The sequence below is a fragment of the Centruroides sculpturatus genome, unplaced genomic scaffold, assembly GCF_000671375.1.
Source record: "Centruroides sculpturatus isolate CEXI.00-Female unplaced genomic scaffold, Cexi_2.0 scaffold89, whole genome shotgun sequence".
In the NCBI taxonomy this organism is placed as follows: Eukaryota; Metazoa; Arthropoda; class Arachnida; order Scorpiones; family Buthidae; genus Centruroides; species Centruroides sculpturatus.
The window spans coordinates 475,588-547,676 of NW_019384460.1; the positions used below are offsets into that span (position 1 = coordinate 475,588).

Genomic DNA, 72,089 nt, shown 5'->3' on the forward strand with positions numbered 1-72,089 from the left:
TATTGTGTATTGTGTGATCTTGGTAGTCTCTGTTCAAACCTTGTATTAATCCAGTCTACATTAAATGAGTGAACTGTTACTGTTTACGTTTTGTTGTATCTTTTACCCAAAACATCGTGAAGGCTCACTGACAATGCCTCTTTTATAGAATTCCATTGAGCTGCACAGTCCTGATGAATGTTAAATTCCATGTTGTTGCTATCATGTCATTCTCCTTGCATCTGTCCCTAGTTAAGTGACAGATATATGGAGAGGATACTCAGATATTGTATTACTTCAAATATAAGCTGGAGTTTAAAATTGAAAGAAATAATAAAAAATAAAAAATGATTTTATATGATTCACATCAGTTACGAGATATCTTCCTTTTTTAGGCCCCAAGAATGATTTTCTGTTTTTTTTACATTGAAATAACTTTTCTTTCATGGTTCTTTAATGATGCACATTATTTTCATAAACTGTAAATCTTTTACCAGCTGTGCAATTTCCAATTTTTTTGGTTCAATATAACTTTTCTTTTGAATTCAGCATCATATGCGAATCGTTTTTCCATTATTTCCATAATTTTACATCTTAAAAATTGGAATAAAAAGTGTGGCTTAAATTTGAAGTAATAAGGTTGCAGTATGAGACAGTTAGGTTGAAAGTGTGACAATTTGTCAACTATATTTTTCAATTTTTGCCCTTGTTGACTGAGCCAGGTGTGGATGAGTATTATAACGTTGAAGGATAACTTTATTCCACTGTGAGTGTTCTCATTTAATTTCCATTATCCGTTATTCCATTATAATTAATAGTAATATAATTATTATGGGTAATAAAATTAAAATACGATTCTCCACAGCTGCTATCAAATAGCAGCTAGATTAAATCAGAAAAGTGCGAATGGGAAACCACAAAATAAACTGCTATTAAAGATCGTAATACAGTAGATCCCCTATAACATGGTAGATATGTTCCATGTTATATGAATACATGCTGTATGAGTCACTTAAATTTTATAAATACATGAGCCGTTCACAGCCCAAAGCGATTAACTTTAGATTAGTTTTAGATAACATAAAAATTATAAAATTATTAGACTTACCTAATTTATGTATGTATTATAATTAATATCTTTTTAAATTTATTTAAAAAGATTAATTTTAAGAAGACTTATTTATCAGTTTTCCTGCCTAAACTGTCTGTATATATGTGTGCCGCTGGACGGCGGTTACTATTGGTCAAGATTTGACCAATCCTGTCGAGACATGAGTTGGCCTTGACAATCTGTCTCATTCTTTTACCGTGTTATACAAACATGATCACAATTTTTCTGCCATGTTATACAAATCCATCTTATACAAACCCGTGTTATAGGGGGTCTACTGTACTATGTGCATGCATGGAGTGTAAAGCAAAGACCCGATTGTTGGGGAGTGGGAGATCAGCAAAAATAAGAAGCTAACATTCATTTTGAATTTAAGCCACACCATAATTTTACATCTTAAAAATTGGAATAAAAAGTGTGGCTTAAATTTGAAGTAATAAGGTTGCAGTATGAGACAGTTAGGTTGAAAGTGTGACAATTTGTCAACTATATTTTTCAATTTTTGCCCTTGTTGACTGAGCCAGGTGTGGATGAGTATTATAACGTTGAAGGATAACTTTATTCCACTGTGAGTGTTCTCATTTATTGCATAATGGAGCTTCATCAATGTTTTAGTGTAATATGAAGCATTGATGGTTTCAACTGGGTTGGAAAAGTGAATATAGATCCTTTGACAAACCTTGCCTAAAATGCAAAATATTGCACTTGAGAATAAAATTTACAAACAACAAAGTGATTATAAAGTCAAACATTTATGACAATTAAATGTACAATTTTTAAAAATTGTTGCACACTGTAGCACAATGCACATATCTGGTGAGACAGCTATGTCATCATTTTAGAAGTCTACAAAGAAAGGCCAGAAATGGTAGAAACTTTATGCATGTGAAATAATGTGTGGTTATTGTAATGTGACTCTGTTTATTCAGACAGTTGTTTTTATAATATTTATTTTTTAAATATATAATCAGTAATTTTACAGACATAAAATAATTTAGATAATTCTTGTATGTTGATAATAACTAATGGAAAATCACATTAAAAGTTTATTTGCTTTTTAACCCAGGCAATGCTGAGTTTGTCTGCTAGTATTAACTAAGTCTAATTTACATATTTAAATCAGTTTAGTTTTTATTAATTTTTATTTATTAATTTGTCTGTGAAATTAAATTAAATTTAAACATGTTCAAACTTTTTGAATGCATTTTTTTGAATAAATTCAAAGTAAATGTAATAATCTTGACAAATTTTAGAAAATTTGAAGTACAGTAAGACTCCGCTTAACGCAGGGAATGTGTTCCTAGACGACAAAGTACTAAACAAAACAGCATTAAATGAAGAGATTTTAACATAGAATAAATAGGGACCAAAAATAAACAGATATTACTTTAATTTTAGTTATTTTTATATTAATTTGCATAATAATATATGTTAAATAACACACAAACATATGCACACAGAAATGTAAAGTTCAGTTTTTGTGCTGAAGGTCCTGGTTCTTGAAATTCTTGTTTTTTGTGATAAAGTTGTGTAGTTTCATTTGTTGCTTTTTTTGTTTCCTTAAGCAAATGTTGGTAGCAGAAGATTGCATCCAAAATGCCTCAGTTTGCTTTTGCACTCCTTTCAAAATTTGGATCATTTGCTACAATTTGATCAATGATTACAGTTATCATTACCAAACTTTTGCTATAAGAGATATAAATATGAAAGAAATAGCAAAAGACAATTTTTTAAAATGATGTTAAACGTTATTAATTATATTATTTCAAATGGATAATTAGAAGTGTATTTGTAATTTTATATATTGTATATTTTTTTCTTTAATACAGGAATATTTACATAGTAAAGGAATTACGCATCGTGATCTAAAACCTGAAAATCTTCTTTTAGATGAAAATGGTATTTATTATTTTTTACTACCTTAAATTCAAAAAAGACAAAGAATAATTTAGATTTTAAAGAGAGAGATTAATATTGTAAAACTTTATATATTTATATTTGTATAAAGCTTTGTTCATTNTGGTCACCAGTGAATTTTGACATATATAATGCTTAAACATTATATTAAAGTATAAATATAAAATAAAGTATTGATAATTATATAATAAAACAACAAAAATTTATTAATTAATACAATGAATTAATCTTTAAATAAAATTTTATATTTAATTAGATAATTTGAAAATTTCGGATTTTGGGATGGCAACAGTTTTTCGTTATAATGGAAAAGAAAGACTTTTAGCAAAACGATGTGGAACTTTACCTTATGTTGCTCCAGAAGTTTTGATGAAAGAATATAAAGCAGAACCAGCAGATATCTGGAGTTGTGGAGTGATTTTAGTTACACTTTTAGCTGGTGGTAAGTATTAAGTGTTAACAATGTTTATTTTATTTTTAATTAAACATATTAACTAAATTTTATAAATTGCTAATTTATATATTTTCAATAAATCTTTCTTGCTGTTGAATAACGTTTATCAAATTATTTGCCTGTTATATATGCACAAATTATTCTTAGAAGTTATATGCATTATTATTATTTTTCTTAAATTATTTCTGATTGAATAAGAATATATTTGCAGTTTGATTTATTGATTTATGCTATGATATATAATAATAACAAAGCTATTTATAAATACTTTTGACACTGATGTCCATTTTCAGTGGTTCAGTTGCATTTTCTTCTTAGCAGAGTAATTTGTAAAGTAAGTTCAAATGATTTGAATATCACATTTCCTTAAAGGCAGTTTTCAAGAATAAAACCATTTTTTGAATAGATAATTTTTTCTGAATATTCTGAAATGAATGCATTTTAAATTCATTAAGTTTCTATGTAAATGTCAGATAACATATAGGAAATACACTGTAATTTTCTACATCAATGCTACTCAAAGTGAAGCTGATTCATGGAATGGTGAACTGGCAGCTGATGGTTCAGCTGCTCCACAAAGAGTTTTCAGAAAAGAGAGAACATGGTATTAAATAATATTGTGCTTTCAAAGTATATATTATAATAATAGTAATTATATAATATTGCTACAATATGTATTTATTTAAATATGAAACTACCATTATAGAGTCACCTTCTCACTCAAATGCAATAATACAAGATTATGACAACAAAATGATTCCTGACATGTTGGGGAAAAAGCATATCAACTAATATGAGAAGCATTGATCTTATTTTTTTAAATTGTATTTTATCAAAAATTTGCAGTATACCTTGATATATAAATAATAATTATTTATTACAATATTAATACAGGGTGTTTGTAATTAAAATATATCATTTTAAACTGCTCTGGAGACAAAACTGTTAGAAATGGATTGATAAATTTTGTAGGCATGTTTATATCAACACAGGAAAACTATGGACAGAGTTTCAAAAGTAGTTACAAGTTTGCTACTAGGAGTTTATAAAGCCGCCATTGTAGCAGCATTAAAGAAACTGTTTAACATGCTTTTTGTCATTCCTAGTCATATATTGCAATAGAGTTATCACATCAGCAACAGCCAAGTACATCATATCAGACCTAATGACACTCACTTCTTGCCTCTTTAGTTCTAGTAAATCCAAGACTTCACCTGTATAAACCTTATTTTTCAATATCCCCATAACAAGAAATCATAAGGTATGAAATCAGATGAATGAATAGGCCATTGCATTGGAAAAGACTGACTGTAATCTTCCTTTCATTGCCAAACATGTTAGACAATACATCTCACAATGACTGATTTGGGTTTTGCTCCATCCTGCATAAACATCATGATGATACTCAAACACTTTTTCTACTATAGTTTAGGGAAGACAAAAGCTTTCAGCATGTCTTTGGAAAGCATATTAAACAGTTTCTTTGATACTTCTGCTGCAGTGATGCTGTTATAGATTCCTAGCAGCAAAAATTGTGGCTATTTTTGAAACTCTCTCTCTCTCTGGCTATAGTTTTTCTGTGTCAAGATAAATATGTCTACATGATTTTATTGATCTGTCTCTAACAGTTTTGTTTTCAGTGTGGTCTAAAGTGGTATACTTTAATTGTAGACATTTTGTATTTGACACATTTATCTGTATTGTTTACTGACTTATGGGTTGATAAAAATTTGTAAATGTAAAAAATATATTAAAAAATTTTACACACTTTGTTTTGCTCTCAAATAAATATAGGAAGATGCCTTTTAAAAGTTATGCAGAAGACTGTTGCACACATACATGTAGTATTGAAGGGGGTCAATGGAAAAAGTTTTGTTTAAAGAGGTCAATATATGAAAAAAGTGAGAACTTCTACTGTAATATGATAAATTTTGTTATGATTAGATACAGTGGATATAGATATATCTAGTAATAAGAATAAGATAGAAATTTTGTTGGATGGTTGTAACACCATATATATGGTCTCCCATAGTAGTATCAAGAATAAACAAATGTCATATCATCAAAATCCAAATCATTAGTCAAACTTAAGGTTAAACTGGTTAAACATCTGGATTATCAATCTAGAGCTGGGGTTCAAATTTTGTTCTAGGTCAATCTTATCTTTCAGAATTTTTCAAATGATTTAATTAAATTCACAATTAGTTTCTAATTATTAATTTAAATCTAATTAATTTTTTACTTTAACTGCATAAAAAATTGAACCAGACATTTCATAAATTATGCAAGTTTGTTCATGATGCTATCTTTCACTGCCAGTAGCAAAATGATCTTTAGACAGAACTAACACACTACTTTTGGTATGAGAAACATGTAATTTATCATATTTCTGTTTAATTTTTGTAAAAATAAACAAGTTATTGGTGATTTTTTTTTAAATAATTTTTTTCACACTGATTGGATTGATAGTAACCAGTAGACATCATTATTATATCTTCTATGATTCAGGAAATGGGAGATAATTTTGATTATGATAACTACCTCACTCAGTCCTTCATAAACTACTCTTCATAAATATATATTGTATAATACAATAAATCATTATATTGTATTATTTAAAACACTGTGGTACTTTAGGTTAGATATATATCTTGTAACTGCTTAAATTAAAAAAAACCTGATGCAATTATTAAAAAACAAACAGATCAATATAATGAAGAAATATGAGTATTTAGAAATTTTATCAGTTTATTAATTATATTGTAATTTATTTCTCAAAATTAATATTTACTTTTGACTTTCAGTTTAATTTTTACAAAATGTACATATTTTAAAATGCATTAAATTTTTAGAATTGCCTTGGGATAAACCGACTTATAATTGTAAAGAATATTGTGCCTGGAAAGAGTGTAAAATAACTGAATCTCCTTGGTTAAAAATTGACAATTTAGCTTTATGTAAGTAATTATTTAATATATTCAAATCTTTCAGGGTTATTTAAAGTTTTAAGTAGTTGGTCTGAAATTATATTAAGTAATTTATTTACAGATATTTTAAAACAGAAATTCATTGTTAGATATACCAGTCATTAAGTAAAATATGTAAACTAATTATTTCAGCTTTATTAAGAAAAATACTTATGCCAATTGCATCCAAAAGATATACATTAGCACAAATCAAGAAACATCAATGGTACAAAAAATTATTTAAAGTTGAAGGTAAGTATAAAATTTCAAAATTAGTGTTTGTATTTTATTTGCTTTTATATTTTATATTATTATTTGCTTTTGTATGAATCAGTTGATTTAATTTAAATAGTTTAAGATCTTACAATATAGTTTTTAGTAATTATCTGAATAAAATACTGTATTGACCCAAACATAAAATCTACTTCCAATTTTGGAATTCCTACTTTTTAAAAAAAGTTAGGACCTGGATATAAGTTGAATTGTAAAAACTTAACTACAGTATTAAGAAAAATGCAGTAATATATACTGGTAATAATGATTTTAAAGCATGTGTGAAAATTGGCAAAAATATCAATAAAATGGTGTACAATTAACTGTAGTTCATAGTACAGTGAGATTTACATAAATAACGTTATTTCTGATGCTGTTTCTTTTGGAAGTCATAACTAATACCTTAGCTATATATTGCAGCTTATTTACAAAGAAGTCAACATTCCTTTACAACTTTCACTTTTGATAGCTTATACAAGAGTTTATGGTCAAGGTTTTAGGTAATTATATTTACATACAAAAATTGACAATTTGGATTTAAAAAAAATTGAAAAGTCATTTTCATTACTTTCATCTTCATCATTCCTGTCTCCTATTTCATTGCCATCACAGTTTTTAACTTCCTTCAACATTATCCCTACTCTGTCCAAGCTATCAGTAACACATTTCTTAACCTTTGTAGAGAGGGTTAGTCAGATATGGTGCTATCATGTAGTGGAGAATAAATGTGGGAAATTTTTTAAGAATTTTCCCACACATTTTTCTCATTTTCGTTTCGGGAAAAATTTTTTAAACAGTTATGTCTAGTAAAGAAAAATCTTTCTTTATTGTCACATAATTCCTTTTTTATGTGAATTTTTTGTAAGTTTTGGCTAGTTTTTGGCAATATCCACAAAAAATTTTTGTGGATATAGACATCGTTCTCCAGTGCCATGTGATCGTGATCGCCCTTGACGGGGTATATCTGTCGATCACTGCGGAGTGGTTAAAGCCCTTTATAATTGTGTTTTCACCAACAATCTTTCTTAATTTTACTGTTGCTTCAACTTTTACAGGAATATGTGAAATTTTTATTACTTTTTATCTATGCAGTTCATTATGAAATTAGTTATATTCAATTATATTTCTTTTCAAAATTAGTTTAGAAATAAATTTTTTCTGTTTTGAATTTTATTAATATATTGTAAAATATCAGGGAATTAAGCAGCATAAGTGAATGCTTAGTAATTTTTACAATTTAGTAATACAGTAGAACATCGATTATCCAACCCCCGATTAACCGTCACCTCGGTTAACCGACTGCGTTCTAGTCGGCAAATTCAAATGTCCACTAGTGATGTGGCGCTACAATATTTGGCTATGTCTTGGCTACTTTAATATTATTTTTACGTGTTTTAGCTGGCAACACTGGATTGACCATGAAAGGAAGCCAGTATTTAAATGAGGCTTAATTTTCTAATTTTTAACGATACAATAGCGACGATTATTATTTTAAAAAATTTTTGTTAGGCTTAACATCGATGAAAATTCAACGCGAAGTAGGTTAATAGCGATATACTAATATACTAATTACATGGGATATAATAATATACTACACTAATAATGGATTTTTTCATACTTTTCGGTTATCCGACTTTTCAATTATCCGACCAACCCCAGTCCCCAATTGAGTCGGATAATTGATGCTCTACTGTATTTAAATCATAATTAGTTGATTAGAAAATTGTATTCAAAGCCTTTATAGAAAGAAATATATGTATTGGATGCCAAAAAAAGAAAAAAATTAAATTAATAAAAGTTATAGAGCAAAATTGAGATAATGTCCTATGTGCTAAGAAGTAAATTGCCTAGCATATACACCATACAAGGGGAAGTATCCACCAGAAGAATTTATATACACTTTTATAACTTTGTATAAAGAATTTTATACAAAGTTTAATTAGGTTCTAATGATGAAATAAGCATATTATACAAATAGAGAAGATTATAAAAATATATAAATTTAAGCATGGAGTATTTTTATATATTTTAGTCTATTTATTCATGTTAATATGAAAGTTTAATTTTCAATTACCAATAAACATAATGTAATTGACAAAATTATTACATTTTTATTTTTAAATTATTGATTAAGCTTTAAAACATATAAAGTATAAAATTTTATATATTGAATAATAATAATAGTTATATTCTAAAAAGTCTATTAAATATACAGTATATTAATATAATGTATTTTTGCAGAATTTCAAAATGTATATGAGAATCAGTTTTTGCCTTGCAAACGATTATGTTCTAAATATAATCCTTTATTAAGGTAAGATTATGAATTTTAGCTTGTAAGTAAATTTGATTTTATGTTATTTACTTTTATTGATTATATAAAAAATTTAATATAAAAATATTTATTTCAAAATAAACTTAGGGAAGATACAGTTATGCATTTAACTTGTTCTCAACCAGAATTTATAAAAGAAGAAGTAAAATGTTCTCAAGATAATTCTACAGCAGATATTGTTCATGTTGTTAGTTTTTCACAGCCAGCTCATCCTGAACATATGTTATTAAGCACAGATTCCTGTTTTACAAATAGTCAACTTCAAAGTACACCAAATTCATCACAGGTAATTTATTTGTTTATTATTACTATTATTTTGGATATTTTAGTTTTAAAACTATAAAAAATTATTTTGAAATTCGACTTTTTGATTGTAATTGCTGTTATCAGTCATTCAATCTATATATCCCATTGAATGCGTGTCCGTCCGTCTGTACGTGTAACGGTATGCCAGAGACGGGCACTAGAGTCGCCCCTATCGTGTGTCATATTCCAAACATTTAAATTAACAATTTAAATTATTATTTAAATTAACAATATATATTATTATTATTCATTTGGCCAATAAATTGTTATTTGGCCAATATAACAATATAAATAATTCAGTATATTTGTAATAGGAATTTATTGTCATGGAATGCCTGTAATGTATACTAGGGGGCAAATAACGAAAAAATGGATAGTTTTGAAAATTATATAGTGGACTACCAGAAGGTAATATTTTAATATAGGAATTTGTAATGCTGCTAAAACGCCCACTAGGGGACATCCTGGGCTACTAGTATTATCAGAATTAACTCATCCTAAAATATGTAAATTAAATAATATTACAAAACTTACTTGTAATAATCAGAAATACACTTATAATAATTATTATGTTACTAACGATAAGTTTGAATTTACCTACAGTTAATTACAGCCAACTGACAAAACTGATACTAATAACCATTAGTATGGCTATAAGCCATGTTGTTCCAGTAAAAACATTACAACAGTTTAAATTAATTTAAATTAAATCACCCAATCATGGAGGATGTTTACTCTTAATTATTTAAAAATTAATTTTAATTTTGCACTCAGTATAAAAGAGGTGAATAATTTGTGGTTCATGAGGTCTTAATATGTGGATCCTTCAGCTTTTGCATTGTAATTTTATTTTGCTGTTTTCTGCCTCATGCCATTATGCAACCCTAACAAATATTCATCATGAATATCAACTTAAACATATGTTTATATATACACATCAAGAATACAACTCTATAAATTATGATTATGCTATAAGTTTTATTTAAGAAATGATTTTAGAAGTGAAACTGTTGTAATAATTATGTATATTATTATTTTTATTAGTCACCATTACAAAGATTAGTGAAAAGAATGACCAGATTCTTTGTTCAAGATAATGCTGAGATAACACTTAAAAAATTAAAAGAAGTCTTTGAAAAATTAGGTTATATGCAGAAGAGAACTTCTCCTGGACAGGTTTGTATTCATTATTTTTATAAACTAAAGCTTATTTTATAATTTATTGATAAAATTGTAAAATAAAATATTTACAAACACATATACTATGTGTATGTGTTTGTAAATATTTACATACATTTACAATAATTACATACAAGCATTACATACCTACACATATACTATGTATATGTGTGTGTATGTAATGCTTTTTGTTTTTTTTTTTTTTTTTTCAAAAGTTTTTTTATATATTATTAATTTTGTCAAAAACATTTTTATTAATTAAAAAATTGTTCTTCAGTGTAAATAGTTTTTCTGCATAACCAAAAACTATTTTTAATGTGTGATTTAATACTTATTATAGTTCATTACTGTATTATTTTTTTTATATATGATAGTAAAAAATGTTTCTTAGTTACACAGGAAAATTATTTGCTCTGTAGTGATTTGTATTTTATGTTAATAGAAAGTTGCTGCTTTACAAATCAGTTAAATTCATTAGTCATTTTCTTTTCTGTAATGAATGCATCACTTTATTTCGCATTTAATTTTCAATATTTTTTCATAGCCATAGCAAGTATAACATTATACAAAAATGATAGCTATTTATTTGATCCTTCCTTAATGAAAATAAAATATGATCAATAATTAACATAAATAAACTAATTTGCATAAATATAATTCTTAATCACAATGTAATACAGGGTGAATGACATGCATTATTATATATTTATATTGTAAGAATTGAAAAATACAAAATATAATTGTTATGATATGCACTTTATGTCCATTATTTTTTTAGCGACAGTTTACTAAATCCAGCCAATTTTTTGTGAAGAACTTAATTATCATAATTTTTAAATTAGTCAATACCTTGTATTTAGCATTTCAAATAATTCTTAACTTTATACACAGAATGTCTCATTTTAAATCAAACAGTTAAATAAGCTGATAAACTAAATGATATCAAAAAGATGTTTTTAATAAAAGTTGCAATACTAGAGGGGGGAATGTGACTTAGTCAAGATTATGTAAAAGACAAATTTTTGGGGTTACAATATAGTAGAAAATGTAGTTTTTCAAATGGGAAACCCATACTTCTGAGTTTACCATGTTAAAAATACAAAAAAAATTCACATTCAACAATATGCCTTGTTAATATGCTTCATGTGCTTTTAGTAACATGTTTGATAATGTATTGTCAACATTACTGATGCCTAAATTGTACCTAAAGGAGGTTGCATATTTGAATTTACATCTTTATGAGAATATTATTCGTGTGTGCACAAGTTTATGAGGATTGTACAGTATAGCTGTAAAATTCCTCCCATATTTTTTTTACTCTAAACACCTTTATTCATGTTTTCATTATAATCTGAAGTTTATTTTCAATGTTTTATTACAAAAACATTGCCATAATTTTTCTCAAAGCAAAGTTTTGTTCTTTGTTGAAAATTCTGAAGAGCTGAAAACAGAATATGTTGAGAGATGCTTTTGCAAATGTTATTAATTTGCTCTTTTATGTCTGTGATACTTGTGATATACTATATAAAATCCTTTGGAATTACTTCAAATAGGGTCCTGTTTTGTGACTTGTAAGATGATCTGTTATCTTAAGTCAGTAGATCTTGCAGGTCACAAAATATATCTATCTGACTAAACCAAAAATTTGGAAAGATTTGGTCACCAGTGAATTTTGACATCTAGCAATAGTCTACAACTGCTATGTTCAACCCATGGCCCATGGGCTGCATGTGGCCCACTCAATGTTTTTGTGCAGCCCTTTTAAAACAGTAATTATCTTGTATAGTTTTTATTACAATGAAATATCATGTGTATATATTAACACGATGTATAACACCTTGTACACTCAGAAATTAAAACAGTTATTAAATATTTTTTAACAAAGCTTTAAATATATTACATATAATATATATGTATGTATGTACGGTACATACTGTATGTATATGTATTTAATCAGTATGTTTACAATAACAAATGTTTTTAAATTGGTGTTTCAGTATAATGAAATTATATTTCCTTAAATTTGCCCTATATGTGTGATAAATGTCAAACAATAGACACATTCTTAAGTTACAATGGTCTAATCTAAAAAAAATTGACAGCAGGATGGCTGAGCGGGATACGTTGAGCCCCATCCCTCACCACCCGGTATAATGATGAAATAAATGTTTTGCATAAATATAATTCTTAATCACAATGTAATACAGGGTGAATGACATGCATTATTATATATATCGGCNTTACGTTGTCACGTAATGGAGACATTCCTTGCTACTCCATCTCCAAATTTGTTGTCCACCCTTAGTGCCCACAGGGTGGAAAGAGTTAAAAAAAAAAAAAAAAGATGAGAATTACAGATGCAATGGGATCACCTATCTTTGTGAATCTTTTTTCTCAAAATTGAAGATTGTTAAATGTAAAAGTTCTAATAGATTGACTGATAAAAACTTAAAAAACCAACTTCGTTGTACAACATTCATTGTACTACTTCATTGTACAAAAAAAGAAAAAACTTTCAAAAAAGCAATTAAAGCAGTTGGTAATAATTGTGTTTATAATTGTCCTGTGCATGCATACACAAAAAACCCATAAAGATACATAAATCTGATTGTGTAACTTCTGTTAGTCTCAATTTAGGTATAGATAATACTGACAGTACCTTATCAAACAGTGCCACTTAATATGCAGACCCAAAATAATTTAGGCTAAAGACAGTATTGGAGGAAATGCACAAAACACGAGATAACTCAAGCAGCACCAGATTTAATGTTACATAATGCACATGCTCAATATTAATTTTTTAATATTAACAGGTATTACATTGTTGTACAACGAATACCTGTTGTACAACATTAATACCTGTTGAACGTAATACCTGTTGTACAACATTCGTTGTACAACAGATATTACGTTGTTGTACAACATTCGTTGTACAACAACGTAATACCTGTTAATATTAAAAAATTAAGTGAAAAAATTGAAAAGCAAGTTTCACATTAAAATACTTCAAAATACTGTATATGTTTTGTGTAAATAAATATGTGCGGTCCACAATGTATTTTTATTTTTAGTTTTGGCCCAGTAAACAATTTTGGTTGGACAACACTGGTCTACAATATCACAATAATACAATTTATATGTCAATATAAATGTTAGAGCATTATTGCTCTAACATTTATATTGACATTTCTAACAACAGTGAAAAATGTGGATTAATGTAAACTACACTTTAAATACTGGATGTTGTTACTAATAAAAACATCAAACTACACCTAATCTAGTAGAAAACAAATTTTAATGTTGAACCAACATTTTCAATATTTTTGTTCTCTACTGGATTAGGTGTTGTTTGGTGTTTTTATTAATGTGGATTAATATGTTCATTCATAAGCTTCACCAAACATTAATTATTCTACTGGTGCTGTATATTAACATGGCATATTCATCAGGGATTTTCAGGTGACCAGTTGATGCAATTTATAGTTGTATTACATTGCTCTTCTGTAATTATATTGCATTCTCTAATTACTAATAGAATATTAACAATTTCATTTGTAGAATAAGAAATTGGGTTATACAATTGTTTGTTGCAGTGCCCATTAACAAAATGCAACTCTATATTATTGACCTATTCAGACTAGGATGATATGGTAATGAGTTGATCTCAAAATTTAATGCATGGTCAATCTAGGCATTACCAAGTCATGTTCTATTTTTGGAATAATGCATAATGATTTGTTAATTTTCAAATCATCATATATTATTGCCAAGAACTGCCATTGCATGATTATTATTCATTATGTATTTGTCATCAATGCTTTGCATTTTGCATCTTTCTCAATACAGTGATCTTTGTTTTAGTTGAACAAATAACAAAATGCTCAAGTGTCTTCTGTGTGGAAAGTGGCTTCAATGTGTAGAAGCTTCTCTTCTGAAATTGTCAACACTCTCGAAATACTAATAGAATATCAATAATTTTATAAATCATGTGAAATGTTTGAAATGTTTTGGAACCTTACCAAAAATTTAGTGTTCTTAAAAAGAAAACAAAAATATTCTAGTCTTGATTCTTAATCCCTATAGATGGACTGAGGAAGTTCATAAGTGCTTGGCTGTTTATTTGTGAAATAATGTACTCCAATAAAACAGGAAATCATAATTAACTTGATTTATAATTAATATTTGTAAACAAAATTGTTAATGAATCAACAATTTTGTTTGCAGAATAATTGGGCATTATTACAGCATGAAATGATGTGAGGATCAGTAAAGATTAATGAGACAACTCATACCAGAAATAGAGATATGTCAAAACAAAATTAGTGTTTTACTTACTATTTGAACTGTTATCAAATTTGCACCATGAAAAAAAAAGAAAAACTTTCAAAAAAGCAATTAAAGCAGTTGGTAATAATTGGGTTTATAATTGTCCTGTGCATGCATACACAAAAAACCCATAAAGATACATAAATCTGATTGTGTAACTTCTGTTAGTCTCAATTTAGGTATAGATAATACTGACAGTACCTTATCAAACAGTGCCACTTAATATGCAGACCCAAAATAATTTAGGCTAAANAAAAAAAAAAAAAAAAGATGAGAATTACAGATGCAATGGGATCACCTATCTTTGTGAATCTTTTTTCTCAAAATTGAAGATTGTTAAATGTAAAAGTTCTAATAGATTGACTGATAAAAACTTAAAAAACCAACTTCGTTGTACAACATTCATTGTACTACTTCATTGTACAAAAAAAGAAAAAACTTTCAAAAAAGCAATTAAAGCAGTTGGTAATAATTGTGTTTATAATTGTCCTGTGCATGCATACACAAAAAACCCATAAAGATACATAAATCTGATTGTGTAACTTCTGTTAGTCTCAATTTAGGTATAGATAATACTGACAGTACCTTATCAAACAGTGCCACTTAATATGCAGACCCAAAATAATTTAGGCTAAAGACAGTATTGGAGGAAATGCACAAAACACGAGATAACTCAAGCAGCACCAGATTTAATGTTACATAATGCACATGCTCAAATAAACATGGATAATGAAAAATAATATGAAGAAAAAACTTAAACTTAAATTAATGTTATTTTTTGTATTTGCACCTTGTATTTGAACAGATTTTGTAATTTGTCATAAGCATACTTATTGTACAGTACATATTGACATACATTATATTAATAAACATGAATTCATATATGAATTCAGCAATCAGTTTAATTATGTACTGATGCAAAAGAATATAAAATTGTTTTTTGATTAACTCCTTTTTTGTTTGGCTTTGTGTGTAAGTACTTTACATTCTAGTTCCAATGATTTCTGTGAATAAAATATAACTGTATTTTTTTGGATGGTTTCTGTCAAACAAAGCACATGTTATGGCACATCTTGCTTCTAGCAAAGCATTGCATGTTTTTGAAGAAAAGACTGCATTAAAGGGTAAGTGCATAAAATACAATGCACTTACTCTTTATTTTTGTTTGATTTTTTTTTTGGTATACTTTAACATACTAAATTCAGAAGTAGTGGTTTCTGATAAAAACTATGTTTTCCAGTATATTCCTGAAAATTTGACCTCTATGTGTGATCTTGACTAAGTTACATTTTTCTCTCTGGTCCCTACAACTTTTTGGTATTGCTTAGTCATCAAGATATTTGATTGTTTCATTTAAAATGGGACATCCTATATATAAAAATCTGCTTGATTGATTAATATTAACATATATTATTAATATCACTTCTATTTCTTTATCATGTTGCAACATTCAGAAGCAAAACCTACATAATTATTTTCTGGTTAGGATATTTTTTAGAATCATCTTATCATTTTGTACTTTAGACAAATAAATTCATAATGTACAGAATAATGAATTACTGATTGAACATTGATTGGTTAAAATAATACACAAATGACAATAGATATATTATATCCTTGAAAAAATTTTTGATAAATAAAAAACTTAAAGGAAAAATAGTTAATTTGGAGAAATCTTGTTACTTGATGAGGACTAAGTCATTTTAAAATAATATAATTTTTTTAAATTTATAAATACAGTGGTATCTCGGTATACGTCTGCTTTAGAATACATCCTGTTTGGACGAAACAAATTTTGCTCAGTATACGACTTTTATTCGGTATACGACATAATTCAATTATACGCACCATTAATGAACAAGTAGCACTATCGGTGTACTAGACCAGACTAGACGTTCGCGGTGCAACGGTTTATAACTTTGTTAAATTTCTTCTGATTTTAATTTGTAAGTAAAATTTTATTATTTTTATTAATCACGAATTGCAAAAAGGCAAATGAAAAGCGACAGAAAACTAAAAAAATGACTAAAATCACAATGGAACTGATAAAAGAGATTGTTGAGAAATACGAAGGTGGCACGCGTGTTCGAGATTTTAACTGTTGCCTACCGTATTCCGAGAACGACGATATGGACAATCGCGAAAAATAAAGACATTATTAAATCTGCTAACGTTGCGAAAGGGGTTAAATCAATTTCTAAACAGAGATCGAAGACATTAGATCATGTCGAGAAATTGCTTTTGCTTTGGATAACTAAAAAACAGTGCTGGAGACAGCGTATTGGAAGCAATTATTTGCGAGAAAGCTAAAAAGATACACGCTGATCTCACGAAAAATCAAGCAGGAACTAGACAGGAAAGCGAGGTGTTTAAAGCCAGCCATTTTTTTTACATGAGAACGGATTAATCATTTTTACATTACTTCTTATGGGAAAGGTTGGTTTGGTATACGTCCAATTCAATATAAGTCCAAACATCGGGAACGGATTAAGGTCGTATACCGAGGTTCCACTGTATATTTGTTTCAATATGTTCATATTTTATATAACTTAGTTAAAATCAGGTATCAGATTTTTCGGTGATTTTAATAATTCTTTAATAAAATTAATATTATTTTTATAGATAACAATAATTACAAATGACAAAAGAAAAATGCAACTTAGCTTTAAAGTGAATTTGCTTGAAATGCAAGATAAAATTCTGGTTGATTTCAGGTTATCAAAGGTAAAGTTTTATTATATACCAGTTTAGTAAAAAAAAAAACAATAATTTTTATTGCTTATTATTAAAATATGTTTTTATTAATTTTTCTTTCTAGGGTGATGGTTTAGAATTTAAGCGTCACTTTATACATATAAGAAATCATCTATCAGATATAATTATTAAAGGGCCATTGACTTGGCCTATAGCAATAGCAACAAATTCACTACCATAGTTATTTAATTAAATTTAGTTAAAAAAAAATTACTGTGATCAATAAATGATTGATTATTTAGTAAATGTTTTCATATTGTAATTGAGTCTCTATTATCTTGTGTGTTGAATATGTTGAACTTTCAAATTCAGGAAAGTTTTTAAAGAAATTTTCAATAAAGGTTTATAAAAAAATTCATTCATAAATTTTTAAAAGTGATTTTGAAATTGTTTTAGGATTATATTAATTTGTAATAGTATACATATATTTTATAGATAAACATTTATATGAAAAAATGTAGATAAGCATATAATAACATGCTTTTAAATTATGAAGGTGTAAAAAATCATTAACAAATAAAAGTTTGACATTTGAATAAAAAAAAAGTTAAATTGTGTGTGTGTGTATTTTTACTTTTATGAACTGTATGCAGTTAAATGTACATATTTTGTATATTTACAGTATACAGATATTAAATTTTAGTAAAAATCAGGGCTGTGGAGTTGTGTAAAAATCTACCGACTCCGACTTTTCCTTATCATCCGACTCCGGCTAAAACACCAAAACTCCACGACTCCGACTCCGACTTTTCCTTGCCATCCGACTCCGGCTAAAACATCAAAACTCCGACTCCACAGCCCTGGTAAAAATAAACCTGAACACATTTGTTAGTGATGATATGAAATTCAGAATAAAATACTGAATTAAAAATTATAAGATTAAAATTCAGTTTTAGTTTCATGAAATTTTGTGTATGAATATTACAAATAAAAGTAGCGTCTGTAACAATACAAAACTAAATTTGGATATAAACTGGGAATAGCAAAGTATTGGAGGAATTTCTTAAGGAGAGTATTTCCTTCCAAAATGTATTGCAGCCCATGATTATGCAATTCATCTTGTAAAAATTGGATTTCGTACTGCCATCTTAAATAGGTGGAAAGGTTTTTAGTAAAAATTAGTTGAATAATCACCAGGAAAAATTGATGCTAACTTGAGAAACTTTGATAACTTTGTTAGGTTGATGATGTCTTCTTTTTTTAGAATTTAATTCTAAATATGTGCCAATTTAATGTATATAGAAAGATGAGACATAAAATATTTTAAAGTAATGAAATTGCTTGTAGATTGGTTTGTAACAAATTATATTTTTCTAGTAATTTTGATTAACTCCAATAGATCACATGCAAATAAACACATGTATAATGTCTGTATTCACAACTAGGAAGTAAGAGTTGCAGGTTAACCAATAGGTGTTTATGTATTAAAAGTAAAAAGAATTTTGTAATTGGTTAATTTCTGGGTTTTGGTATGCACAGAATTACCAGATATATATGTTGACTTGGTTAAATAATAATTGTGCAATCAAGATAAAACTATGGATAATCAGAATGTTTTTGATAGAATGCTATATTTCTTAATTTGTTAAGAAAGATTGTAATATTACTCCCTATAATGGATTTGATGGAAAAGAATAATGGAAGATATAATGGAAAAGAATTAATAAATTGACTGATTAATATTTTTTCTCCAAAAAATTTGAGAGGCCCAAAAATAAAACCTTAATTAGATCAGATGAAAAACTATTGATAGTTAGGACACTGCCTGTAAAAGTATGTTACTTAGCAGAAAAAAGTAGAAATTGCTATCAAATCTGATCTCTACTCATGGCTAAGTGCTAATAACTCTAAAGAAGAATTGTCTTGAAATTTTTAAATTTTGAAACTTGTTTTTATCAATTTAATCACCTGGAAATTTGTTCTTGAATATAACAACTCCTCATATGAAATCAATACAATATCAAAATGTTAAGAATTTTATTCCATTTTTTGTAAATTTTTACCTATAAAACATATTTGAAACTGTATCAAAATTTACGAAGAAAACCACTTTATTCTTGCTTTTTATAAAACTTTCAATCATTTAATACAAATATTTAAGTATTATATCAACAAAAATTTCATCAATGATGCTAAACAATTGCGATCATTTCTGGATATTGAATTTAATATAAATTAGCTATTTGATTCATACCAACTATTTCTTTTCATTTATTACAGACTTTCCAAAAATGTACGTGGTATATACACTTTGGTAGTAATAACTTTTATGTTTACTTTTAATTTTGATTTATTAATTTAGAATAGATGCTAGAATAAAGATTAGATTATCTATTTCTAATGCCAGTTTATACCCCCAAAAAATGTTATAGGATATTGGGATAAATTGTGTACAGTAGACAGTTTTTTGGAGATATCTTGTATATACATAAATTTGACATATACAAAAAAAGAAGAAATTTTAAATGCTTTTATAAAATTACATTAAATTTGACATTAATTTTTATACTAAAAATAGCATAAAACTAAGTCATATATATAATTTTAATTCTACAAAATAAATAAAAAATAATTACTGCATTTAAAATTTAATTTCTGGAATCTGATTTTAAAGTAAAATATAAAAAGCCTGTTGAAAACGGAAACCAAACTTGAAAAATATTCCGTACCGTGTGATTTCAGTTTACATAATTTTACTGAATAATTAAAAAAATAAAGGCCAAAAAATTTATTTACTTCATAATGATTAGCAATCACTAACTATTTTTAGTGGCGTCCAGTTTCCGGAATAAATATTTTCTTCCATATTCTTCAATAAAACAGGATATCTTTTCTGCCTAAAAATTTCAATATCAAAATGATCGCATAATAATAAAAATAAAATACAGTAGAACCTCGATTATCCGGACTAATTGGGGATGAAGGTAGTCCGGATAAGGAAAAATCCGGATAATCGAAACAAATACTTTGTCTTTTGATGATAATACAGCACGTTTTCTTTTCGATGACATATCGGTAATATTAAAAATAAATACTGTATTTAAATCGTGATCAAATTTTCAAGAAAAATGTTTTACAGTAGAGCGTCGTTTATCCGAAACAATTCCAGTCGGCCTAAAGTATAATTTTTATTTGTTTTTATATTTTTCAATGTATTTATTTCGTTTGTAAAACATAAAGAAATCATTTTTAACGATACAATAGCCACAATTATTATTTTAAAAAGTTTACGTTAGGCTTAACATCGACGAAAATTCAACGCGAACGACACGCAACGGAGAAAAATTTCAACACGGGATAGGTTAATATATTTTTTCGTACATAATCGGTTATCCGAACAACCCCAGTCCCCAATTGATTCGGATAAACGACGCTCTACAGTATTGAATTTGGACTACTACTGACCAGCGCTAACAGACTAGCTATTGTTTAAAAGGCCCTCTGGCGGCTCAAGAATAGGGATTTTATAAAATAAAAAGCAGTTGAAACTGCATTTTTATGAATAAAAATTTGACAAACTATTTATCGTTTTATGACGAGTAAAATTTTTTCGTCTCGTTCTCGGCTTTTAAGTAATGCATAAACCTTCGAGGCGCGAGGTCCTTCGGACCGCGAGGCATAGATGGTGGCCCACGTTGCCCATGCCTTACGCCGCCCTTGGTTATAGAAATGATGTAATTTGAGTATAAATTATTTATAAATACGTATGTCAAGTTATATTTTTATTACGACGCAAAATATATTTAAGAGTTTACGACCACTGTGCCGGGTGAGACGTTGTTGAAACAAAAAATGTTATGCATTCCATCACGTACATAAACAGTGTCGTAATTCGCCAAGTGCAAATCAGCAAATTCGTAAAATTTTTGTTTATTTTGAACAATCCGGATAATCGAAAATCCGGATAATAGAGGTCCGAATAATCGAGGTTCTACTGTACAATGTATCGGTATTAGAATAATGATTACCAGAACTATGATTAAAAACAGATTTACATTTTATAACAATTGCAATAATAATTTGATTACATTCAAATGCGAATTAATTAAAATTATTAAGTTTAATGATTTATTAATGAAAGCAGGAGTTTATATGTAAATTAATGGGGTGGTTACTTGACAAATATCAATGATACATTTTTGGAATTTGCTATTAATTTAAATGCCATGTTTCATATAAGAGATGTTTATTATGTTTAAAAAAATCGGTACAGTTTTTATGAGATTTTATGAACTTTTAAAGTGTCAAGTCGATACCTCTATATCATTTTCATCCCTTCAAAATAACTATTCTTACAGAGTTGAACTGTCTAGATGTTTACCACCTCTGTAACTTGTATTTTGATCAGTCTTGGCTTAACTTATGCTTTATATGGAAAACAGTCTATATGTTGATCACATACATACATATTTGTTTCTATTTGTTATTTGCTTTATAGGCTTCAGGGCAATGTGTTACGAGGACGATTTACCAGAGGCCTTTTTAAGGGAAAATTGGCCGTATTCAGGTGTTAACTTAATAATGCAAAGAAAACCCGACAAACTCCACATAGGCAGCCCGTTGACGAGGCGCGGACTTACGACCAACTACAGTACCAGAGTTCAGTTGTTTTATCCACTCAGGTATTTGTGGGTACCGGATTAAATTTTAAAATCATAATTAAAACACATTCCGAGGGTATTGGGTTTATATGCAGAAATTTTCATCTGTGCACATACACGTTTCGGTGTCTTTAACATAAATTGGATGATGGGATACAGCAGTTGTTTTCAACCAGGATGTAGCGACACACTAAGGTGATGAGCAGCACCATAACACTTCTTATGTGTATCAATAAACGCATGCGAAGTGCAACAACTCTGCACTGATAAATAGGAGAGCGCAAGAAAAAATTACCAACTTTGGGTGCCATTACTAGAAATAGGTTGAAAACTTGGAATAAAGTGATCTGCAACAGGAGGATTTCCTACGAGAAACTGGTTTTTGTTAAAAATATAGGTGATACGTGAAGAAAATCCAAAAAAAAAAAAAAACTTTACGGAGCAGCATCTTAAGCTCTAATTCACGACAAGTATTCAGTGGTGTCATCCACTCGATTATTGGTAAGCATGTCTTCAACATGTCTTTGAAACACAAAACACATATTAAGAGTTGCCGCTTCTTTTCTCTTTTTTCAGCATTAATAAAGACACAACTCTCTATTAAATGAAACATGTAGAAACGGAAAATTTTATTCGATATCGTCGCGTTTCGTTTCAGACAAGTTTTACTGTATTAATAATTTTCAAGGAAAATAATTCGAAGAACACGATGCATGTGGAAAATTAGTATTGGTGTCTCAAACAATCCGTAATATTTATGGCATATCTATTATTTTCCTAAAAATACTGTAAACTTTAAGAAATGTAACTTACTTTAGAATGAATAAAACAAAAATATAAAACTAATACTATAGCCTATAAGTATAGTTTTCGTTTTGCACGAGAAGATACTAAGGTAAATAGATATTAAGGTGACTTGATACTATGGTAAATTGTTAGTGATTTATTTTATATTACAAGATAATTGTAAATAAAATTTGTTTCGAAATTTCGTATATTATAATCATTGATGTGATCGAATTTAAAAATATATATACGACTTTTTCGTTAATATCAGTGTTGGAAATTTCATTAACGCATTCTAACAGTTTGGCATGTTATCTGTACAATCAATATCTAACATATAATAGCTTATATGGAGTTTTGCAATTTGAGTTTTTCATAACTACGTAAGTCTGGAAATTTTACATTTATTAACATTTATTTAATATTTTTGGTATGTTTAGGAAAATAGATTTATTTACGAAGAATTCAGATTATTATTCAGAATTTATATACTGACCTTTCAATAGTATTCATATGCACGATTTTAATGCAGTTTATAAATAGTTGGTTATTGCTTTTGTGAACTGTTCTAAACCAAAGAAACTTTCCTGCTACAATTTCTCCAATATCTTCTGACGTAGTAACTAAGTACTGATAGTTTCTTCCGTGTTCAAAAATTTCCGATCTGTAACATCATAAACTCAATCAGATTAAATATTAAAAAAAATTATTTTAACTATATACTATTGTAGTATTACAAATTCATAGTTTTAAGAGCAAACGATCTCCAAATGGTTGTAAAGTGTCAGTTTTACGGGAAGCACTTTCTAAATCTAGGACTACGAATGAAGTTCATATTCACTTGTTCAACCACAAAATCAGAAATATCTAGTCTCAATAAAATGTTGGTGCCAAGAATAAATTATAGGTCTATTTAAAGGATCGTTACGATACTGGATGCCAAAATTACATTACACTGTTGCCACGGATTTTGTTTCCTCCCACAAAAACAAACAGTGAACGCGTTCCGTAACAGTGAAAGTAGCCATTTTTAAATAATGCCTCACTATGACGGAATTTTTTGCTATGACACTACGTAAGTCAAACTCAGTAACGCGTTATAGCTTCATAGGGCTCAGGCAAATTTGAATTAGAGGCTCAATGTATAGTGTTGACTTTAGGCATTTATTTTCAGGGAATTTTTGGGGGAAATATTTTTTTATAAAAAGATTGATTTGAGGTCCTTGTTAGTGAGGACCCCAGGCAATTTTCCTTTTTGCCCATAGGATAACACGCTACTGGACAAATTTGATCAGCCGATTGCAGAGACAACGTTTAGAGACCGACGGCTGTTTACAGATCGGGTAGACCGCTGTACAGAAAAATTTAATTGCAGAGATGACGTTTCTCGCCTGCCACAATGTAGACAGCGATTAGAAACAAGTTATTTGACCTATTTTCTAGACTCACTCGACAGCGGGTTTAGAGGGCTTTTCAATTCCAGTGCTAGCTTTGTTCGTGGAAAAGTTTAGATAAAAAACAGATATCGTTCCATTGATAAATGTTGTAAACGGTACGAATCGACAAAATTATTCATTAATTAATTGCTTGGAGCAAAAGCTTTTAAAGTTTAAAGTAAAATACTTTAAATTTCTTTTAAATGTTCCAATTTCAATATTCAAATGGGTGAAGACTTAAAACTTCTATTAATTTAAATCAGATGCATTTATTTACAATTCGAGTATCGTGTCGGTTATAAAACGTTAATGCATTTCGGAGTCATTGTACTATTAAACAAACGAGACAATTTTGATAATTACAGAAATCTGTTTATAGATATAAAAAAAATGTAATATTAATAATAAAATATTTGAAATTATTCATTTCGACAGTAATAAGATAGCGAAATAATTCCTTAAAAATCTATTCCGAAGATGAATTTCGAATTCTATATAAATTTTCGGTATAAATATGGATTTGTTCGTATTTTAAACCGTATTGGCGACGAAATTAAATATCTAAATGGAAAAGGATTGTCATTAATTGCCGAACAATGGTTTTGATGGCCTTAAGATTTTATTTCTGGAAGCTTTCCGAATATAGCTGGTGACCATTTCTGACGTCACAAACAAATAACCCGATTGGCCGAATGAGTCCTAAAACAGGGGAGTAATAGCGAAGAAAGTAAGAGCCAATGTTTTGCCGAAGTTCGTTTAGAGGGCGTTCAGAAATAGACGATCGTCGTCTTTGCAACACATTTTTAAACCGCGGTTCAGCCAGCCAACGTCTGTAGGCAGTTCTGTTGATAAACGTCGTTTAATGTAAACTCTGTCTCTGCAATCGGCCGGATGTGTTTTAATAGAAATTAACGCTTCAATCGATTCTTAAATTTTTTGATTAAAATTCGATATGCTTTCAAGTCCCTTTTGAATTTTTTTAATCAATTTAATTAGGATTTTATAACTTTATTTAAAATCTTCACATGGTTCAATTATTAATTCCAAATCACCAAGTGGTCACTTGGCTTTTTTTAACTCTTCGTCCTGTGGGCACTAAGAGGGCATTTTTAGCAGGCCCATTATGGGTATGGCCAGGCCCACAATGGGGAGGCAGGGTGATGAGGACGGAGCCCGACATATCCGGTCACTTGGGTAGAGATAAAACTTTATGAAAATGAATATATTCTGGAGTTTGCTGGTGCATTACGCAATTTTGTCGTAGCTGTGAAATCTGTCAATAAAATGCATGTAAATCTGATAGTTTCATAAATATATACCGGTACATCAAATCCAAGAAAAGTCTGGCATCGTATAGATTTATGTAGTCTTCTAAAACATCCTGAAAAGTTTTTGCTATCTGCATTACGACCGATTATTTTTCGAAATACTGTTTATGACAAAGTAAAAACGTATAAAGTATAGTCTCGCTAATCCGAACCTGTGCTAATCTATTACTCCAAAACACCTTTGTTCACTTTTTTCACTAAATATTTCAGTCAAAAATAAATAAATAAAAAATAAAAGAATCATAGAATGACGCGAAAATGTTGTAAGATTAATATGGGCTTATACTACGCATTTTAACATAAATACAGTAGACCCCCCCTATAAAACCGGTTCCTATAATTACGTGAAACGTCATCGGGCAGCCGAACTATTTTCCGCCGTCAAGCGCTACACTACGGAGAGATTACTATCGTCTGTACAGTATTATATATAAATTATATATAAATTAGATACTGTACATATAATTATAATTAATTATATATAAATTAGGTACTGTATATATAATTATATATTAACTTAATTTATTGTAACTTTATAATAATTATATATATTTTTTCCGCCGCGTAGCGCCACGCTACGGAGATTTTACGCTAACTATCGTCTGTACAGTATGTAAATTAGGTACCGTAAGTCTAATACAGTACTGTAATTTTATACATTTCTTGTGAAAGAAACATTTCTTATTCATCGGCGATTAAAATTATTTATATTAATGATGTCTCCAAAGTTCAACGAAGTTTTCGCAGAAAAATAAGTTATTAGAAATCGGCCGCTGTTTGCTGAGCTGTTCCGCGACGAAAACAAGCTTGAACAATGGCGATGTCGAATGGTGCACACTCGGTAAGTAATCCTACAATTTTTTATTTATAGCGTAGTTTATACGGATTATTTCCAAAAAAATATACGTATTTTGGAAATGTTGAGAAGAATTAGTCTAGAATCAATTAATTTTATGGAAGAAAACCTTTCAAACAGCCGTAGTCCGTAAACTTGACACGTGTCGGGCTGTGATTGGAACGACTCGTAAGAAATCGGATTCCTAAAGAATGGAACGTATCTATGATCTTATAGGGGGTCGACTGTATACTTGTACGAGTATATTTATGTTAAAATGTACCAAATACAGTAAAATCTTTAAAAATAAAGTTAAAAAAAGCATCTTAAATTCGGAATATATGCGTTTGCTTGTAGTTTTTTTTTTTACTTGTTTTCTTTATATAGCCTATGTGAAGTCCAATATCGCTGCAACCCAATATCGGGGAAGATAATTCCAGGAACGGCCGGTTTGACCAGAAGGAGAAGTATTCCTAAAGGACGAGTGAATGTTGCTGCAGACAACAGTTCGATTGGAAAGTCCCGAAAAGAGAGACACAAATGGAACCTCCGTATGAAATTTTCGTTCGGAGCTGGTTGCGAGAAATTTGGGCAAGTAATTGCGAAGAAGAACTGATTTTCAAAAAAGAGCGAACGAGAGGAACAAAGAATAGAAGGAGATTTTGTGGAAAAAGAACCTTGTAGCCTTTTAACTTTGTGAAAAGTGTCGCGACAGGAACATAAAAAAGTAATCTCGCGTCCTTGAGACAAGAATTTTTCTTCGTGTCTCAAGGACTCTCTTTGATCACTAATCCCGATTGGTCCACAACATTTATAATTTTATTTCCAAAAATGTTCTGTAAACCTTAGAATAGAAAGTGCCGTTCGACTCCAGTTAGAAATTTAGTTAAACTTTTTACCTCTTATTCTAAACTACATTATCCTAAACTTCGCAGCATTCAACATGTTTCCTGTGCTTTTAAATCCACGGTTTATTTCTAACAGCATCTTTATTTCAAGGGGTTTATTTGAATCAAAAGAATTAATCAAAGAAATGCAATAATTTTATATTTAGGAAGATTTTAATTCTATATTTAACAGTAAACAAAAATACAATGTTCTAAATAATTTACTTTTGTTTATACCAGGGCTGTGGAGTTGGAGTCGGAGTCGGAGTTGGAGTCGGTAGATTTTTACGCGACTCCACAGCCCTGGTTTATACAGTATTAAGTTTTCTTGTATAGCACTAACTTTACCCATAATCCTGTTATGTGGTTATTTAATAACAAAATTTAATTCATTGCATGCATGTAATACACTTATTTATAAATTGATTAAAATTATATTTAGTTTTATGTAAAAGAAATATTACCTTTGACTAAGTACGAAGAGATGTTCAAGTCTAGAACCAATTATATTCAAAAGCATCCTTCCATGATTTTTATGACTCGATAAGTTTGAAATATTTCGTAATTCAATTTCAATATGATAATGAAATACTAAAATATTGTTTATAAAAATTATTTTACGTTATTTTTTATTAATATTTTTTAAAAAGATTCTATACTTACAACAAAAGTTAAAGTTTGAAGTAGTATTGAGATAAAATATGGCCGGACTGTTACGTCTGGACCAATTCGATTTCGATGCTTGGTAGCCCATTATGGCGCATTTGGAGCCATCGGGTCCACATTGGTGACATTTCCCTTCTACAAAGCTTTTATAATCAGAACAGGAATGTCCAACAGGAAGACAAGATGGATAAAGCATAGAGTTAAAGTAAAGCAGAAAAGCTCGGGCATGGCTACATTTATCGAGAATCACTTTACAAATAAAAATGCGCAGATTAATTAAATAATTTATTATTATTTTTAAATTTAATTACAAATTTAGAAAATTTATATTCAACTAACGTGATAATATATCTCCATTTCTTAAAAGTTTGTCCGTACATCCTGGTTGTATTCTTTGATCATTTGGACGAAAATTTACATCTCCAATTGCTGCGTCAATTCCAAAACCTAAAAAATAATATTTTTAATTATAATGAGGATTTTAAATGCTGATGTAAACTATTGTAGAAAATAACTGATAATAAAAATTTAGAATTTAGCTTATTTTTTCAAGTATTATTTCAAACTTTGCAGATGTATGTCAATCTATTAGTTATTAGATTACATTCTATTTAAAAAAACTTTACGTTACTTTTAGTATTTATATAGACTATAAATAATTCCTTTTACATCACAACCTTATTATCTTTATTAATGTTAACTATTATTTATTATTGGAAAATTCGATATATGTATATCCGTCAGATGAAAATTATGATTTGTCGAAAGATTTATCTCTGATACAATATTAAAGATCTGCATAAAGATAAGAAGATTTTTATGGAACAAATAGTAAATTCTTTTATCCTTTTAAGTCGATAGTCATGGGTTTACTAATAATCTTCATAGATCTTTCTTTCCTTTTGATGACAGGATAAGTTTGCTCTTCGTATTTAAATATTTTTATTGACCTCACCTCACCAAAAATTATTCTAATACTCTTATATTTATGCAGATTAGTATTTTAATTGATTGATTATTTGAAAACCTTTTATATAAATGTATGTGTAAATCTTTATAAATCGTTATTTTCTTATATTATTCAGTTTTTTCTACAAGCTCGATTGTAAATATTTCGTTGTTTACTTTTACAATAAAATTTTATCGTGGTTTTTGACTGAAAGTTAAATATATAGTATATCCATATTTTTATATGGATATACTATATATTTATTTTATATACTATATATACTTTATAGTATGATCCATATTTTAGCAAATAGATCTTATATTTACATTTAAATGATATAAATTTATCTTGAATTTATTCTAGTTTTTTACTTCGTTTTCAAAAATTATTAGTTGATTTAAAATAGTATTAATATTTAAATGATTAATTAAGATAATCAACTAATAATTAAGATATTTAAGACAACATTAATAATTTATTATATTGTATTATATTCATATATATAAATTGGCTTAAGTTTTTATTTTTCTGTAAATTTAATAAATTTATATGCAATTTATTACATAAACTATTCAAGCTTAACAGTTATTTATCATAGGAATTTTAATTAAATTATAAAGTAACTATATTTTGACTCAAATCATAGATTTATTACTGAATTTTATTATGGAATAAAAAGTAATTTACCGCCAATGTTTCCCAGTATTACATCAACAAATTTTGCATCGGTATAATGTAATCTGTGTTCGTTTCGGAAACCAATGAAACACGGACCGGCGGGATCAAGACCTAAATTATTTTTAATAAAAGAAATTTTTAAAATTTAAAAAATAATAAAGTGTTGAAAATTTTGAAGACATTATTGCTACGAAAGTTCATACCTGTGATTCTTCCAATAGTATCGTTGCCAATTCCTTTCCCAACAAAACCAACTAAATGAGCTCCAAGACTCATTCCAATCATATGTATGGATGAAAAATCTATTCCTGTTACGTTCTAAAAGATATTAAAAAGTTTATTTTGTAATTTATTTCACACTTTATCATCATCATTCAAATTTATTAATCCTTTAAAATCTAACACATTCATGCGACAGTAATTTGACTACACGTTACTTTATCTAATTTGGAAGTAAAATTATCATTCCACAAATTATGACTCTTTTTTCAGACAAATCAAACAGATAATTATCATAAGTAAATTAATTTAAATAAGTAATTTACCTGTAACGTGAAAAGGAATTGAGTAACCTGTTTAGCAGCTGCATAAGAATGCTGTATCGATTGGGGTATATAAAACCTTTTCGATCCAACTTCCCAGTCAATGATAAATAAATTGCAATCCATTGTCATCAAATAAATATTTTTAATCATCTATTAAAAATGTTTATAAATGAATTTTTCTTCTAATTTTTCCTACTCGAAATTATAAAAGAATATTTATTTACGTGACAAGCTTCACTTTCCGGCGATGTACTCCATCCATCACTAAAGATTATCGTTGGTAAATCAGGATTAAAATTTGATTGTAGTATGCTCTCGGAATCATTCAAAATTTGGTAAGAGTTTATATTTTTTCTAGTATAAAGTCTCATCTGTACGTAAGAAGCGTCAATCGTTTCTGCGACAGTAAATAGTAATTCTTCTATGAATATGTCACAACGAAATTGTCCTTCTGTTGCTAAAAAGTTAAAACTAAATTAAGAAAATTATTTTTAATTAAATTTATTCGTTAGAAATGTTTAAATATTTTTTATTATGAAAAGCATAATATAGTTTTAATTTAGGCTAAATATTTTTAAATTAGTTTGTTTACAGACATATAAAACTGTTATAACGTCATTGTAGTAACTTGAATTAATAATTTCAAAACTTATAATTTAATTTGTAATGGATAAAAATCGACTTTTAACAAAAAAATTTTGATTTTATGAAGAATAATAGCGATGGCCTTCAGCACTTTGATATTCAATCTTAGAAAATTTATATTCAACTAACGTGATAATATATCTCCATTTCTTAAAAGTTTGTCCGTACATCCTGGTTGTATTCTTTGATCATTTGGACGAAAATTTACATCTCCAATTGCTGCGTCAATTCCAAAACCTAAAAAATAATATTTTTAATTATAATGAGGATTTTAAATGCTGATGTAAACTATTGTAGAAAATAACTGATAATAAAAATTTAGAATTTAGCTTATTTTTTCAAGTATTATTTCAAACTTTGCAGATGTATGTCAATCTATTAGTTATTAGATTACATTCTATTTAAAAAAAACTTTACGTTACTTTTAGTATTTATATAGACTATAAATAATTCCTTTTACATCACAACCTTATTATCTTTATTAATGTTAACTATTATTTATTATTGGAAAATTCGATATATGTATATCCGTCAGATGAAAATTATGATTTGTCGAAAGATTTATCTCTGATACAATATTCAAGATCTGCATAAAGATAAGAAGATTTTTATGGAACAAATAGTAAATTCTTTTATCCTTTTAAGTCGATAGTCATGGGTTTACTAATAATCTTCATAGATCTTTCTTTCCTTTTGATGACAGGATAAGTTTGCTCTTCGTATTTAAATATTTTTATTGACCTCACCTCACCAAAAATTATTCTAATACTCTTATATTTATGCAGATTAGTATTTTAATTGATTGATTATTTGAAAACCTTTTATATAAATGTATGTGTAAATCTTTATAAATCGTTATTTTCTTATATTATTCAGTTTTTTCTACAAGCTCGATTGTAAATATTTCGTTGTTTACTTTTACAATAAAATTTTATCGTGGTTTTTGACTGAAAGTTAAATATATAGTATATCCATATTTTTATATGGATATACTATATATTTATTTTATATACTATATATACTTTATAGTATGATCCATATTTTAGCAAATAGATCTTATATTTACATTTAAATGATATAAATTTATCTTGAATTTATTCTAGTTTTTTACTTCGTTTTCAAAAATTATTAGTTGATTTAAAATAGTATTAATATTTAAATGATTAATTAAGATAATCAACTAATAATTAAGATATTTAANTATTCAAAAAGCTTTTAATTTATATTTTTAATATGTAAATACATTATGAACGCAAATGAAGAGTTTGGCAAGTACACAAAAAATCCAGAAGCAAAATACTTTTAATATTTATAAGGGCAATAGATAGACATTACAAACAAGCATTACTTACAGCAATGTTTGTTTGTAATTGAATGTCGCAATATTATATAATTTATGTAAGAGTTCTTTTCTTTTAAAACAAGAGTCGTACAAATAGAGGGAAACCAAAAGCATTTATGACCAGCTACAAGTATAAGACTACTACATAAGCTGGCCATAAATGCGTTTCGGTATTACGCTATAAAATAAAATTGATAGCTGCAAGGCATGATTTGTTCAATAGATTTATTCCAGAGAAGAAATTGAAATTAATTCAAATCGTTTGATCAAAATGACACGTCATTGGTTATTTTTGTTCAAATAACCGAAGACGTCTGCATAATACTTTTTTTTTTATCTTGTTCACACTTGAGTGAGGCAATGAGTCATAAAACTGTAGGAAAATTTGTACCGTATTTGTGTCTTTTAACTTTTTAAATAAATTCTTGACAAACTAGGGAAGGTTGTTGAGAAGGGGAGCTGGAAATTTTGCTCGGGCCCAGAGAAAAGTTAAGGGGTCCGTAGTAGTTCCCTCCCCTAAAAATCATTGTTATTTTTACCAAAACAAAACTTTAAGACTACTTTTTATTAGTAAAGAAACATTCTACGTATTTCACTTGTTTAAAATAATAAATAATGGCTAAAGAGACCTCTAAAAGGCAAAAGACGACCGCTGTTCCTCCACCTATACAAGCTACCGACGGTCCTACTTCAAACTACGTTACTACATAATGTACAAATGCAAATAACCTAATACCTTACTATTATCAGAAGTCATATAATCCAATATATTTTAAATTTTCTAAATTTTTATAGCCATAATTTAACTTCTGTTTTAATATTTTACTTCTAAATTTTTGTTTGAGTTCATATAGAAAATTCAGAGTATTAAAATAACAATCAGCTTTTTACAAAAAAATTTCTTACAAAAGGATTTTTATAAAATGAAAATACTTTTATAAAAATGTATAAAGTTGTATAATGAAAATGAGAATAAACAATTCCTTATGAGTTATAGGTGTTGTTTGAATGTGTTAATCACCTCTAAAGTCGGAACAGATTGAATATTTTTCCTCTTGTTTTTTGAAAAATTTCTGAATTTAAATTTCCAACCCCATTGGATATTTTAATTGTTATTAATTTTTAGAATAAATAATATGTTTGATGTTTTCTAATTGTGTTTTATGTTTTAAAATATTTTAAATAAATATATATTCATGAATAGACTTATGAATATCACAAGAAAAAAGTCGATATTAAACATACCAAGTTGTAATTATATTGTATAACAATAAATATTTCACCTTGCATAATATAACTTATCACGAATTCTATCTATTGCGGAATACTCATTAGGAAATTCCGAGTTGTATTTCGATGAAGACTTTCTTTTTTTTTTTTTTTCATTTCTCAATAACAATAAAGTCATTTTTCATTTAGCATTCATTATCAAGGTTTTTGTAGTCATACATGTTCCATTATAGACGGGAAAACCGTATGCATATTAAACCTTCTATTTATATAGGCTATACGTAAATAATTTTATTCGTTTAATTTAGAATTAATAATTAATATAGAATTTTAATAAATAAATAAATATATATATATGTAGGGGCGAAGGCCCTAAAGAGGAGTCTAAACCGATCCGAGGGTAAGAGAAACAAACTGTGCGAGGTTAGAAGAGAAAAGACCGGAAAAAGGAGTGCGGAGACAGAAGCAGAATAGAACAGTTGTGGGTGTGAAAGTGGACATTATTTTGTTCTTTCAAACCTTATATATACTGTATATATATATAAAGGCCTATATATAAGCAATTAAGGCATCGTTTTATGAAGTGATTAGGTTCCCAACCCAGAGTTCATAAAGTGAATCGTTTATAAATTGAAGCAAAGTTGTAGAACAGTAGGCCTATATTGAAATGAAATTAAAATACGGTATTTAAAATAAAACAAGACGCAAGTTATAAAGTAAAAACAAATATATATATATATATATATATATATATATATTTGTTTATAATTTATGCCACTGTATAAACAAGTTGAAAACAGTGGCACAATGAAGAACCGTTAATGAGATGGACTTGGTTGATTGTCATTCAGGCTTCAAAATTTTTCTGGCTAACAAGTAATAACTGCAGTAAGGGCGTCTGTTGGGACTTTTTCTTCTCTCCTCCAATGTATTACAATATGATTTGAGAGCATTTGTTACAGCTCTTTGGTTAGAAGAGCTGCCCTTTCAGTTAGGATAATCATCCCAATCAGGAGATTCACAGGTATTTTGTATCTGTATTAAAGCTTCTTTAAGTGTCTTTGTGGAGAGAGTCCTAAGTGGTACTATTTCCTGGACTTCTTTGTTTCTTCTCTGTTTTCTTTAGTACGTTGTGCTGCCAGCTCTTTTACTCAAACGTAAAACGAGACCTTACTGTAGGCTTATTTGTAGACATTTTAAATTTTACGGTTCGTTTATAATTTAATTTAAGAGTAAATATTAATAATTTTTATTATAATGAACATCATTTAAGTGTGTTTCAATGTAAAAACTAATTTTAATATGAATTATAAATAAACATCAAATTTTTATGCAAATTTTTTAAACTCAAAATATGCATGCAAACATGTTAACATGTAAAAATATATATATGTCTGGTAATAATAATACAAAAAATTTACGATAAAAAACTCTTTATTTTTTATTTATTTTTGTTAAAAAATAAAGATTACAAAGATTATTATTTATTTATATCTTAATTAACCTTTATGGTTTAAACCAGCATTTTATGGATTTTTTATTCATAATTTTGATCTACAAAATACTCATGGTAAACTAGCATTTTTTGTAAGTTTTCAGTGTTAGTCTGTACCCTCGATCGCCTAACATCTTTCTCGCGTTGAATGAACGCTCCACGTCGCACGTAACGATTGTTGAAGAGGAGCGCCCGTACATTGGGGCACTTGGAGCACGTACCACCCCTTTTCGTCTCGATTGCCCAATTCCTACTCCCCAAGGGGACCCCAAACTACAGAAAATTTGTGACTTATAGCCTATTTTGTAAATATAAAATAAATTAATGAAGGATATTCGTCCATGATCCTTGCAACTTCGCCCTATGTTGACCAAACAGCGAAGTAAAATATTTAAAGAAATTTAGATATTTTAAAACTTAATATAAATGTAATATAATATAATATTGTCTTTTTTTTATTAAACATAAAAATATGAAAGTTCAAACATAAAGTAAAAAACAAGTAATTTTAATAACGAATATAGGCCTATTTATTCATCGCGTAAATTTCTTGTAGCTTAAATAGTAGATAAATGTTATATATTTACTGTTATTTATTTCTAGGCTGATTAGTGAAGTAGTGTGTGAAAAATATTACGAACCAACATTAAGCGCAAGTTTTTACTTGTAAATTATGATTAATATCTCTTGTCTGACACAATAAGGAAACGATTATATTTTAAAAAGGGAAAAAGTATTAGTAATAGATAATAAATTCTTGACTGAAAATTATTTTACAAATTTATTTTTAAAAATAATAATTCGAACAATTCAGTGATATTACAGGACTAACAAAATTAATATTGTTTTCTCTAGACATTTATAAAACACTCTTACTTTCATAAGATATGGATATGAATATAGACTAAAAATAATAGTAAAAAATTAGGGAAGTTCTATCAATTTTATGATTCTGTTTCTAATAGAATCTAATTAATATAACTGTTGTTCGGGTTTATTATTATTTGTTATTAATTAACTAAACGTACTTTTTTATGCTATAATTTAAATTTTTAAAAATATTTATGTTCTATACTAGGTTAGATCTGAAAGGAGCGATAAGATCGTCGTTCCTTAAGATCTTTTATTGCTAACAGGAGCTTTGCTGTTTTAGTAAATTAAACTGAATATTTTAATATTTTTACCATTAATTTTTAATTTTGGTACATTTTTAAAAATATAGTTTAAAAAATTATTAAAGCAATAAAATTTTTATACAGTATATAGTTTATCTTATTAGTAGCGCAAGGATATCCAGGCCATAAAAATCATATAAACAGTTATATGAATTATAACTTATACCATTTTTAGTGTCTAGATTCTTAGCTTTATTTATTATAAAAATTAAAAATTGCTTTTTAAGATCTGCTTCTGGATCTTTCATTGGTTATTTATAGGCATTTATATTTGATAATTTTAAGATAATGCATTTTCGAATATCGTCATTTAAATTTATTTAATCGTTTAGACTACAGTATATTATTGATTATAATAACAATAAATGTTAACAAAAAGTATTACTACAAAACGCAACATAAATGTTCAAATCCATGTCAAATGGATTGTCAAATGTATATATTGTTACATTTAAAATATACATGTACAGTATTGTTATTTTAACCTAAATATAGCATATATTGCTATTTTTATGACGAATAAGAATTTTTACATAAAAATTAATTAATGAATAATATATTTTCTTCAGCATTTGATTAAGTTTGCAATTTTATCTGTTTTATTATTATTTCGATTTTCAAACATCACAAAACATTGTGCTTATAGTAATTAAATAACGAAACATTTTTAACTTTGTAAAAATTGTATAAAATCATACTTTATGTAACCTCTGTTATTTACATTTATTTAGATAAAATGTTTATTAAAGATTATTTTGATGATTCTACATTTCAATCAAAAGTATTTAAGCTGTTTAAATCTTCATTATAAAAACTTTTGTAAAATCAAGTTTATTAATTAAAAAATAAAACAGGTATAAAAATATAATTTTTTTCAATGTTAACGAACTGAAATTACCGTTCATAAATTTCAATATTGCATAGAATATTTAAACCAATCAAAGAAGTTCAAAACATTGCATTTAGTAATTAGATAATAGAAATGACATATAGTGTTTACTAATTCGTTTTTAGTATTTTATAATGGCAATAAAAATAATATAATGGGTAAAATGTCTCCGTATGAGATAATCACAATACGGAGTATACAAATATATTATTTTGTAATGTCCAATGTGGGTATATAGGATAATATATTTATACCTGAATCTGACCTCGCTTCGTCGGGAAATGTTAATAATATCCGTTATTCATCTGAATTGACGCCATATCCTGCACGAGAAAGACATAAATGCGATTAACTAATGCATCTAGCATAAAAACGCGACACTAGATTTGTCATTATTGGATTTATTACAGTTCGGGTTAGTCAATGGAACGTTAATGGTTGAGGTTAAAATTAATCCGATAATCAAGAAAATTTTTTTTTCCTGAAAAGTATACACAGTTTCCTATTTGTGATGAAATGCATATTATATATTTTATAATTCAATACTACTAATCACAAAAGTCTCCGAGCAAAAGCTGATAATTACATTGATAATTGCTGGTAGTTGAACGTTTTAAAAACTGTTAAACAAAAAGATAGTACGCTCTTTATATNCAGTATATAGTTTATCTTATTAGTAGCGCAAGGATATCCAGGCCATAAAAATCATATAAACAGTTATATGAATTATAACTTATACCATTTTTAGTGTCTAGATTCTTAGCTTTATTTATTATAAAAATTAAAAATTGCTTTTTAAGATCTGCTTCTGGATCTTTCATTGGTTATTTATAGGCATTTATATTTGATAATTTTAAGATAATGCATTTTCGAATATCGTCATTTAAATTTATTTAATCGTTTAGACTACAGTATATTATTGATTATAATAACAATAAATGTTAACAAAAAGTATTACTACAAAACGCAACATAAATGTTCAAATCCATGTCAAATGGATTGTCAAATGTATATATTGTTACATTTAAAATATACATGTACAGTATTGTTATTTTAACCTAAATATAGCATATATTGCTATTTTTATGACGAATAAGAATTTTTACATAAAAATTAATTAATGAATAATATATTTTCTTCAGCATTTGATTAAGTTTGCAATTTTATCTGTTTTATTATTATTTCGATTTTCAAACATCACAAAACATTGTGCTTATAGTAATTAAATAACGAAACATTTTTAACTTTGTAAAAATTGTATAAAATCATACTTTATGTAACCTCTGTTATTTACATTTATTTAGATAAAATGTTTATTAAAGATTATTTTGATGATTCTACATTTCAATCAAAAGTATTTAAGCTGTTTAAATCTTCATTATAAAAACTTTTGTAAAATCAAGTTTATTAATTAAAAAATAAAACAGGTATAAAAATATAATTTTTTTCAATGTTAACGAACTGAAATTACCGTTCATAAATTTCAATATTGCATAGAATATTTAAACCAATCAAAGAAGTTCAAAACATTGCATTTAGTAATTAGATAATAGAAATGACATATAGTGTTTACTAATTCGTTTTTAGTATTTTATAATGGCAATAAAAATAATATAATGGGTAAAATGTCTCCGTATGAGATAATCACAATACGGAGTATACAAATATATTATTTTGTAATGTCCAATGTGGGTATATAGGATAATATATTTATACCTGAATCTGACCTCGCTTCGTCGGGAAATGTTAATAATATCCGTTATTCATCTGAATTGACGCCATATCCTGCACGAGAAAGACATAAATGCGATTAACTAATGCATCTAGCATAAAAACGCGACACTAGATTTGTCATTATTGGATTTATTACAATTCGGGTTAGTCAATGGAACGTTAATGGTTGAGGTTAAAATTAATCCGATAATCAAGAAAATTTTTTTTTCCTGAAAAGTATACACAGTTTCCTATTTGTGATGAAATGCATATTATATATTTTATAATTCAATACTACTAATCACAAAAGTCTCCGAGCAAAAGCTGATAATTACATTGATAATTGCTGGTAGTTGAACGTTTTAAAAACTGTTAAACAAAAAGATAGTACGCTCTTTATATATATATATATATATATATACACGTCATATTATATATAGGGGAGATCGGGGCAACTTCGGCATGCGGGGCAAGTTTGTCAAGCGCTTTTTTTAAAAAACAAATTAAAAGGAGACTTTGGTTATAGGTTAGGCAGTTGAGTTTTATTGGTGGCTTGTTGAGTGTAGTGTTTTTATTGTTCTCCAACAAGCGTAGTTGAATTATCAAGCAAATTTTCATTTTCGTTCAATTCCATATAATATTTTTTTTCCATTTATATTGAATTGGCAGGTTTTGTTATAATTCCATGATAACGAAAGTTACTTTTCCTGTTAGAAGGATGTAACTTCAACTTATTCACGTGGCCAGATCGTGGCTTGGCATTCTGTTCTCAGGGTTGTACTTAATGTTTCGAAATCATGACTAGCGGGGTAAGATCGGCAACATAAAGCCACATTAGAAGCAAAGGATAAAAATCAAACAGATGATAAATGAAAACATGTTTGCATTTGTTATTCATGTATATATGTCTTTGAACTTGCATTTCGTTGTAATAATATTAAATGGGTGTTGGATTTGTATTTCTTTGTTTTAATAGTGAATTCCAACTTATACATTGTTAATAACATAATTTTATATACGTGCCTATCTTGCCCCATTACTGTTGCCCCTATACCAGGGGCAACTTTAATAAAAATAATTAAAATAATTACAACTTTACAAAAAGAGAGAAGTTGCCGATCTTGCCCCTATACCCGGGGCAACTTCGTCAATTTCTCTCTTCTTGTAAAGTTGTAATTATTTTAATTATTTTTATTTCCAAACTGATTTTAACCAGTTCTATAGTAAGGTAACATTCCAATAGACAATATGCAAAGCTTTTTTTTCAGTTTACAGCAGTATTTATTACACAAAATTTAAGTAAAGCTTAACATGCCGATCTTGCCCCGATCTCCCCTATATAATATGATATGACATAGCATAAAAGGAAAAATCTTAAGAATTGAAGAGTTAAATCTAACTTTTGCATACAAAATTTCTAAGGGGATTTTCGTCTAATGAAGAATACTTCTTAATTAATCTATATAATCTATATACTTGGTTATACATTTATTAGCTAATCTAATATACATTTATATGCTTAAACTTATAAACAAATGTATATAATATACTTGGGTGTATGTGAAATTAACAATACAAACTTAATATATTGCATATCTAAAGGAAAAGAAAAACAATATACAGATTTATCTCAAGACATAATTTTGGCAATGAAATTTTATATGCACTTATCCTATATTAACATTTACTAAATTAGAACAGTTATGTAAATCTCACTATTGTTCATTATAATAGAGGAATAGAGAAACTATTATTGTTAATTAATATTCGTTTTTCAATTATTCATTTAAATGTTACTCAATGAATTTTATAGGTATTATATTTATATACATTAAATTATCTAAATATTATTTATATTTTGTATAATTGAAATCGTTTAAAGAATTTATTGATACAAAGTTTTAAAACTTATTTATACAACAGTGTTATAGCAGATTTTATAATAACTAAAAATTACGATAAGTTATTAAAAATGCAATAAAGATGACATGAAGTCCATTATAACTAATATTTAGTGAAATCCGATATCGATTTTCCAATTCCCTTTATTAAAGTTCGATAAAATTTGTCGTTTTTAAATTAATTTTTATAAAGTTTGAACTGTAATATATATATAATTCAACTGAATTTTTTCTGCTTATCACATTGTTTTAATTCACTTATATTAAGAGAAATCTAATATGTATTGTAAAATAATTAGTTGCATATTTCGTACTATCTGAGTTTTGATTATCCTCGGTATCTTCATTGAACATTAACTTATTAACTTGGATAATTGGGACTATATTGTATTACAAGACAAGTTACCTTGATTACAAGACTGATGGTATGGTATCATGCACTATAATCAGTCTTGATAGTTTTATAGTTAAATGGTGATAATACCTTACAGAAAATGCATACTTTATAAACCTTTCTAAATTGGCATTCCTTTATTTTACTTATAAAAAATATATTTTATCATTATAATTAGATAAGAAAATCTGAAATATTTTATAATTTTGATTATCATTTAATATCCTGATGGTTGTAATTAGTTTGTAGAAATACTTTGAATATATGTATATAGTTACATTTATAATAAATAGAATTTAAAAGAAAGTAAAAGGAAACTACAATACAGAGGATTTACGGGAGCTACGAGGGCTTAAGTCCTCCCGATTGACGCAAAAAAGTTTCAAATTTATTTGTTCGAACATGAAAACGTTGTTTTAAAAACATTTATGATGGCAAATATCCCGGTCCAAATCCGCCTCGCGAACATATTTGTCCTATCACTTATAAATGATAGAAATACGCCTATTTTTAGTACATATAGAATATACAATACAAATATTTTGTATACATTTGTGGCTCGCCTATCTACGACTAATACGTAATTTGGCACGTCAGTCAAAATGTTTGAGCTCCACTGATTTATAGGACTATCCGTAATACAATTCAATTGTCTTGGACGTGTTAATAAAAAGTATTTATAATTATTCAAGTATTTAAAATTTTTGATTAAAGCCTCTTTGGGAATTCTTCTGTTACAAGATATATATTAAGTTATAAAATCATATCAACTATGATAAATCAACCTGATTTAAATATCAACTTATCTTATTCTTTATTAGCTTTCTGGCATACGTAGATTAACTCATTGTTAATTACAATACTTTATCAATATAGTGTGTTTTGTATATTCTGTATAATTTAATCTATAAGATTTGTAAACAAGTATGTCAAAGAAATCTTTAAATACTGCACTAATGGTGTGTCATATCCACCTGTGGCTAAGTGAGTAAAACCACTGAACACTGATAGTCGGGGATGGATTCTCACCTGACCAACGGGCTGATCATGTGGAATTTTCCGGGTTTTGCTAACGTTTGTAACATCTAAATAGGTGTCAGTTTCCCATAGAAAATCCTATTGTGGTGCATCCTTCTCGGCAGATCGCCCGCGAGTCGCGTTGTCGTATACAAAAATACAACAATGGTACGTCCTCGTTTAGTTTGACTTCGCTTACATTATCATTCAATATCTATAGGCCTATACTCGTAATTAATTTGTAGAAATATAAATTTTGAAAAATTTAAATTAATGAAACGAAAGTTAACAGCTATTCTGTCCACGATCTCCTAAATAGAGCACAAGCCGTGGCATATCATCATCTCTCATCATCTAATGCGTTCGCAAAAGATGCCCTTCACGTATCATTTTATCTTCTTTGCATTCCGAGTAAGCCATTATCGTTACAGCAACAAATTTGTTCCGAAACTTTGTCATTTCGTATGCTGCATACTCTGAAAGCACAATATGCTGTATGTACTCAAATCATAAGAAAACCGATGTTAAATGGACCAATTTTTAATTATATACTATAGACTTATTCATTCTTGACGAGGTTAAAAAAAACCACTATAAATCAGATTTTTGTAAACTTGGATGACTAATTTGGGATGAGAATCATCGCCAATTAGACCGACTTAGAAGGATTCCATTATACTTGTAAAATATTCATTGTGTATGATAAAATGATTAACATGTGTTTTCCTATATTTGTGTTCACTCTAAACACGAAGTTAATAATGCTTAAACGTATTACACGAAGATTAATACAAATAGAAATTTTCAATGCATTAAAAATTAAACATCAACGAGCTGAATCAGTACTGTAACTTTTCCGTATCCGTACTTTTGTATTATTCTATATGAAAAAATAGTTACACGAATTTTATGCATTTATCCTGTTGCACGAAACTAACAACATTAGTTACACTTGTTATTGTTATGATTTTGTCAATAGCGAACAAGAGAATCGTGGAATCTTACAAAAAAAAACAAAAAATTATTTATAGGGCTTCGTAAAGTTTTTATTTTTTATATACGCTTATATATTTTTATATTACTTTTATATATTGCATATGAACTTATGTATAACAAAAAATATTCAAAATTTTTTCAAGGTGTTAATAACCAATCGGAATCCCGAAAGGCCCGGATTTCCGGTGCATTGCACTATACTACGAGCATCTATCTAAATCCATCATTGATTTTTTTATTACGAAAGATGATAATAAACTTAACATATACATCGCAAAGTCCAATTACATGAACAATTAAATTTTCTCAGACAAGCTATGAGTAGTAGTGTAAAGTTGCTCTTTGGAGTATATTTTACTTTTAATAATATTTTTCGACGCGAATCGTATTCAGGTATTTATATAAATAAAAATTTGTCTAAATATTTCTTATATCAATTTAAATAAAATATCCGGATAAATAATTCTAGACACATGATATGGTAAGTATTAATTTTAAAAAGGACAGTAATCCTTAGTGATTTTAAATAATATGATACTTTCAAAATAATTTTGTTTTGATATCATATTATTTAAAATCACGAAGGATTACCGTCCTTTTTAAAATTAATACTTATCATATCATGTGTCTAGAATTATTTATCCGGATATTTTATTTAAATTGATATAAGAAATATTTAGACAAATTTTTATTTATATAAATACCTGAATACGATTCGCGTCGAAAAATATTATTAAAAGTAAAATATACTCCAAGTGTAACTTTACACTACTACTAACATATACTGATTCATAAATATATTGATATTTATAAATATTCAACTGTAACGAAAACAAATATAATCCACATTGCAATATAAAAGGAATTTATACATGATATAATCTAGTGTCTTATATTCATATATTTCATTTGTAAGCATGTACTAAATGATACGAACAATTATTTATTGTGACATTGTCACAATGTCGGGCTGCTTTTTTTAATCGTATTTTTAATTTATTTAATTTAAAATATATGCTCTTCACTTCAAATTAGTAGAGTCTTGTCCCTGTATATCATACTTTCCTGCTAGCAATAAAGTTGTGCCGGCCATCTATGTAACACCTTTCAGGGGAACATTTTTGAATTAAAATAACATGATTTCCGGTTTGCATTGGAAGTTAGTATATAGTTAATCGGGGCCTTCTACCATTAAAATTTCCATATCTAGCCTCGTATTTTATCTATCCAACTCCTTTCTCGAGAGTAAGGACGGACGACAGCGAGAATTTATAGGTCTGCAATTTTTTCAAATTATAGTCCAATAATCTGTATTATACTGTATTAGCGACGTGATTAAACCAGTGTGAAGTATGACATTTTTGCAATCTAAGTGGAATTAACTGATTTTTACGTGTCACTAATTTATTGAAAAAACATTTAATATTTTTTTTAGATAATTTATTTTAATTAATTAAATGTAATCACATCTTTTCTTATTTTAATAAGAAGATATATAATTTTTTTAGTTTTACTCTGTATTTGAAAAAACACACACAAAGATAAAGTCATCTTAAGCACAGAAGTTTGATTTTACTTTGGTTCAACTGGCGTGCAGTCTACAAAGTGTTTCTATGTGAGTGTTTATTCTGCTTTATTTAGCATCTGTTTATTAAGATGTATTCATTTTTTTATTCTTTTTTATTAACTAATTTTTGCTTGATATTGATACTTTTTGTATAACTTTATATTATACCGCGTTACATTGAACTGTGAACGAGCTGAATTAGAATTTATTTCAAATGCTTTATGAATTATATAAAAAGATTTTGCATAAGTTTGCAGAATTATTTTTTGATAAATGGATCGAAAATTCAAAATCGAGATTTGAAGATATAATGTCGTATATTTTGCAAGAACTGGATAAGTCTTTATGAGAGAAAGGAATTTAGGAGCTTTTGTTAAAAATCAAGTAATAATGAACTAAGGTGGGCAGGAACCTTGAGCTATTTGTAACATCAAATTCGTTACGGCTTGAAGAAAATCCAAGTGTTTTAGCTTCGTTTTTTAGCTTTTAGGTCAACGTTTTGAAAAATAATCAATTTTCCCTAGAAGGCAAAAATACCACACTGTCACCGCCTGCTAGTTAAAAGTAACAGGGTGACCTTTATTTAATATTTAAAAATTTTAGTTTAATTAAAGGATTACTTCATAATTTAAAATTAATTAAATGAAAAAAGTTATCTAATCGTTTGGTATATCGTATTTAATTAGACTGCAATTTGAAAAATTTGCAGACCTATAAATTCTCCCTATCGTCCATCTGTCTGTTTGTCCTTCCTTAATCTCGAGAATGGAGTTAGATAAATGAAATTCATGAGCAGACATAGAAAGCTTAGGGGCAGCAGACTAGATTAACTATATAAGAACTTCCGATATAAACCGAAAGTCATGTTATTTTAATTCAAAAATTTTACTCTGAAAGGAGTTAGATGACCGGCACATCTCTATTGCTAGCCGGAAAGTATGATGTACAGGGGCAAGGCTGTACTAATTTGAAGTGAAGAGCATATATTTTAAATTAAAGAAATTAAAAATATGATTAAAAATTGCAGCCCGGCATTGTGACGATGTTATAATAAATAATTTCTCGTAATAAATTAAATTACATGTGCAAATATAGTCTAAAATAAATTATATGAAAATTGTAAGATAATGTTATAATTTTGAAATATTTACTGACATTAAAGAATGAAAAGTTAAACTAAAAAGTTTAATAAAAAAACATAAATAATTAAATAAATAAATAAAATTTTCAATTTTTGGAAAAAAAGTTACTTGTTCCTAAATTAATTTCTATACGTTTTGTAGTTTCAAACAATTGTGACATACTTCATGTTGTTGCTGAAGTATCTTGTAATAGTCTACAAAAATAAATACGTAAATAATTTTAAGTATAAAATATTTAAGATATACCATATAATAAACATCACAGTAAATCATATTAAAGGGACTTATTAATTTTTGATCAGTTCTAATATATTAATAAATAAAGAATAAACACAAAGCAGTAAATGACTTATTTTATGAATTCATGGAATTATGAACTTATAAATACTGTATGCATATATTAATATTTTATAATTTTAAATATTATTTTAAATATTTCCCTTATTATAATGAAATGAAATATTAAATAAATATTTTAAAAATGCTTTTTAATGTATTAAAAATAGTTTCTGTCAAAAAATACATATCAGTTTATTTGTTTACGGGCAATCATAAAACGTTAAAACATTTTCGTTCTTATTATTCAATATCTCTTGCAGAAACGTTTAAATCTGGGTCATTTTTATGTGTCAAAAGTGTTGTAAATATCCACAAAATATCATATTTCTAATATCCTATGAATATTACAGATATGAAAATATAGAATTTAATGACGTTATGTTAACATTTTACCGATGTTTTTGTGCACAGTTACGACGTAGACTATATAAATAGCATTCATTAAAATTAAAAGTGTCAGTAATTACATTCGACTATAATAGAAAAATGAACTTATATAATTTGACTTTTGTTTTCTGCTTATTTATTTCAATTTCTACTTCTTGTTGCTCAAGAAACTGTAAAAAATATTTTTAAAATATAAATAAAAATTCCTGCTTATGATATTTACTTATATTTTTAATTAAATTTTATATGTGTTATTTTTTTAGATACTAAATTATTATGCGGTTGGACATCCATTACTGTAGAGTCACTTTTTGGATCAATTACAGAATCGCTTCCTCCACTTGATGTAGAATTTCGTCTTTATACTCGTAAAAATCCTTCGTATTATCAGAGTTTAGTGTTTGGAGATGAAAGTAGTATTATTCAATCAAATTTTCTGCATGAAACGGATACGAAATTTCTTATACATGGTTATACAGCTAGTGCGAATCAAGGATTCTATTTGGTGAGTTTCTATAATAAAATGATTAATTTCTATTAATATCAATTAGCATTGTTATTATTTTTTTAAACCAGGAATTAAAGACGGCAATTCTAGCTACACGAGATATTAATGTAATTATAGTAGATTGGGCTGAAGGGGCTTCCAAATTTTATTATCCAGGAGCCATTACAAATTCTTATAGATGCGGTAAAGAAATTGCGAAAATGATAGAGTTTTTACAGGTAAATTTCAATAATTTTTCTCTAATTTTTAAAATAGTTTAATAGTTTTTAAATTAATAAATTAAGATTAACTGGTATTACGTTCATTATGTCCACTCCCAATTTAAATAGAATACAGCAAATTTAAAATTAAGTCAAGTTCACTTAATTGGATTTAGTCTCGGTGGACAAGTTGCAGGATTTACCGGTAAAAGATTGAATAAAGTTTCTCGAATATCGGGTAAACGAGTTAATTTATATACTTTAAATCAATAAGTTTTCAAAAATAAAAAGTTATATACGAGTTAAGATGTAAAACAATTAAATACTGTTATTATTTTAGCTATAGATCCCGCTGGAGTATGTTTTGATGCATTTCCAGTAAAATATCGTTTAAACAGAACCGATGCTGATTTCGTGGATCTCCTGATCACAACTGCTGGAGGTATTTTAAATAATATGCAGTTATTATTAAGGTTTTAGTTTTTGCAAATTTAGAGAAATAATTGATATTACTTTCACTGAATATAATTTTAAAATAATAATAATTAGAAACGTAAATCATAAAAATTTCCTAAATTTAATAAAATTTCTTAAATGTATCAATATTAATTTTAAATTTCTTAATAGTTTATAAATTGAAAAATTAATCTCAGTAAATAAATTAATTAAAAATAAAGATTCTTGCATAATTTTATTTTAATCTATTTACTTTTCATTAGGATAAGACATTTAATATAGGAATAACATCATATATCATTACATTAAATTAATGTTAAAGTGTTTTATATCCTGAATTGTTTGATAAACCTATTTTATTATATTTTCCTGAATTATCTTTCATTTAATTCCTATTAGTCTTTCATATTTTAAAAATAGTTACTTTATACTCTTATAAATTTTGTGGCTGATTCAGAGTCATTAGGCTTATTTTTATTATTAATTATTATTATTAAACACTTTTATTTAATTTGCTTCGTATCGTGTTTACAAATTTTGCAACCCAAATTTCACCCATTTCTAATTAAGATAGAAGGCTGAAATTTTGAGAACTTATCTAATCCCGATGACAATGCATTTTAATTGGGTTTTAAGGGGTGCTTAATGCTTATGTTTATCGGATTTTGGGTTCCACCCCATATATTTAGTGTATGTGTGCGTGTGTGTGTATAAATAATGGTAGATGGCAGTAAGGTCACTATTCCACCATTTTCACTCTAATATATAAAAAACATGACCAATAAACTGCATTTTTTACTGTTTAAAAGTATATTAAAATTATTTTTTATGTCGATTTTTATTAAAATGTTGAATATATTTACAATTTTGTAATTAATAGAACAATATATAATTCTTAATTTAATATCGTAAAACTTTTAATAAACGATTATTTTTCTTCATAACTGACTTTTTTCAAGAACAAATTTAAAGATTTGCCGGAAACTACAATTTGATGACTGTTCAATGATTTTCTTTATCAATTTTTTGAAAGTGAGTTTACTTTCGGATTGTATCTGGATATTTTATAAATTAACTATATCCGGGAGTTGATTCAAAAATAATAGCGAAGTTATTTACCTATTATTTTATTCACGAGAGTTCTCAACATACAAAGAGCATTATTGCGGTTTGACAATTAGAAGCTTTGAAAATAATTCTGAATACGCTTTTCCTATAACGTGATTTTTTAGAAATCTACATTAATATCTAAATTCGGTTATAATGAGAATGATCAATCCTATCTATTAATATATTCATATCACGTAAATATGTTTATTAATTTAATCAAATTATATAAGAATATCTATTAATATGTAACTTATTTAACGAATTTATCTAATCAAAATTAACTTCAAATGAAAGAAAAGACAATTAGTTGATTTATACTCTACCTATGACTCTATTGTTAGAGTACACTTACGAGCAATTTTTCAATTGTAAACTGTTTTTAAAAATTCAGAAAGAAATAAGCTAGTAATCGATACTTAGCTTTATAAACAGTTTTGACATAAATCATTAGCTAAATAACGTGTACTTAAGAAATGACTACAGTAATTGCTATTACTTAAGTATCAATAGCTACAATGAATCATTACTTAATTGTAAACTATGTCTGCATGTATTAAAAACAATTTTAAATCTAATGAGCAAAGTTAAGCAGTTAGCAGTAGGCTATATAAAATTATAGATGTGTTATCCAAAACGATTCCAATTTTGAACAAACGTTGTTTGAAGAGATCTGTTTTAAACGCTTTAACTTGTTATAGTGAGATGCTACGTGGTCACAAGAAAAAAGCAGGACAGTCGATCTTAAATGCGTTTTTAAGAAAATATTTAAACGATCGTTATTATATATTTTACGTCATTATTTATAGTAAATTTAATGTGTTTAATATTTTGACAAAAGTTGATCTCGTTTTTACAAGTGGAAGAATATATCCATGTACTGTACTGTACTTCCTGTGGAATTTCACTACCGTTAACGAAATTTCTTATAACGAATTAAAATCCTAGAATGCTTCTACTTTGTTAACCAAGATAAAATTGTATATGGATAGGAAGCTCAATTCTGTCGTTTACTTTATTAAACTGCAGTTCGATTTCGTAGTAGTTAGATATATGTTTTTAATTATATTCGAAGAAAGCAGAAAGAAATATCTTGTCATTTTGTATATCTTGTCATTTCATTACATCTAAGATTTACTTTTAAAATATCTCAATTATTTTAAAAATTATTCTGTAGTAAAATGTTTAGTTTTATTTAATTTGTTATAATATAATTATTTTTAGAAATTGGCATGGTTATTCCAGTTGGTCATATCAATATCTATTTGAATGGTGGTCACATTCAACCTGGATGTTCTGGAGAAGTAATAAATCGTGTAAGAGGAGACATTTTCTCAAGTAAATTTATATATTTTTTACATTAACAAAAAACAATACTTATAAAATCACACATATAAATCCAATTTAAATATATTTTAATATAGGTTATGCTATAATTTTCGATAATTGTAGTCATAGTTTTGCTATCGAATTTTATAAAGAGACAATTTTGTATCCCGAGTGTAATCCATTAGCTTATCGTTGTTCTGATTACGAGAAGTTTTTAGAAGGCCAGTGTTCCAATTGTGGTGAAAATGGAGAAGATTGCACACTTGCCGGTATTGAAGCGTACGAATATAGAAAATATAAAGAGGATGTGGACAGAATATTTTATATAAAAACCGCTGGGAGTTCGCCTTTTTGCTGTGAGTATTAAATTGTCATAAAATAAATTAATTGTAATAGATGATTACGTAAAAATTAAACGCATCTTTTTTAGTGTATCATTATCAGATTACGATAATATTAGATACTTCGCAAAATAACTTTACTGGAGTTTATGGTAAATCAGTTCTCACGTTTCTTGGAGTAGGAGGAAAAAATATAACGATTTCTAATGATAGGTAAGAAAATTCTCGTAAATATGTGAAACATGAGAAATAATAAAAATCATAATTTTCTCTTCAATTTATTTTAAATTAATGAATTTATTTAAATATTTTAGATTAGATTTGTACGAACCGAGAAAGAGTTATACACATTTAATGACGAGTCAATATGACATTTTGCCTGCCACCCAAGCTTGGTTCTTTTGGTATTTCTATCCAATTTATGGGAAAATACCAAGAAATCCACAGATTTCGTTAAAACGTGTAGAACTAAAACCGATGAATAATATTAATAGGTTCATAATTAAATTATATTTTTAATTAAAATACAATTCTTATAATTTTCTTAAATTGTAAAAATTCGATTTTCATTATATTTCAGGGGCGAATTATCATCTGTATATATTTTTCATACGAAAGAGGCTCAATCGATTTTTCCTGGAGAAAAAATAACGCTCTTTTTAAAATAATTATTCTTCAATTTTAGTAAAAAATTTATAACCAAAAATTGATTAATACAGTTGTTTTTCTTTTAGAAGTGTAAAAATTCGGGTCAATATATAATTATACTTTACAATATTAATGTCAATTTTCGATTATCGGATTANTTTAAAATTGTAAGTAGATTATATTTTAAAAATATAATAAAATATCAAAATTATATTCATTTAAGCTTTGTTTTATTTTAAAAATTGAATGTTATTTTCTTTTTATCCATTTTAAACAGAATTATTTATTAAAACTTCGAAAAGCATGATAACGAAGATGAGAAACAGAAATTTATTGTTCTTTCATGTATCACGATATTACTATTAATCATATTTCGAAAAGGCAAGGAAATGATATCAGATAAGTAGAAGTAAATATTGTATGATGTAATTACTCATATAGTTTACAATCGTCAAGTAGGTCAATAGAGGACGACATGGAACATTATTATTTTATAAAAATCGATTAATCTACTTAAAAATAGGTGATACTATAATGTAAATACAATTTCGAAATTATAAAAAAATAATAATGATAATAATTATTATTAAAATTAAATGAATATTATAATAAACTTACAATAAGTAGGAAGTTTACTTATTGAAAACATATATATTTTATATAATTTGAATACGTAAAATGTACTTAAAAAGTAAAACAAAACGTTGAATTTAACTTTAAAAATTATTATTCTTTGTTTTAAAATATTTAAATTCTTCTAGTAATATTTAGAACTAAACCTGGAGGAATGACTTCTCTCACATTTCCATATAAAATAGTAATTTTACCATCATTAGTTTCTCTGGAAAAAAGAAAAGAGGGTTACAGCATCTTTAAGTAATTTATTATTATTTTTTAAATATAAATTTAACGCTATTATTCTATAAAACATTTAAGTATAAACTTACCTTTTAAGAATTGACATTGGTGTTATTTGAATGTAATCAATTGATATTCTGGGTGTTTTGGTATCGTATACTCTGAATGTTGAGCGAATCCAAAATACATGAGCAGAAATTATGAAACCCAAATTTTCAGGATTTGTAACGAGATACGTATACAATTCTCCTGGTATAAATGATTCTGTGCTATTATCAAAAGAAACTATTATTATAAAAATACTTTTTATTCAATCGGGCTTCTGTTTAATTCAATATTAACTAATAAAGATTTTAATTTTTATAGGTAATAATATGCTTGTAAAATCTGAAATTCGTTTTGATAAGAAGAATTTACTGTATAAATAAATAAGAAACTCACTTTTTGCTCAACTGTGCTGACATTTCATTCTTTTCACCTTTCAATCTAATAAAAATCTGACCATATTGTCTTTCGCTGGCTGGAAAATTTCCAAGTTTAACCAATACTTGATAGTGATGTACTGAAGAAAAACAAACACTTACATCGTTATTACTAGTCGAGTTTCAAAACGAATTTTTGAATTATTTTTCTGTTTCTTTTTTACAAATCTTTACTTACGACAATATGGCCAATGCGGATTTGTTTTAAAATAATATTTTCTTGGAATACCGTCGTGAGGTACAGTGCAACAGGAGTCGCTTTGCATGCCCATAATAGCGCAGTCAGTTCCATCCGATCCGCAACTGGCACACTTTCCATCTAAGAATGTGTCCCAATCGGTGCAAGTATATCCCACATATTGACACGTGGGGTTTAATAATGCATCGCTAAATAAAGACTCGGCCCAATGATGGCTACAACGTGCTAATGCTTGTGCTAAACATAATTTTTATTTTTATTAATAGGCCCTATATCATATTAAGAATCTTTTATTAATATTCTTAAATACTATATTTGTAATTGGTTAATATTTATACCATTTTGTAGTTTCCGTTTGCTTGCTGCATCAACTATTTTATCCAAACATCCGGGCTGATTTACACCTCCGTTAGGATAGAAATCAAAATTACCTATAGCTTGAGGAAGACCATAACCTAAAAAAATTCATTAAAACTGAAAAATTAATAACTTAACGCATATTTATTAAATATTAAAACAATTTTTACCTCTAAAATATTCTTCACCGTTCGTATGAATGACATCGACGAATGTTGCATCAGTATTATCAAGACGAAATTCTGGTGGATACGTCTTAAAACCAGAACCAGAAGGATCTAATCCTGTATATAATTAACTTATTACACGCTAATTAAATTTAATGGCAACTGAAATTAGATAATTTATAACATATACTCTACAATACATTACATATTTACCAGTTATTCTTCCTAACTTGTTAATTTGTTTCCCCACAAATGAGTTTATATGAGCTCCCAAATCTGATCCAATTAGATGAAATTTCTTTAAATCTCCACTAGTAACTTCCTAGAAATGTAATTTTGTTTTCAATGTACACTATTAATAAACTTATATATTATTTATAAAATTATTTTTATTAATAACATAATAAATTTATGGAAGATTTTTGCCTTTAAATACTTGATCATCCAAGTGACTTCCGTGCTAATCCGATGAATATTCAGCACAGAATAGGGAAAGTGAACTCTGGCTGCTTCACTCCAATCTACTATAATTATATTATAATCTCCATAGCTCAGTAATGAAGTTTTTAGCATCTGGAAAAGATACAAAGTAAATTAATTTGTATCTATTTTATTAAATTGAAACCCATTTCAGTGAAAGAAAATCACATACTTGAACCCAATCATCGTCGGCAGTTTGTCTAAATCCGTGCACGATAAATTTTGTTGGAAGGTCACCTTTATAATAAGAACTTCTGACAGTCACTACATCTCCGGGTCGAAGGTTGTGAAAATTGTCTGGATTTTGACGGGTGTACAGGCGATATTTTGTCAATGGGATGACACTCGATATCACAACAAGTTCTTTCAATAATTGTACTGGATCATACACATCTTCGTTAGGAAAATGTTTATAAATACCAGTACAGTTGAAATCTGCCTCTAATTTAAAATAACATTTCATAGTGTAAATAATAATTGTTTATCACGTAGTTAATTAAGTTATTAAATAACAAAATGAATTTATTAAATATTCACCAGACAATATTTTTTGTACATTATAATGTAAATTTTATATCGACCAAATTTAATAGAAGTCCTTAAGATAAATATATTCTCCATCATTATTTCACCAATATCAATGTCACTATAGCAACTATTGTAAAAACATTGACTACTAAATGCGATTTTTAGATAAATGACAAAAATATAAAAAATATATCTAATTTTATGTGAAAAATGAACATAAAAAAGTAAATGGTTTTTAAGGAAAATAGCATACCCATATACTTTTAAGACGTGTCTTGGGTTTTTTAATATTCGAGGGAAATATTTTTAAAATGTACTGTAGGCCTACCTAGTTGAAACTTGTATAGAAGGCATAAAAAACTTAATAAATTCTCCAATATGAATTAACTAATTTAAATGTTTAATGATAAAATATGTGGCATAATAATTGTGTCATTTTATTCTATGCAAACTTTATTTCTTCGAATTTTTATTTTTTATGAGTATGATCCACTTTGTACAAATTTTTTCTGTTCATGTATTGACACAGTCAAACTATAATTTTATTTATTACGAAGCCTTAAAATTTGTAAAATTAATGTAAAGCATAAATGTTAACAAAAACATTAAAAACATAAACATAATTAAATTTAAAAACTTTAAAAGCGAAGGAAATTCTATTTAAATATCCGATGAATACATTTTACTTTAAGCGACAGAGAATCTAGGTACTGTACTTATTAACATAAAAATGATTATTTAAGTTCGTATTATCTTGTATAATTATTTTAATTTCATATTTAAAAATTATAACGTTGATGAATAAAGTTTATTTCAATTTACTTACGCTTAGCAATTGACAGAGTCCACAGAAGTTTGAAAAGTAATGCAACGACAAATATATCCAACTTGTACATCGTTTATAGAATATGTATTAACACTGTTCTGGTCTGATGCCATTATATGGTGTTTTATATAAGATTTATATTTATCGACAATCATCTTCAGGGACCAATTGTAGATGTTCGCGTGAGTCCATCGTTCTCTCATTAGAGCAGTTTTTTCAATGAAAAACCACAGACAATAGATACAACTAAAGGACCTTGGATAAACTTGCTCGAATGACTATCGGTAATGGACGTTTAACGAATTTGAAATAGTCAAACATGTTTGTAATACAAATTCCTAATTATATTTTAAATAAATAATTTTAAAATATGTTCCGCCCTAACTTTTGCGTTTGTGAAAATTTAAATTAATAGAAATAAAACTATTGTTAAATATCAATTACTTATCACGGAAAAGAATCTCTCACGCACATTTATAAGACCTCTGTTTATCGTACTGTTTATGAATTAATGAATACGCGAAACTACTAATTACTTTACAATAAAAGGAAAAAAAAGAGTAAAAATGAAAGAACCTTTATAAGAAAAAAAGTCGACCTTGGAGTAAAAAAAGAGTATGATTTGCTCGTCGACGAGATAAGGTCGATTTTCGCATTAGATTCTTTCTTATGTCACGTCTTATGCATTTCCTCTTTTTGTTTTCTGTTGTGTCATTGACGATATTCGGTAATACCCAAAGATTGCACAGAAATTTAACCTTAAATTAGTATCTAAAATATTTTAAAACATTGCAAGCAATATAGTTATATACTTATCGTCCAATGCATCTGTAGATTGAGCCATTAAGTCTAGCTAATAGGATATGCAAGGAAGCTTCACAAGGACCACATTATTTAACATTGTATAGTTTAGTGTTTGAAATTAAGGAAAAAATAATATGATATAAAGGTCAAGTAGCTTTAAACAGAAGCTTTATTGCCTTTAAATTTTCTATAAAAAAGAAGAAAGACACGTTAAAAGCTAAACTTAAAGCAAACAAACAGAATATAATGAAACGGTATTTTTATTTTTAACTTTTAATAACATAATTCACTTAACTATTTTACACTTCATACATATTAAAGAATAATGTATATTTATATATAACTTAAATAATTAATTATAAAAGAATGTATCAATAGTAGCGTGACGTCAATCTATTTATTCGTGCGAATATCTTATAAAAATTAAATTGTTTTAAAAATTATGCATAAGATTTAAATTTTTAAATATATAATGAATAATTTAACATAATAGTAGAAAATGAAAAATTATTTTTTGTCTTTGATACAAGTTTTTAATTCATTTATTTTATCGTTATTCGTTGGTCTTATTTTATGATTTAAATTTGTAGCTTTAATTATCACGAAAAAAGTACTAAAAATCTTACAAAAAGAAAAATAATTTTATGTTTGCTGTTCTATTCTCTTAAAAAACGTCTCATCTACTGACAGGAAACTGAAGTTTAACAACGGAAAGGTGGATCTTCAAAAGATTGATAGTGTTAGATTGGCATTGTTTTGCACTCCGGATCTTTCTCATTGAAAGGATAGAAAGAAGCCGACTTGTTAGAAATATTTTAACTATTTGGTCGAGAAATACTCTAATTCCCAATGGAAAGTGTATATTTAACTTAGTTCTGTCACGCAGGTAGAGTAGCTTTCCTAGCTATCTATCCTGCCTGCATGACAGGATCAACCCTGACGACTTAAGCTTTTCTAGATTTGATGTAAATTCCGTTCTGTCTAATTAATTATTTTCTAAATAATTTTATTACTCTAATTAATCTGAAAGTGTATTTTTGAAGTGAAGATATTCTTATTTAATAACAAAGTTTATCGACAAAAACCAAAGCTAGGATAATTCTTACAAATAACAATATATTATTTGGATTATTTAATATCAGCTAAAGTCTATTTTATTTTGATAAAATCGAGTAGTATTGTAAGCAGAGTTTAAAATCTGCTACTCATTAACATCTCTCCCCATTAACTTCACATCTGCGATCGTCAAGAATTCGGAGAACTGAGGGGAAGGAATAGCTTGGTCAGGGGGATAGAGGAGAGAAAGGAGAGAAACCTTTCACCCTGGACATATGTGGAACGGATGTAAAATTCATCTGTGCTTGTGATCACCTTTCTTTTTAGTTCAATTATTGTATTATTAATGTTTGTGATATTACAAGTATGTATACTAATTAATCTCAAAAGTGTTTGTTTAATAATTTGAAGGGCTTTCACAAGTATTCAATTTAGTTTTCTACCCATTTTGAACATTCGAAACACGTTAATCAGTTTGTTATAATTAATCTTTTAATTATCGACCTGTTATAATTAATTTAATTTAAAAGTTTTAAAATTTTTTGAATATTTTCATAATTGTCAAAATATATTTTATAAATAAAATTGCTTTTTAAATTTTATATAGAAAGGAAGTATATTTGAAAATCAATACAAAGTAGGAAGTTTTAAACTTGTTTAGAAGTTATATATATATGTAGAAGTTCAGTATTTTTGACCTACTAAATTTGTTAATAATAAATAATACTATATAATGTTCAGAATGTCTAGTTTTTCTTTATTGAGATGCAAAGATAGATCTTAAGCAAAAATGATAGTTTTATAAATATTTCAATATTAACAAATTCATTTTTAATATTATAATTTTACTAAAGTATGAATACACAATAAATAATAAATGTTATTATAAGAAAGTTTTATGCATAAATTTTTAAAATAATATAAATTAATCGATATTCTTGTTTTGTAATTTAATATTTTAATGAATAAATTAGGTTGGCAAAAGAAGAGGTAATTATTATATTTTTACATTATTTTAATTTTTATTTACTTGTTAGTATAAAGGAGATNTGACAGTTAATGATACATAATTTTAAAAATATAATAGTACAATGAACATTTTTTTTTCCTCAGCAAAGTGACAGAATAAACTACAGTTCATTTTCTACGGATAATTTTCTATACAACATTGCAAAAACATAGGAAGAAACAAATGTTCGTTTCCGAATGGTATCAAATGACTTGTCTCTTAAATATAATCGATTGAATTTCGTTGCAAGAGTATCTCCTAATAGAAATATAAATACAGTAAAAGTTATCTAGAATATTATGGCTGAGAGTAGAAAAATTTCATTTCTTTTATTTTTGAAACAATTAAAGGAAGGAAAAATAATATGGAACTATGATTACTAAGTTTTGGCTCTATAGAGGACTTATCACACACTATTGACGTTATCGGAATAATCACACAGAAGTCGGTAGACACAAGTTTATTATGTCGACGATATGCATTTCGGACAGGTTGTCTGTGTCTTCAGCCGTATTTGTTACAATTTGGTGGGTTTATATAAGGCATCTACAAAAATACAAGCGGTTTTTTGTTAAAAAACAGGTTTATGATTAAAATATTACAAAATTACACTTTTATATATACATAAAAAAACATCTGTTGCTGATGCATGGATGACTTCATATTCGGTATCTTTCACAGTCGTTATATTATTTTTTCCGTACAAATAGTAACCAGAGATTAAAATTGTTGCTAATGAAATTAATTGTAAAGTAAATACTATGGTAGACGAACGTAATTCAAAGGTTACATACGTTTTGCAGGCAGTCAACTCGTACAATGTTCTCTACTATAGAAGCGATGCTACTATAGGATGGTATCCGGTGTTGGTGATATAAGTATTACCTGTTGACTAATAAGTTTCAGATGTATAAGGATGCCAAATGGGATCTAGCTGTATCTCTGTGTTTTCGTTTATTCTTACGTTATCATGGATTTTGATAATTTCTAAATGTTCGTAGAATTTGCGTTTGGTAGTATTTCTTTCGGAAAATAAACCAACCAATCAAGAAAAAATAAATTTAAATAAAGTGAAGTACGACATAAAATGATGCACATAAAAATAAAAACAATTTCAATTATAATTATAAACATAAAACTGTATTAATTGTCAATGATTTAAAAAGTCTAAAAAATATTATGAAAGCTCGTTAGTAATAAAATTGTATAGATGATTAGTAACACAATCCATGTTGAATTTTTTAAAAAAGGAAATAAAATAAAGAATTTAATAATATGAAACACAAAATAAAAGAGTTAAAATAGAACATCTAATTAATTATAAATATTGTATGAGCTCAATGAAAATTGATTTTTCGGTCTAAAGCAGTTGAAAAACTAATAAGTGAATGTAGAGATCGGATGTCAAGAAACTCATTGTAGGCAATAAAAATCTCTGTGAAGTGAAGCTCTCCAAGAAAAACAAATCAGAGATCTCAACTCAGTGATAAGATTAAAATCGAACTAAAATTATACATAGATATATTATCACCATCTGCTTCAACTGAGACATTTCCTTTCTTTGGTTTATAACGGATGCTATCACACTCATTTATTTTTAAATAAGTTTGTGATTGGTTCTTTGTAAACAAATTACATTTTATTTTCATAATTTCTAATAAGCTCAAAAATTTTTCTTTTGTGCTTGATGATTATGATTCAGTTTTCCTGTATAATTTAAATATTTATGACTAAATTAATTTGAAACTTAATAATTAAACATATTATTGTAACAGCATAAAAAATATTTGGTTCGCGAATTTTTCGGTAATTCTTTATTATTATAACACTATATTTTGTATGTTTAATACATTATTTATGTTTATTATAACTCTCGATTTTTACCAAATAATTATTTTTATTAAATAAAAAAACTTATGAATTCTATCTGAAAATGTAACATTTTAAGCATAAAATAGTCCATTTGAAATTATAAAAGTTGAAAAAGTGTTATTTATATTTTATTTATGCAAATTTCAAATATATAAATATTCAACTTTTATTTCATTAATATTTATATTAATACGTAATGATAAATTTTGTAATTTGTATATATTACTTTTATAAAAAATAATACGTTCTGAATATTTTGATCAAATTTATAGGGCAAATTTAATTTAAAAAATTAAAATATAGTTTGAGAATAATTTATCAGGTTAAATATCAACATATTTAACACCGAAATTTATACTATAAAAAACGTAATTACTTTTCTTAGACGTTTCTTATTATCGAATGCACTCAGGTTACAAAGTTTATGTCTAACTTCACTTTTACAGCTGTAACAACTTAGACAAATGAGAATTCCGATGCTGAGACAAATATTTAATTTAGATAAGAAGCTAATATAATTTACAATAGATACAATAACTTATTTTTAGTTTATTTTTAATAAAAAAATAAATCTCATTATTTGAATATTTGTATTTAAAAAAAACAAATATTAAAAACAAATATAAAAAAAATACAAATACTTCTTTAATCGAAATTTTTGTAATTAAATTAAATATTGCAGTTTAATTCAAATGCTGTAATTAATTATCGAATGTTAACGCATTAATTTAAAGCAAGTTACTTTTTCTTTTTCTTAAAACAATATTTTACATTAAAATTAAGGAATAAATATCAATTGTATGTAATTATAATTTTAATCATATTCTTTGTTGATACTTCATTATATTTAAATTGTTTAGAATACTTTATAATGTACTCTAAATTACTCCAAAGTACTCAAATATTACGAATTTAGTTACATTTTCCAGAATATAACTGTATCCTGAAATTTAATTATAAATTATGAACAGAAACCTTGATTCTTCGACGTTCTTGATAAGAGATTTCTATATATAATGGGATATTTCCCTTGTGACTGTAGAAAGATATTAGCTAACTTTCTATTTATTTTTTAGATAATTCTCATTGAAACTTTGTAAAATAGAGAAAAATGTTTAGATATTTATGTTTCAACAGATAAACTTATTTTGAAATTTGTTGCGAATGATTTTTCTTTACTATNAAATATTAGACTTTTACGAATTCCTTAGAATAATTTATAGTCTTTTAAAAATTCTTTATGCCGATAAATCATCTGTGACTAAAGGAAATCGTTTAGGCGACAGTTTGACTACTACGGAAAGGATGTAATAGGGAAAAATCTATCTTGTTGTTATTTACAAGTTGGGGATTTTATATCCTCTCTTGGAGATTGAGGTAATTTTATATAGGTATAGTCATTTATGTTTTTGGATTAAATCTCTGGATAGTTTACTTAAAAGCTTTTGGTGTGAAAATTTTTAATGCCAGCTAGTGAGTATAACAAAACCTTGCACAGTACATTAACTACCGAATAACTAATTCATTTATTCATATAAACTGAACAAATATATAAAATTATAATATAATAGAAAAAGATTACAAGATGCTTTTATATAGTTAACATTAGTAAAACTTATGCCATTTGTTCATCAACAAAAATGCATTTTGACAATTAACAATATATCATATAATTGTTATTTTTTAATCTTAAAAGTAGGTTATAACGACCGTACTCTTGTGTTCTTTTTATTATTCTCACCTAAATTGTTACATATAAAACTGACTAATTTACTCTTTCTGGTCTATTTTTAGTTAATAATAAACGTTTAAAAGCGCTTCTAAAATCACGATTTTTCCATCCGTACACAATAGGATTTAGCGCTGATTTTCCAAAATATAAGCAAACCATCCATCTTTTAACAGCATCCACTTGTTCTTGTTTAATACCATCGATGTAGCGCACGGTGATACTACAGAAATATGGCAAAAATCCAATCAAGCACACACCTAGCACCAAAGCCATCGTACGTGCGGTCTTTGCTTCTTTATGCACTCGATGATTTATTTCCAGAGCTGCTACCGCTAAGGATTGTTTCCACGCTTCTCGAAAGATAATCCCGTATAGTACTGTAGTAGACACTAGAGTAAAAAGAACGTGAGCAGCCACAACACTTAAAGCATACGTCGAAGTATGCGTATAGTAGAGATCGCATTCGTTTCCGGGTTTAAACGTTTCTCCAATTCCAAATAATGGCATTGAGCTTATAACTCCCATGTACAACCAAACTATGACGATATAAAGGGTGGCATAACGGAATGTCATGATGCGAGGATACGACAGAGCATAAATAATAGCTACGTATCTGTCTACCGCTACTCCTACCAAAGACAACATAGAGCATCCCGAAGCGTAGATAGTCGAACAATACCTCAACAAACAGCCATATTTATTACAAGAAAGTGGAGTGTTGAAGTAAAATAAAACATAATATGGTACGTTTAGACCTACTAGTAAGTCTGCAGCAGCTAAGCTAACCACAAACACATTGGTGACAGTTCGTAATTGTCGATATTTATAAACCGCAGTCATCACCACGAGATTTCCAAAAATGGCTCCTACGGCCAAGATGGCATCTACTATTACAATAACTGCTGTAGTAACATCCGGTTTCGCTTCGTAGCAAGTCGTGTTGGCTAGAATTGACGATATATAAGCAGTTCTGTTAGTACTCATCCTATACTGTTTTAGAACAATAGCCAGCGGGTTTCGTCAAATCTCTTCAAATATAATATATTTTTGAGATTAATCAATAAAAGTCGACTCTCTGCACCTTTTCTATTCACTTCCATTCTCACACGTCGACAAACAAACCCGAACTGGCGTCTGGTTGCCTGCAGCGCTTCTGATAAAGTTCGTCTTCTCCGCCAAATCAGCTACTCTTAGGATCGATGACGTATTGTGACGTCAATTTATTACTATGTTAGTAAGGGGAATTTTCCAATTACTATTATTTTTCGATCAAATATGATGAAGAGAAAAGAAAACACAGAAATTATTATAACTTTTATACATAATTATGTTTCTATAATTATGTATAAAAGTTTAAAAAATTCTTAATTTTACTAAGTAACAGAATTACTTAAAACAGAAAAAATATGTAGAAAGGCATTTAATAATTCTATTCACTTATTTTATTTATTTATCTTTGTAAATTCAAATATAAACAAATTTATCTGTTATCTTTTATAAGTTTCGAATGTCTTTGCACTATACAAAGTGGGATTTCTGCCAAATTTTCCTGTAATATTTTTAGTATAACTTATGTAACTTAATATATATATAATTGGTCGTAAATTAGGAAAATGAAACAACGAGGCTTTGTCCCATCTTAATAAAATTCAAGATGATATTGCATTTCGATTTTTTATGAAATTTTATATTTAAAAAATGGAATTTTTCTAGCTTAACTTTACATTTCGTCATCTTAAAAATTCTATTTATAATATTAAAATAGGTACATGACAAGACTGACATCGATTTTTTGCCATGTTATAACTGAATTTAACATATGGTATACTTCAAACGTTTGCTGCTAAACTTTCTATTTTTTTTTTATTGAATGTTTTTATAGTTACACATTCTACATAAAACAATTTTTTTGAATAATAAAAATAGTTGCAATTAAATATATGAATATAACGTAGTTATGGTATTAAATATCTTAAGTAAGTCTATATAAAATTGTATTAAAATCCAATACGACGTTTATAATATTATAGTTAACTTTAGTATTATCTTATCTGCTTGAATATTTTTTATTGATATAAAATATATTTGAAAGAATATTGTAAAACTTTTTAAAATGTTAAAATATATTTTTTGAATTTATTTTAAGTAAGTATTATTTGCCTATCATGAGAGTATATATCATGTGATTTATTTAATAAAAAATATAAATTTGCATTTAAAACCTAATATTAATAGCTTCATAATCACTATTGAACTGAAGAAAAAGTGAAAAAGTTATTAGTTTTTTATGGTTAAGAAAAAGCTTTATCTATGAAAAGTAGAATATTCGAAAGTTTTTTTTTATTATACAATTAAATATAATATTTTAGAATATTTTAAAGAACGTTTGGGCATTTTGAAGCGTGAGCATAATAAGATACCTTCAAATCGTAATGTGGATAAACAGAGGGATTCTTCCCTCCATTACGTTTATTGGTAACTGATCCCTTTCATTGTGAACGTTAATACCTTTCTCTGTCGTCTTTTGTCAAATAAATAGGATTAAGAAAGACATAAACTCTAACTAGATAGAGAATATCAAGATGTTTTGTGTCATGATTAGATAAATATATTCTGTAGTAATACTTTTTCTTTTATCAAAAAATAATTGTACAAATATTTACAATTAGCATCAAAATTAACAAATAACAATTACATAAAAGAGAAGAAATAAAGCTGACGATTCATGAAGTTATGTAATAATAATAATAATAAATTCAGAAGACCGAATGTGGGAAGATGTTTTATATTCAGAAAAAGTAAACGATAATTTAATGGATTAATATATAAATGTTTAAATCATTTTTTGAATATTCATTCATTTGTATAAGCATATAAATATTAGACTTTTACGAATTCCTTAGAATAATTTATAGTCTTTTAAAAATTCTTTATGCCGATAAATCATCTGTGACTAAAGGAAATCGTTTAGGCGACAGTTTGACTACTACGGAAAGGATGTAATAGGGAAAAATCTATCTTGTTGTTATTTACAAGTTGGAGATTTTATATCCTCTCTTGGAGATTGAGGTAATTTTATATAGGTATAGTCATTTATGTTTTTGGATTAAATCTCTGGATAGTTTACTTAAAAGCTTTTGGTGTGAAAATTTTTAATGCCAGCTAGTGAGTATAACAAAACCTTGCACAGTACATTAACTATTTTTATTATTGTAAGCATGATACATATTAATTACTTTTTTATTTTATTTTTTAATATAAACTGACATGTCTATAGTGCGAATATTTTTATCACATACAGATGTAAACAACTTCTAATTTATTTATTTGTTTGAGGTTTTTTAAATGTAAAATAAATTAAAAATGAGATATTAATATCTATTGATCGAAAATTTTTCCTATGTAAAAATTTTATAAATCAAGTATGTTTCAATCCTTTAAAACAGTGTTGTTAAAACTATAGCACTGGGCCAAAAACCGATCCGCGAACATATTTGACATTTCACATAAAATATTCTTATCATATAAATTATAAGAATAGACCTACTTTTTGTAATATATAAAATATACAAAATATTTGTGGCCCTCTATCTACTACTTGTGCACTATTTAGCCGCTAGTCGAAAAGTTTGGGCTCAACTGATTTAAAATATAGATAGACTATTAATTCACAATATATATTTAAAAAAAAAATTATATTAACTAGTGAACGTAATGTAGAAAAAGATATCTTTAGAAAAGTGATTTAGGACTATCATTTAACTATTATCTTCAACTTAAAATCTTAATTAAAACTAAATAAACAATGAAAGTAATAATGAATATAAAAAGAGTTTTTTATTATTTATAAATGTAGATCTAATAGAATTTGCATGATTAGTCTTGTCCATTGGCCGATTAATTTAGTATGTAAATTAGCAGAATAAAAATATTCATTACTAGTTAGATTACTTTTTAATGCTAATTTACCTATCACGCTCTTCATTCGCGCGCTGGCATTATATAATATTTGAATAATAATAATGATAATAAAAATTTAACAAAATTTAATTGGTATATTTTATAGTATAAGATAGAAATAAGATCAGAGCAAAATATTTATATCGAGTTTTGAGATATTTAAATTGCTAATATTAATTTTTTTTTTTGTATTTTTCACTGCCTACAATTCAAACCAAAGTGACATGCTACTCAGTTTGATTTATAAGAATTAAAGATTGGTTTATAAGAATTCCATAAAACTCATTGTTTAAAGTTTTTGATAGTTTTCGAAGAAAATTCTATTTATTTGAGCAATATGCTTTGTGAAAAAAAAATTTAATCAATTTTTTGCTAAATTTTTTTAAAAAATGAAAGTATCACAGGCAAAAATACAAGCTATGATCATATTGCCTGTAAAATAATTAAATTTTGAATATAAGTATATGACAATTTTAAATATATTCTATTTATTTATTTATTTTTTTGGCTGCTAAATAGTAAATACATGATATAAATCCAAATCTATATATTGTTGATTAAAGAATGATATTAAAAAATATTTTTATATACCAACAAACACAAATATTTATTTTATTTGTTGCTTTATAGCAAATTTTATACAATCAACAAAATCAGTTTATATCTAATCAATTTTAAATATTTTCTAAGTAAAATTTAAAGTTTGTAAATATTGATTAAAGATATATATGATACAAGTAAGTACAGTAGTTAATAAACTTAATTATTTATGAGTAATATTTACGAGTAATTTACAAAATGTTTCTTGCTTTATCAATATAAACTAATCAAAGTAATAGCATTCGTTAATAATATCTATCGTTCCAATTGTTTCAAACAACGTGATTACGTTTTACCTGAATTATTTCAAAAATATATCGTTAATTCAAGCGTAAAGTTAAATAAAATTTGTTTTTCTTATTCAATGATATAGTAAACCTTATTACTGTTCAGTTCATGTTAGTTTATGTTTATAATTAAAAGAGAAAAGAAAACTTACAGTTCACAAATATGTATTCAAAATTTGTTATACATCAATAATATATTGGCTTTGAATTACATTGTAAGAAATTATGTGAAGATGTGTACTGAAAATACAGTACAGTAGAACCTCGATTATCCGCCCCCCGATCAACCGACCCCTCGGTTAACCGACTGTCCTAGTCGGCAAATTTCAAATGTCCGCTAGTGATGTGGCGCTACAATATTTGGCTATGTCTTGGCTACTTTAATATTATTTTTACGTGTTTTAGCTGGCAACACNTTCAAACAACGTGATTACGTTTTACCTGAATTATTTCAAAAATATATCGTTAATTCAAGCGTAAAGTTAAATAAAATTTGTTTTTCTTATTCAATGATATAGTAAACCTTATTACTGTTCAGTTCATGTTAGTTTATGTTTATAATTAAAAGAGAAAAGAAAACTTACAGTTCACAAATATGTATTCAAAATTTGTTATACATCAATAATATATTGGCTTTGAATTACATTGTAAGAAATTATGTGAAGATGTGTACTGAAAATACAGTAGATATATACCAATATTTTTGTAATTCAAATGAATAGAAAATGAATATATAGAAACGGTTAAAACGCCACAATAATTAAAAATTCAAAGAAAGTTGAACTGATTTAATGTTCATTTATTTAAATTTTTTTAAATGTACCGGTACAGTACAAAAAGTTCATTGTTTTGCAATTAACGCAACGCTAATAGAAATGTATTTTTAACAATTTTTAATATCTAAAATCATATATATTTTATATTAGGCCTATATGTATATATATAATGTATAAATAATACATTTTGTAGTATTATTTATTTGGTATTCATTTTCTATATGATTGGTTACTGGCTATTGAAGTCTTAACAAATTTTTGAATTAAGATTTTTTCTCTAAAGTTTAGATTAAGATAAGATTTATAATGTGCAGCACCTAGGAAAATTGATATTTTTATCGTCTTTGATTTAAATTAGCTTTATATGTTAATCAATAAATGAAGTCGAGTAGTAATTATTGTTCTGCCAATAATTCAGAACTAATTTGAACATTTATTATGTAATGTGAGAATAGAATCACATAAATTATTAGTATTTAATTGTTAATAATCTTAATAATAATTTATTAAATTTTCTGTGCTAATTTTAAAAAATTTTAATACTTTTATAGGTCTAAATATTACACAGATACTTCATATTGATTTAGAAACACGTTTAAATATTTGTTTATATTCGGATAAGGATTAAATTCTAAATAATAGTACGAAAGATGTAAATATTAAAAGTATTAATATGTAGAGAAGAAAAAGCAGAGTTAAATTTGTTCAATTCTTCTATCGAAATACACATTATCGTAACATGTAATGCATCTTTGACATTACATGTTATTTAATAGGTAGTAACCTTGAATCTATAATAATAATCTATTACTTATTGATCACAATTTTTTCAAATCGATCTGACCATTTAAATTCTATATTCTATTCATAAGTCAGTGGCATTTTATTTTCGATTTGCAAAACAAAAGAACAGCGGTCGCTAACTGGTGGTCCGTGGAGAAATTTAGACATTGATTAACTCAAGGTTAATCGAAATATTACGAAAGAAATGCAAAATGCTTGGTTGCTTTTTCTCACTCATTGGGATTTTTTATTCGAGTCTAAAACTAAACACGAATGACTGTTATCAATAAATAATAATGTCAATAAATCAATAAATAATGTAGTGAGTGCGATTGTCATCCTTAGTGGAAAAAAAGCCAAGAATTCATAAACTTATTTTTAACAAGCAGCAACAAACTTTACACTAATTTGTTATAATTAATTAAATAAGTGAATTTCATGTTAATAAAGAAATATAAAGTAAAATGAAACTTTTATCATCTATAGATATTTTATTCTATAGAATGTTGTATCTTTAAAAAAAATTCATTGATAACGGTCTGCATCATTCAAAATTGTGAGTTTAATGGATCGTGAGGTCAGAAAGATTGGCGACCGCTGCAATAGAACTCATTCATAAAATATTTTTTCAGAATTTGTTAAACTAAAACAAATTTCCATTGAACTGGTTTTTAATAGCATCACTTAGTTTATTCTTGCTGTGCGGCATAACTAAATGCATCTTGATTCTTTTCTGTAAATAGAATGTTTTTGTTTTGTTTTACTCTTTCTGTTTAAGAACACTAAGAGGGTATTTTTCGATCATATATATCCATTATGAATTTGGCTGTGTCCACCATGGGAAGGGCAAAGATCTATCATATCAGAACAGACCACTGACCAGGACGCAAGCCCGAGACTGCTTCGGCCATCTGAGCGTCTAAATATAGTTAGAAATATTAAAACAGTTTATATAGTACAGTATATTGTAAAACAATATTTTTTAAAAAATTCTATCGATCAGTTACGTAACTTTCCCGGCAAAAACATTTAAAATTGTGGTGGCGTCATCTGTTATGATATTTTATTTAACATTTTTAATATTATTTTTAATATTTTTTATATTACATTTTTTATTATCATCATTATTTATTATCATTATATTACATTTTTTATATTATTAACATTTTTTATATTATTAATTATTATAAAATGACAAAAAGCTTAATTTTGAAGGTAAAGATGAGTTTTATATACTGTATATATAAAAAACCTACAAATGCTAACGAGTAAAATCTTCATTAAGTCTGGCTCTACTTCGATATATGGCACACGACTCTATCTCTCCCCTCCTTGATTTTTTTAACCACCAAAATTTAATAGCATCAATCCTCCTAATACACAAACCCACTGAAAACTTTCAGAAATCTTCGATAGATGGCACAGGCGTTATAAAGCTTCAAATTGGATAAACAAAATTGTGCCCTGTATACAAACTAACATCCATACTTACAGAAAAGAACTCTCGCTTTTTTTTTTTTTTTCTGGATTTCTTGACATTTCGAGTTTCCGAGTCCAAAATGTAACACTCTTGGGAGAGGTTCATTATTTGACCAATTGCCATACTTTTCCCTGTTATTGTATATATTACAACTGGGAAAGTAATACAAGTGTTCGGTCTGTACTTTTTCACCTGTCTTTTCTGTATATAGAACCTCACTAATACGAATAACCTCTATAATAATTGAGTTTGAATTAGCGAGAGTGCACTGTAGTTTGAAACGAAAATACAATATCACAATGTCCTTAATAATAGTGTGATTAGTCTTCATATATAACTCCAACGATTTATTGTTTGAGAAATCCTAAAGTGAATACAGTTTGTGACAAGAAGCTTCAATTAAACTGATTGGTCCTTCGATGTACCATTCTGAAGACGGAGAACAATCCAGGATCAGGACGTCTCTTCTACTTCTGCATTCCTTCGTTTCTCTAGCTTCTATTCTTTCTTCTTCTTCTTCTTCCTTTCCGACCGCCAGTCCTTGCCTATCATTTTCTCCTAATCGTTTGACTTCTGCTAATTGGTCAGGTTCCGCGTTCCATCAGCTGATCAGCTTGTGATCGATTTTGTTAGCGGACTACAAGAAAGGGGAAAAAAGAAATTCACACACACACACATATATATAGCCTATTGAATATATAATTGTCGCACATTTCAATTCTAGTAGCATAAAAATCTTAACAATATAATTTCTTTTGAACATAAATTTCTTTCTTTCATAAATTTATACTCAATAATTTCTTTTGACAGAAAACATATTTTACTTTCATTATAATTTTCATAATTTTTTAAATTATTATTAATTATAAAAAATTATTAGTAATTTTTAAATACATTTTGTGTCTTTCTGTCATAATTTATTGATAATGTTTAATAAAATGTTACTAATATTATATTATTTAAAATGAATAAGTATGAATTTAAATATATATAATAATATGGAACGAATATTCTACGGCTGACGTATCTCCATGCCAATTTCCACCCCATTCTATCTTTGTATATTTCTTGCTTAATTAAAGCTTCGTATTGACATTGTCTCATCTACTTTGTGCCTCTAGCTTCCTTTTAGTCTACCTCACTGTATTTCTCTTTCGGGTTTCAATCTAGAATTTTCTTCGACCACCTCTACTCTGTCATTCGTGTTACTTCAAATATTCTATATATTAAGGTTATTTTAACAGAAAACATTTTCATATTTAGTAATATGATAATATGTTATAAGGAAAATAATTACAAATAAATTACAGGCAAAATGACAGAACTGAAAATTATTAAACTTTTGTTTTCGATACAAATATTTTAATTAAGAAATGTCAAATTAAAAATACAATGATCTAAACTTCGTTTATAGGATGTAAAAATAGATTAAAATTATAAATAATTTTTGTTGTAATGAATGTATAATAATTTATTGTAAAAGTATTTTATTAAATTAGAATAACGATATTAATAATTATTCTAATTTAAAATCATTAAAATGCATTAAAAATAACACAAAATTTTTGTAAGTCAACCAGTAAACTTGCAAAACTTATCATCATAATATCACAAATTCAAAATAAATATTTCAGAAATTACAAGATTAAATAATATGAATTATGTATTTACAGACTTATTTAAGATGTACAAAAACAACCTAATCAATATTATCCGGGATTTTATGAGGTTATCAGATTTGACTTATTGGGTCGAATAAAACAATTTAATTACTTATCTTGAAATTTATAAATAAATTAGTTATCTTTCAATAATTTAAAAATTAATTTTATTTGTATTTTTCATTTTTAAATGCATTATTTAAATAATAAATGCCATATCCATAAATTCTTGGCATATTATTTAATCACAATTCTTAACATGTTATGTCATGTTATGCGTAAAAATTAAAACGTCTTTCGAAAATGTTTGAAAAATTGATAACAATTTCTTTAAACTTTCACTCAAATCCTTTCTTCAAAATAATCAGAATAAAGCAATTTCAATAATTTAATTGACACACATATACATTTTTCACGGTATTTACTCTTTATTGGGCTGCAATTTGAAGAAATTGTAGATCTATAAATTCTCACTGTCGTCCATACGTCTGTCCGTCTGTTTTTCCTCAGTCGCAAGAACGGAATTAGATAAATAAAAGACGAGACTAGATATGAAAACCATAGGGGCAGAATGTCCCGAATAACTATATACAAATTTCCGATGCAAACAGGAAGTACTGTACATTATTTCAATTCAAAAATTTTCCTCTAAAAGAAGTTAATAGATGACAGGTGTGACTGTATTGTTAAAGAAAAAGTATGACGTACAGGGGCAAGCCACTAGTAATTTGAAGTAGAGAACATATATTATAAATTTAAAAAATTAAAACTATGATTAAAAATTGCAACCCGGTATTGTTATTTTTCAAATTTTTTATTCGTCTCGAGTACACATTAAAATTTACTCGCAGTACACGCAGTACACGTATATTATTATTTTTTTATTTTAAAAACTGACAAATTTATTTATTTTTTCATTTTAACGTATGTGAAATTGACTCTTTTTTACTGTGAAACATTAAATTACACTAAGAGCCAGTTTAACATTTAATTTTTCACATACTTTTATGTTACAATAAATTTAAAATTTTTTGATTTAT

At 27.0% G+C, this 72,089-nt stretch overlaps 5 protein-coding genes across 7 annotated transcripts in view; 2 read left to right on the plus strand and 3 right to left on the minus strand.

Moving 5' to 3' along the window:
• Positions 1-18,087, plus strand: part of LOC111620828 (serine/threonine-protein kinase Chk1-like) — a 33,035-nt gene extending 14,948 nt beyond the window's left edge. The window contains exons 5-13 of the mRNA XM_023362820.1: positions 2,920-2,989; positions 3,264-3,449; positions 6,314-6,418; positions 6,581-6,679; positions 8,942-9,014; positions 9,123-9,321; positions 10,386-10,517; positions 17,469-17,570; positions 17,665-18,087. Coding sequence (XP_023218588.1) covers positions 2,920-2,989; positions 3,264-3,449; positions 6,314-6,418; positions 6,581-6,679; positions 8,942-9,014; positions 9,123-9,321; positions 10,386-10,517; positions 17,469-17,570; positions 17,665-17,781 — 1,083 coding nt within the window. The 3' untranslated portion in view covers positions 17,782-18,087. The remainder of the gene's footprint in view (positions 1-2,919; positions 2,990-3,263; positions 3,450-6,313; positions 6,419-6,580; positions 6,680-8,941; positions 9,015-9,122; positions 9,322-10,385; positions 10,518-17,468; positions 17,571-17,664) is intronic.
• A 2,146-nt stretch (positions 18,088-20,233) lies between these two features.
• On the minus strand, positions 20,234-30,887 carry LOC111620793 (pancreatic triacylglycerol lipase-like). The gene is made up of 9 exons (XM_023362786.1): positions 30,536-30,887; positions 30,312-30,461; positions 29,970-30,084; positions 29,776-29,877; positions 28,479-28,586; positions 28,137-28,388; positions 27,938-28,064; positions 23,484-23,651; positions 20,234-20,437 (listed from the first exon to the last, which is right to left on the minus strand). The coding sequence occupies exons 1-9, from the start codon at positions 30,680-30,682 to the stop codon at positions 20,347-20,349; spliced, it is 1,260 nt and encodes a 419-aa protein (XP_023218554.1). The 5' UTR covers positions 30,683-30,887; the 3' UTR covers positions 20,234-20,346.
• Positions 30,888-46,624: 15,737 nt separating this feature from the next.
• LOC111620791 (endothelial lipase-like) lies at positions 46,625-51,225 on the plus strand. Of its 3 annotated transcripts, none has more exons than XM_023362785.1 (10): positions 46,625-46,715; positions 46,807-47,048; positions 47,120-47,269; positions 47,381-47,489; positions 47,592-47,693; positions 50,039-50,128; positions 50,239-50,499; positions 50,574-50,697; positions 50,799-50,978; positions 51,065-51,225. In XM_023362785.1, the coding sequence occupies exons 1-10, from the start codon at positions 46,643-46,645 to the stop codon at positions 51,150-51,152; spliced, it is 1,419 nt and encodes a 472-aa protein (XP_023218553.1). In that variant the 5' UTR covers positions 46,625-46,642; the 3' UTR covers positions 51,153-51,225. The 3 variants fall into 3 exon arrangements, with proteins under 3 accessions (XP_023218553.1, XP_023218551.1, XP_023218552.1); XM_023362783.1 differs by having other exon boundaries at positions 50,039-50,152; positions 51,065-51,224; XM_023362784.1 differs by having other exon boundaries at positions 50,060-50,152; positions 51,065-51,224.
• A 654-nt stretch (positions 51,226-51,879) lies between these two features.
• On the minus strand, positions 51,880-55,225 carry LOC111620809 (pancreatic triacylglycerol lipase-like). The gene is made up of 10 exons (XM_023362803.1): positions 55,030-55,225; positions 53,848-54,116; positions 53,622-53,768; positions 53,409-53,517; positions 53,199-53,312; positions 53,010-53,126; positions 52,651-52,908; positions 52,432-52,552; positions 52,080-52,259; positions 51,880-51,973 (listed from the first exon to the last, which is right to left on the minus strand). The coding sequence occupies exons 1-10, from the start codon at positions 55,097-55,099 to the stop codon at positions 51,880-51,882; spliced, it is 1,479 nt and encodes a 492-aa protein (XP_023218571.1). The 5' UTR covers positions 55,100-55,225.
• A 6,193-nt stretch (positions 55,226-61,418) lies between these two features.
• LOC111620794 (octopamine receptor-like) lies at positions 61,419-62,571 on the minus strand. Its single transcript, XM_023362787.1, has one exon. The coding sequence runs from the start codon at positions 62,484-62,486 to the stop codon at positions 61,536-61,538; it is 951 nt and encodes a 316-aa protein (XP_023218555.1). The 5' UTR covers positions 62,487-62,571; the 3' UTR covers positions 61,419-61,535.
• Between the last annotated feature and the right edge of the window lie 9,518 nt (positions 62,572-72,089).

What these genes read in the sequence shown, in the direction of transcription:
- LOC111620793 (XM_023362786.1), bottom strand. Translation starts at nt 30,682, where the DNA reads ATGAGACTTTATACTAGAAAAAATATAAACTCTTACCAAATTTTGAAT. An exon ending in TACTATTGGAAGAATCACAG is followed by an intron (nt 29,878 to 29,969) that starts GTATGAACTTTC and finishes AAAATAATTTAG; the next exon opens with GTCTTGATCCCGCCGGTCCG. An exon ending in CTCTTCGTACTTAGTCAAAG is followed by an intron (nt 23,652 to 27,937) that starts GTAATATTTCTT and finishes ATGATGTTACAG; the next exon opens with ATCGGAAATTTTTGAACACG.
- LOC111620791 (XM_023362783.1), top strand. Translation starts at nt 46,643, where the DNA reads ATGAACTTATATAATTTGACTTTTGTTTTCTGCTTATTTATTTCAATT. An exon ending in CGAATCAAGGATTCTATTTG is followed by an intron (nt 47,049 to 47,119) that starts GTGAGTTTCTAT and finishes TTTTTAAACCAG; the next exon opens with GAATTAAAGACGGCAATTCT. An exon ending in CCGATGAATAATATTAATAG is followed by an intron (nt 50,979 to 51,064) that starts GTTCATAATTAA and finishes ATTATATTTCAG; the next exon opens with GGGCGAATTATCATCTGTAT.
- LOC111620809 (XM_023362803.1), bottom strand. Translation starts at nt 55,099, where the DNA reads ATGTACAAGTTGGATATATTTGTCGTTGCATTACTTTTCAAACTTCTG. An exon ending in GGATGATCAAGTATTTAAAG is followed by an intron (nt 53,518 to 53,621) that starts GCAAAAATCTTC and finishes TTACATTTCTAG; the next exon opens with GAAGTTACTAGTGGAGATTT. An exon ending in TCCGCATTGGCCATATTGTC is followed by an intron (nt 52,553 to 52,650) that starts GTAAGTAAAGAT and finishes GTTTTTCTTCAG; the next exon opens with TACATCACTATCAAGTATTG.
- LOC111620794 (XM_023362787.1), bottom strand. Translation starts at nt 62,486, where the DNA reads ATGAGTACTAACAGAACTGCTTATATATCGTCAATTCTAGCCAACACG.